This window comes from Lissotriton helveticus, chromosome 7 (assembly GCF_964261635.1).
Source record: "Lissotriton helveticus chromosome 7, aLisHel1.1, whole genome shotgun sequence".
In the NCBI taxonomy this organism is placed as follows: Eukaryota; Metazoa; Chordata; class Amphibia; order Caudata; family Salamandridae; genus Lissotriton; species Lissotriton helveticus.
Window position 1 is genome coordinate 980,448,080 of NC_136068.1, and position 72,089 is coordinate 980,520,168.

General features: G+C 46.9%; 1 protein-coding gene across 1 annotated transcript; it reads right to left on the reverse strand.

Moving 5' to 3' along the window:
- Window positions 1-21,676: 21,676 nt before the first annotated feature.
- Window positions 21,677-27,749, reverse strand: RPS14 (ribosomal protein S14). The gene is made up of 5 exons (XM_078653599.1): window positions 27,665-27,749; window positions 26,735-26,885; window positions 26,320-26,481; window positions 25,478-25,554; window positions 21,677-21,781 (listed from the first exon to the last, which is right to left on the reverse strand). Exons 2-5 carry the CDS (start codon window positions 26,881-26,883, stop codon window positions 21,714-21,716), a joined length of 456 nt encoding a protein of 151 aa, XP_078509725.1. The 5' UTR covers window positions 26,884-26,885; window positions 27,665-27,749; the 3' UTR covers window positions 21,677-21,713.
- Between the last annotated feature and the right edge of the window lie 44,340 nt (window positions 27,750-72,089).

Consider the following 72,089-nt stretch of genomic DNA (forward strand, 5'->3'; position numbering starts at 1 on the left):
TGTCCCCAAGATCACCCATGAAGACCTTCGCCTCGATCGGGCTAAATTCAGGGAGTGAGTCAAGGTTGGCAATACTGGGCGTCAGTGCATGTCGGAATTGCAGGTACCGGAAGAATTGAGATTGGGGCATATCAAATTCGGTACTGAGGGTCTGAAAGGATTTGAGCGACGTTCCAGACATCACCTGGCCTAACTGCGAGATACCTATTGCATCCCAGCCATCGAAGCCTGACAGTTTAGAGAGTTCAGGTAGCATACCGTTCCGCCATAAAGGCGTTTCTGCGGTTAGTTTGCCCCACCAGCCCACGTGACGCAAGGCCTGTCGCCATATAGCAAATACGAGTTTAGTAACCCTCAGCAGCGAGCTACGCAGTCGGGGTGAGTATATGATGGTATGGAGCGAGTTATCGCCCATCAAAGCACGCTCGAGGGCATAGGCCGGATCCCCACCGTCACCGTACCACCATTCGTTCAGAATAAGGAGATGAGCGGCCTGGTAATACGACTGCAGATCCGAGGTGGCCAGGCCTCCACAGTAGGTGGACAAAAAACATGTGCGCAGTGCCACCCGGGCAGAACCTCCCGCCCAGAGAAAGCGACCCAGCACTGAGTTAACCTGTTTAAACCACCGAGGTGGGATAGGATACGGATGGTTTTGTAACTGGTAGAGCAGGCGCGGGAGCGCAACCATCTTGAAAATGGCAGAACGGCCAAAGATTGTCAGGGGCATTCGAGACCAAGTTTTGACGTCCGTCTGAACTCGTTCCCAGACGGGCTGCAGGTTATGGTCCCAGGCAGTGTCAGCCGAGTCCGAGAGAAACACCCCAAGGTATTTCAGCCCATTTGTGGCCACTCGTAATCCTGAAGCCCAGGGGTCTGTCACCGGGTCTCCTGATAGCACCCACAGGGTGGACTTGTGGAGGTTGAGATACAAGCCCGAGGCCTCCCCAAACTGGTGCATGATCTCCAGGACACGTGGACCCGAGCGTTGCAAATCCGTAAGGAAAAAGAGGACATCATCCGCGTACAACGCAATCTTATCCGACAGGGTAGCATTCCATACAAAGCCCCGTATCTGTGCATCCCGGCGCACTCTTGCCGCCAGGGGCTCCATGGCCAGTGCAAAAAGATAGGGGGAGAGCGGGCAGCCCTGCCTGGTCCCTCGGCCTATGCGGAATGTCTCTGATACCGCCCCGGCGACCCGCACCGAGGCTGTAACATCGGTGTAGAGGAGCTTTATATAGGACAGGAAGACCGGGCCCAAGTTGAGCCAAGATAGTAATGTAAATAGGTACGACCAGCCAACCGAGTCGAAGGCCTTGTTGATATCGGCCAGCAACAACGCCGCCTGGTCCCCCAAGGCCCCAACAGCGTCGATCGCCGCCTGTGCGCGCCGGATATTGTGTCGCGTTGCCCTGTGGGGCATAAAGCCTGCCTGGTCCGAATGGACTAAATCCGTGATGTGTGGAGCCAGACGGTTCGCCAGAGCCTTGGCCAATATCTTAGCCTCAATATTAATTAAGGAGATGGGCCTATACGAATCATGGCTATCCGGGGGTCTGCCAGGCTTCTGAAAGACCACTATTTCTGCATGGCGCCAGTCTGATGGCAGCATACCCCGAGTACGGGCCGCTTCCAGCGCTCGGCGATAATGTGGTCCCAACTGCACATGGAATTTTTTAAAAATTTCACATGGGTAGCCATTCGGTCCAGGGGCCTTACCGGCATTGAGTTGCCCCAATGCGTCTCCCAGTTCCTCCGCCGTGAGGGGTGCATCTAGGGCCTCCCTGGTCTCGTCCGACACTGGCACCGGCGGGAACTCTGCGAAGAAGCGGGCCAAGTCGCCCTCAGGCAATTGGTCGCGCGAGGCATATTGATCAGTAAAGTATGTGGCGAAGCTCGCCGCCAAGTCGTTCGGGTCGGTCAGGACTTCCCCGTTGTCGTTCGTGAGACCCGGCAGTACGAGGGGCTGGAAGTTGTGCTGACACAATCGATGGAGCAGGAACACGACTTGTCCCCCCATTGATACACCCTACTTCTTGTGGCTAGCCACGCCTGCTTGGCTTCATCTAGCAACAGGGACGCGTACGATTGCTGTGCCTGCAGGAGCAGCCGCAGATCCACCCCATCACCACCAGCACTGTGTACTTGTTCGAGGGTCGCCACTCGGGCAGCCGCCTCTGTAGTATGCTCACGACGCTGCCGACGGGCCGCTGAGCACCATGCGATATCGACTCCCCGTATGGTAGGTTTCATAGCCTCCCACACCACACCTATGTCGGCACCCTTCACCAGGTTCTCCCGCCAATAATGGTCTATGGTTTCTCGCAAGTGCTTAGTATACGCCGGTTTCAGGAGATGCCACGAGGACATCCTCCATCTAAACGGCTGCCGTTTCTGAAGTAGATCTATGTTAACTGAAACTGGGGAGTGGTCGGACAGGCCCCTCGGGAAGATGTCTGCGCCCTTCACCCTACACAAGTATTCTCCAGGTAGAAACATATAATCCAACCGCGAGAACGAGCCATGTACTGCTGAGACATACGTATAATCTCGGGTTACAGGGTGCATATGTCGCCAAGCATCCACCCAGCCTAGCCCCTCACTCATTGCATGCAATCTGGTGGGCAGAAGGGAGGGGGGGTGGTCACGGTCACCTCTCGACGTCTCCGGCGATCCACACTCACGTCCATCACATCATTCCAATCACCCCCAATCACTGCCAATGATCCAGAGACGTCTTCCCACACCGCAAACAGCCGCTCTGCCAGGGCCCACTGCAGGGGAGGGGGGGCGTATACACTCCCAAACACCACGGGCTCCGTGCCCACCATGCCCTTAACAAACAAGTAGCGGCCCTGAGGATCCACCCACTGCTTCTCGTGCACATATGCCACCCTGCGGTGTATCAGTATGGCCACTCCCCTGGATCCCCTGGAGAACCCCGCGTGGAAAACCTGCTGATAACCAAATCTCTGTAGACCCAGTGCCTTCGTGCCCATCATGTGAGTCTCTTGAAGCAATAATACATCCGCCGCTTCTCTTTTCCCCCATCGCAACACCGCCCCACGTTTAATCTTGTCTAACAACACCCTGACATTCCACGTAATCACCCGTATAGAGTCCACAGGGAGACGATTGGTCGATTCAGCCATAGTCAATCGGAGTCCACCACAAAAGCCCCTTAGGCCCGCTCCACCCGCCACACACCACACAAAGCATCATCTCGGTACACACATGCATTACACTAACTAACCCAAGAAAAACTACCCACCCCCATGTCCCACGATCTGCAACAGTTCCCTTCCCCAACTCAGCAGTCGCACCCCGACCGCCCATTCCCCGCCTCCCCCCACCCTATACCTCAATGAACCATGAAGTACCTGTCGCGGCATGGGTAGACTCGAGACCAAAACTGAGGGCCCGGGCCCACCCATACCAATGGATCCCAACATCCCAAATAGAAAAAAACGTAAACACACCCCCCTCCCCTTGACGTCCCACTCACAATTAGGAGAGTGGTAGCCCCTATCTCGTAGTCCCCAAGTCCCCAACCCCACCAAAACTCTTCCCACAATTAGGAGATCAAAGCAGTACTGTCTCAGAGCTGCAAAATAGTCAGCAATTCAAGGTCTCAAGCGACTCAGCGCACTCAGCCAGGAGTCACAGCATTACTAGCAAAAAAATGGAGTCAAGGCTCCGAAGACTTCAGTGATCCGTTCCCGACTGCTCTGAATCTTCGGTTCTACCAGTGTCTTGTGAGCCATCCACCGAGGCCGCACGCCTGCGTGATTTGGAGCGTTTGGGTCGTCCGTTCCTTGTCGTTTGGTCTCTCTGCACCCGCGGTGAACCCTCAGGGGTGCCCGGATGAAGTCCTGGCTGAGAATTCGGTCTGACCCGCACTGTTTCATCCGTCCACTTGAAAAGGTCTTCCGGGGTATCAAAAAACAGTGTCCGTGACTGGAATATCACCCTCAGGCGCGCTGGGTACAACAGGGAGTATTGTAGTTTAAGACCTCTCAACTTAGCCTTAGCCGCCACGAAAGAATGGCGCTGTTGCTGCACGAGTCTAGTATAGTCAGGGAAAATCATGATCTTATGATTTTCATACAGGAGGGTTTCCTTGGTTCTGGCTTCCCTCAGTATAGCGTCCCTGTCGTGGTAATTTAACAGCCTAGCGATTACTGCCCTAGGCCGCTCGCCCTCAGGCGGCCTTTGCGTCAGGGCGCGGTGCGCTCTTTCGATAATAAAACAGGCAGATAGCGACCCCGGGGGCATCCATGACTCCAGCCACTGTGTGAGAAAGAGTGCCATATTGCCCTTGGCACAGCTCTCCGGAAATCCAAGAAAGCGGAGGTTATTACGCCGTGCCCGCCCTTCAGCATCCTCCACCCGGAGCGCTGTGGTTCGCTGCGCGTTCTCCATCGCCGCCATTCTCTTCTTAAGGGCACTTACATCCTCTTCCACCACTGACACCCTGGACTCGGCTTCCGTGATCCGTGCCACTGCGTTTCTAAGATCTTGGCGCAACAGGGTTACATCTGCACCAACTGCCCCTATCTTTGCGTCCAGCATGTCTCTTGACTGGGTTATAGCCGCCATAAGGGCTGCATTGTCCGGCCCTCCTCCAGATGGACCACCCCCCGACGATCCAGGGCCCCCACTGGGGCCAGTAAATTTGTCGATGGTCACCTGCTTGGTGGATCCACCACCTCCCCTGGTCATGATTGTCCGGGTGGATGAGGGCCACTAGGGTCGCCGGCCCCCAGGAGGGGAGACCCGAAAGAAGTCTCTTCGGCAAGAACTAGTGGCAGATGAGAGATAGGGGGGCAGGCTTCAGCCTCTTCCCCCAGGAACAGCCCCCCCAGCCGCCGCCGACCAGGGCCCCCTGTGACCTGCGTCGCCCCTCAGGAGGCGCGGGGACCCCCAGCGTCCTGCGCTGCTGCACCGGCAATGTCACTGAACAGCGGGCCCCGGGGGGGGGGGGGAGGGGGGGGGGGGGGGTTGGGGGCCGGGGAGGGCCACTACTCACGGTTGCTGCCCGCCGGGCCACGGGTCGCCCTTCGTCCGTCTGCTTCCGACCAGGGTCGCCGGGGGTGCCAGTCACTCCTCCAGGCCGCCGGCCCCGGCCCGACACGAGGCCGCGAAAATCGAGGTCCCGGCTGCGCCCAGGCCACCAGGCCGCCTCCGCAGCCACTGTCCACTCGTGGCGCCCGCGCCTCTCCTCGGCCCAGCCTGGCCCCGGGAGAAGGATCGTCAGCAGTGTCCCGGCCTCAGGGACAGCAAACACCGTGGTCGCTCCCAGGCCAAGCAGCGCACTCTTCAGCTCCGCTAAAATCGAGGCCCCGGCTGCTCCGCGGCCACCAGGCCGCACCTCGTCCCTCACTGCCCAGCTCCGTCTGGGGGCACGAGATCGCCACCGAGCACACCGGATGACTCCCGGCGCCTCCAGGAACAACAGCCTTGGTCCGGTAGTGGGTTTGTGGGCTTGGGGACCAGGATAACTCGTCGGATAAATGGCGGGCCGGCGGGAGCTCTAGCAAGCTGCGACCGCCATCTCCGCTTGCGTAGCCACGCCCCCCTCTATTGCTATTTTAACTTCAACTAAGTTATCTGCATTCTTCTGTCTTATTCTCTACATATCCTGCCCCAACCCCGCAGGCACCTTCCACAATGTAACTACCACATTACTAGAACCAACCCAATCTGTCTCAAGGCCCAAACCCTAGCCACCACCATAGTTGCTCCATCACCCGACATCACAGTCCCATCTTCTTCCCAAGCCCATTACCCCACATAACACCGACCCCATTAAGAGCCACACGCACAACACCACCATAACTGCTCCATCACCCTTCTTCATATTCCCCTCTCCCTCCCAAGCCATACAGCTCTTGGTAAGTCTCGACGTGGAGAGCCTGTATACAAGTCTGCCCCACGAAGAGACACTAGAGATCATTGAAGAGGTACTCTTCAGCCACACTTGGAAATACCAGACACCAAGAAACCTGGTCCTAGAGTGTATCACCATGGCCCTGAAAGAGAATTTTTTTCAGTACAAGGAGACACTATATCTACAATCCCATGGAACGAGTATGGGAAGTACGTTTGCCCCAAGCTTAGCAGGACTATACGTCTACCACTTAGAGGAACAGAAGATCCTACATGAAAGCAACCCCTACCGTTTACAGATTGGCACCTGGAAACGGTACATTGATGACATTTTTATCATCTGGAACGGCGATGTCAACAGCGCCTTGAATTTTGTAACCTGGCTCAATAACCAGAATGAATATCTAAAATTCACAAGTACCGTCTCAAACACATCGATGGTCTTCCTAGATCTGAACATTTACAGCGAGGACGGGAGGCTGAAAAGCACCACCCACTTCAAACCGACGTCCAGGAATTGCCTACTACGCTATGATAGCTTCCATCCCAGACACCTAAGGGAGAATCTGCCCTATGGGCAATTCCTGAGACTGCGGAGAAACTGCACAGAACTGAGTGAATTCACCCAACAAGCGAAAGACTTGAGAACTAAACTCATACAGAGGCAGTATCCCACCAGAACCAACGAGAAAGCGATGAAGCGTGCAAGAAACAATCACAGGGAGGCACTCATACAAGAAAACCCCCATGAAAAAGAAAAAAATAAAAGACCAATCTGCGTGACAACCTACTCTACCATATCAAACCAAGTGTCAAAGGTCATTGATAAGCATTGGGGTATCCTGAACTGTGGAGATCTGAGCTTTGAGAAACCGATGCATGCACATCGGAGGGGCAAAAACATAAAAGACATCGTGGTCCACACCAGACCACAGGAAAGCAAGACAGCTAGACAAAATGTTACTGGTATACAGGGTCACTTCCCATGTGGCGATTGCAGCTGTTGCCACCAAACCCAGAAGAGTAAAAATCTAACCTTCCGAAATGGCACGAGATGGGAACAACGCCAATTCTCAAACTGCAATACAAAGAACGTGATCTACTTAATAACCTGCCCATGTGGACTAGAGTATGTGGGCATGACCACCCGTCCCGTCAAGATCAGGATAGGGGAACACAAAAGCAACATACGCTGCAAAAAAACAACAACCAAGATGGCAGCACATTTCCTGACGTACCAGCACTGCATCAACGATCTACGGTGGACCGTAATCGAAAGATTACCGTCAGAGACAGGCCTGTTCCAAAAGGAACAACGCTGGGTGTTCCGTCTGGCAACTCATGTCACGGGACTCAATGATGACATACCATGGAGCCAAATCTCCAGATAACCCACAAAAAGAAGGACCAGTTATTGGACACCAAAACCCCCCCCCCCATTGATTGATCATAGTTAAGTCATTGGGTCACCACATGTAGCACTCTCTGTATCATTATTATAAATTTTGAAACGCACAGAATGCTTATAAATTACAAGCAGACACGGTTTTCTGCTATTTGAAACCAATGTTTTCAATCATCTGCCATAATTAGTGACCAGTTGCACCAGGAGTAAGGATACACTTCAGGCTGAATGATCACAATCTTCCTCAGTGACCAGCGCCGGTTTACAACTCCAACGCGCACACTCAGTTAACATCCGGCCGATGCGCATGCGCTAGAGAGTCCCGGAGTACCAGACATTGCGCATGCGCAACATCCGGTCCGTGCGCATGCGCTAGAGAACACCGTAGTACCAGCAAATGCGCATGCGCGAAGGGAAGAGAAGTACACGGCAGAGGCATCACATGGGCTACTGATCAGCGCGAGCCACGGGGCAGCCAGTAAGTGGACAACAAACGGAAAGTCCTTATTTGGACTTACCAGAACCCGGTAATGAACGAATAAGAGAGCTGTACATGCTACATGTGACCCGACCACATACGTGGAGGGGGAGGGCCGCACAGGTATCGCCCGTACATGGTCATTTACCGTTCCCGCCTATTATCCAATAAGAACACGCCTTAACCCCTTATTTATACCGCCTAGGTCATCCGCAATCCATTCACGGCGGAGCAGCACAAGGTGGTAGAAGGAGGCCAATATAGGCGGATTTCGTGAGTATTTCTCTAAAACAAAAACCGGGCCTCAGTAGGAGCTGAAAAGTGAGTAAAAACGACAACACTGAAATCCACTCCTCTATTCTTATAGATTGTGGATCCACCTACCTACCTTGATGCCAGAGTTTTGCTCATGAGGTAATAGCCAACCAAGATCACAAGTATGTTCACAAAACATGAAACCAAAAAATCCTAAGTGTGTCTTACGTGTTACATGTTGTATGTCATTTTTTTCTTTACAGGTTTAATGAACTGTTTGGGGCTCCAGGTGACTGCACCTGTCTGAGCCAACCATAGATGGTAACCAAACCTAATGGTTTTTTCTTTTTTCAGGACATGTAAATACATGTACCAGATAACCGCTGTAGGCACATTATAGCCACCTTTAATGAGTGTAATCATTTTATAAATAAATGGAAACCCATTTTCTTTAGAAAAACGTGAGTAGGGTTGGGAGTTGTGCCCCGTCCTGAAGAAGGTACACCCGTACCGAAACATGTCGACGCACACCAGAGGTTCTGTCCCTAATTAAGACAGAATACCTCGTCCCTTTGAACATTTTTTAACAGCACCAGCTAGGGGTATTTAATAAAAATCTTTTTACTTCACCCACTAGCCAGGTACTTTTTAACTTATCACTACACCTCCCACTCACATCCAAAACCCTTCACTTGCACTCAACACACACCACACATAGTCTGATTTGTCAACGCTCCCGCGTAGTCGTAGGTCGAAGCGTGCCGCATCCCTTCAGCGGGGTGCGAAGACCCCGATGATGAAGCATGACACCAAGGGGCCTGTTGGTGTGTGAGGGGTATTTTACACAACACTGTGTGCTCCCCCCCTGTTTCTCCCTTTTACACAGGTAGTAGGATTCTTCTTGTTACGACACAAATCAACACCTAACACCATCAGAGAGGAGCAAATCTCACATGCGTTGTAAATGCAACAATGATGACAGTAATCCTAATTTACTTTTCCAGGTGGTTTTGTTTAATGTTGCAATTGTTGCTCTGTGGGGCGTCTGTGGTGGGGAGGGCTGTCATGACACAGGAAGCAGCTTGCAAACACTGTGGGTGCGGTAAACAAGCCTTGGTGAAGGACACTGTCGCTCGCACACTTGCTTTCTTGCATCCTCATCTGAGAGCCGTGCTGACACTCCAGGGGGTTGCGTTAGTGCACAGCATCAGGTCGGGTCTCGGCCTAGTTAAGGAGTCCCCCCGCCCACCCCACCTGCACTGTGTATCAAGCGATGTCCACAAACTATATTGGGCCAGTTTTACCACTTGCTATTCCTCTTAACACGTGCACATGCAGTTTTATTTTCAGGAGGAAACTGCGAGTGCAAAAAACCACAGGCCGAGCACAATTCGGGGCAAACCTTGTTTGTGGCTGACTTTAAACTTAGCACAGCATTCTTAGGCGTGATTACGAGGTGGTCGCTATATCAGGGCACAAGTCCTAAACAAGTCCTTACAATTATTGTGATCCAATAAATAACAGATTGTTCTCAATTTCATAACCATAAAATAAACACAATCAGCAGTAACACAGCAGAACATAAAAGATGCATGTAGTATAAAGAATATGTATCCCAAGTAATGATTGTGAAAATCCACACAGAACAGGATGAATATGTTCGGATACAGATGGGATTACTTGTATACTATTGCACGACCTCCTTTGATGTGTCTGTAAAACGTACCTTTTGTCCCGAAGTTTTGTCCTGAATTTTGACCTCCTGTCCTGAATTTGTCTTTAATTTTGACCATTTGTGCTGAATATTTACCCTCGCCGTCCTGAATTTGCACCCATGCCAGTTGGTCACCCTAATGTGAACCCATCTCTGTTGATGGAGGTTAAGGGCAGAAGAGACCAGTCCGTGCTAAAAGCTGCAAGTAAAAATTGGTAAACTGGAAAAATACAAAAGGGGAATTAACTGTAAATGTGATAAATGCACCAAAGAACAAAAAGTCGGTGTGTAATTACTGATAATATCTTTGCATTAACTTGTATGGTTTGTGGGCCCGAAGCAGGAGGGGCTTTGTATGAATTGGTCACAGTCAAACAGCCTTGAAAATACCAAATATTCTTATGAACCTACGTCTCGGCTTCGTACATGTCCGTAACATATATGTGAATGAGCCATGCTAGCCACAGGCCATCACGGGGAGTCGGACGAGTTTCCTGCACGGTGTCTTGGCTCTGGTCGGATGAGAACTGTCTCTTCGGTCGTTTACTGACCCGAGCACTGTGTATGGGGTCGTGGGCAAGCCGATTGCGTCCCCCCATGCCGCCGTTTAACATCGAAAAATACAAATTACACACTGGAACTTATCGTACCAGATAGTCGTGCAATATGTTTGGTGATTTTTTTTTACACAAGAAGTAAAGTTGGGCTGACCTTGCTTAGTCGTGCAATATGTTTGGTGATTATTTTTACACAAGAATTAAAGTTGGGCTGACCTTGCTTGGTTATGAATGGCATAGGCGGACATTAGCTTACTTTCGTGGTTCACGTTGGAAGAAAATGCAGCAGGCCTATGAGGGGGTCATGAGGTTTTTCTCCGAGAAACTGCTGGCATCGTTATTAAATAAACCACGTGCCTCCTAGGGTTTCTGCACTCTGCTTTCGGTAGTGAGGTCAACAGAGCAGGAAATCAGCCTGCCTGACTTGGGGTTACCAGACTGCGGTCTCGGTTCCCTCGTTCACTGTGCAGAAACTCCGAATGAAGGATGCGGCGGAGAGGAGACACCGAGTCAGCGATTCCGCTTTAGGAGAAATGCCAACCTACTCGAGCGAGCAGGACCGTCTTTTGGAGGATTTCTTGAAACCTGTGGTTTTCACAAATTGACAAAACACGGAATGCACGACAGAAAGGCTTTTAAGAGTGAAACATGAAGAATTTTGGGACTTGCAAATCAATCGACTGTTGCATGCAGGATTCTGGTATTGGATACTAGACAGCATGCAACATGGAGTGCTTCCCAGATTATTGATGTGCGTTGTGGAAAGGGTAAGAAATGATTATCCGAGCTCACTTGATAAACGCTGCATCTTGCATAGTTAGTCAGGTGTAAGACTGTTCTCATTGTTTTAGATTGCCATTTAACGTCACATATACGTTCATTTAAGACACCGAATTATTTTTTCTGTATGTTCAATAAGAGTCAAGAACAAGTCAGGTCCCGGGCCGGCCAGCCAATCACAGCGCGGCCCGGGGAATGACATCATGGGGGTGTCCCGGGCCGGCAGCCAATGACAGCGCGGCCCGGGGAATGACATCATGGGGGTGTCCCGGGCCGGCAGCCAATGACAGCGCGGCCCGGGACAAAGGGGCGGGACTTAAAAAAAGTCCCAGAAACGCCCCCAAATCGCGTTTTCACGAGAAAGCGTGATTGGTAGCCTCTGTCTCCCAATGGCTAGCCTCCATTTATGGAGCTAGCCAATGGTAGACAGAGGCTGAACCAAAGTACATATGTAGAATCATGAGGTTTCGCCGTGGGCGGGGCAACTGCTACGCAGTTGCCAACGCCCAGGGCGAAACCTAAAAATGGGGTAGAACTGGTAGGATACCTAAATTACAATGGGTTTAGGTGTACCTAACAACTCCTGTCTGCCAATATGTTTCGTGCGTCCCCCTAGCACTTCCTCAGGGCTACACAGGGACCAGCCCTGTGTTCGCCACTCCTTATCCAAAGCCTAATAAGCTATTAAATATAGAAACAATTTTATGCTGCAAACGATTGAGGCATGCATCTGGTACCTACGCGACCGAACGTAATCACGTGGTCCTGTAAAACAAAACAATAGTGATAGTTAAGGGGTATCCAGTCCCCTTGTAATCGCACATGACATATTGCATGGACCTTAAAGAATATTGACTATGTTTCATGTGGCCCATTTATGTGAAAACGTTTTAGAAAAAACGTGATTAAGCACCTCTTGGTGAGCACACAGTGAACACACACATTGAACAACCGCACTGTTGTAACTAATATCACACAAAAGACATTTTACATACATGAAAAGAGGCTTAACTGTGCCCCATGGAATCGGTAGGGGTACAATATCCTGGTTGATCTGGGAGAAAAAGAGAATGGTGTCCGTTACCCTTAGCTGTCTCCCTCGATGGATGTTTTCAAAAAGGCTGGTCAGGGGACCATCTCAGAGTCTGTGCCTTCAAAAACGCTAAGGAAAACTCAGAAGTAAACACTTACTTGCAGCCGGGATAACACAATCTGTCTCACCTAGGCACTCCCCTCCGGTCCGAATGTTGGTGGACCGAGGGCGATGCCTGCTCTTGTATCCTGCTACTTCGTACGAGAGGGGAAAAGACTAGCGCGTGCTCGCGTGTTTAGCGAGCGCCATCTTGGATGTACTCCGGGATTCCGGCACCCTGTATTTTATAATAATCACCTCATTTTCAGAAAAATTAGTATTAAGGGATATATACATAATGGGCTCATATAAAAGAAGCTCTCTGGGTAATTGTATGAAAAGAAAGACATCATCCCTGATATATACAGGACTGGGCGCCATCTTGTATGTACCTTCAGATCTTCTACTTCTACAGATGTTTTTTACTTGAAAGGGGTCTCTTTTTCGAAAAATGGTAAATTACCCATCCTTATGTTAATATGTGGGTTATTATGAGCATCTCACCTTTATTTGGTAAAACGATTTTTGACCACCATCTTGAAATTTCTTGTCATATATTACTAGGATAATAGCACAGTTATTCTGACTGTATGGTCTTGTTCCCAAACTTCAGTTAGGTGCCAATACTATTAGTGGTTATTGTTTTTTCTTCATGTATATCGGAAGGTGATGGATGCATATATAGTTGTGTTGTAACCCCTATTAGTGGCCAGTCACACAGTACATTCAGACAACGGTCTGTACATTTTCTCACTGCCGTCTGAGTGATTTTCTATGTCAGTTGCCCCCAAGGTATATCATCATTTAGACCCAAGACGTGAGACCTAAGCTTGAAGACCCAGCGCTGTTCTTTGTTCAGTAATTTCTTTTCTAGGTCATATTGTGGCTGTAGAGTCTCCAGGACCACCCAGTTGAAGTCATTAGTGGTGTGTCCCTTTTCTAAGAAATGTGAGGTCATTTTGGTGTTAGAATGTTTGCATCTAAAGCTGCTGCGATGTTCTATCATGCGTGTGCAAACCTTTCTTGTCGTCATCCCAATGTAGTGCAAGTTGCATGTACATGTGATCATATAGACCACGCCTTTGGTATTACAATTGGAGTATGACCTTATGTCCCAAGTGACCCCATTGTTAAATCTCACTTTCTTAGTTGCCATTGTTAAATGGCAAACGCTACAATCCGTGCATGGATAATGACCTAGTGGCAACGGATGTAAGCGGCGTACTTGTCCCACCTTTTCTCTGGGTCTGGTATGTACCAACATGTCTTTTAAATTGCTTCCTTTTCGGTGGCTGAACATAGGTAAAGCCAGGTCTAGGCCCCCGCTGTTTAGGGTCCTCCAATGTTTTCTCACAATCTTTGAGACCTTGTCGGAAGCCACATTATAGGTGGTGATACAGATCGGTCTCCTATCGCTGTCGCTACTTGGTACAGGGATAGTTTTTGGTTCCAGTAGATAGTCCCGGTTATTATTGGACGCTCTCTTACACCTAGGCATGTGGTCCTTGAATGCTGTCGCTTGGCACTCACAGAATTTTTTTTCCTGTTCCAAGATACCCTGTACCGCCAGAGACATGGAACAAGCATGGGTAGTACCTTTGCGCCGAGTGTGGCAGGCCTCTATGTACACCAGCTAGAGAAGAAGAAGTTCTGTAGTAGGGGATCTCTGTGTATAGTCATAATCTAGTGAATAGTCCCGCCCATGTGCGTGGACCCCGGAGCAATCAAAAATAATCTCTTAGAGTGTCGAAAAATGCAGAAATGCACAGACACTTAAGAGAGAATTTAAAGACAGATAATGCAGCCTAAAGAAGGCTACACTGTCCAGTACTTCAACTAGAAATTCCACCAAAAAAATCCACAAAACAGCAAAGTCTGTACAGATTTCCCTTGCTTAACAGCAAAAACCCTCTGGAATGATAGAGAGGAGGACCTGGACAGACAAGCTGACATTATGTGGCTGGCTCAGAACAGGATACTGTGCCTTTAAGAGAACTTTCCAGAACTTCACAGTATCCCAGAATGCACTGCAGGTCCCAGTTACTTTCAGTTCTTTTTTCCGGCTCCTGCAAGCAGGACCCTGGAGCATTGAGCTCTCCCTTTTCAAGGGTTTATTGGTGTTTTTTTCACTTAAAATCGAATTGAGTACTTTCTAAGTACTTTTAGGCTTTTCTTCTTGTTTTTTTGAGCTTCTTTGATGTCAAATATGCCCGCATTATTTGACAAATGCCCGGAGTGCTCCAGGAAGAAGGCAAAGTCAGACCCTCATGAGGTGTGTATCCTCCGCCTGCCATCTTCCCATATTCCAGAGGAGTGTGAGATCTGTCAAGGCTTCTCTGGCAGGACTCTGAAGGACAGAATGAAGATCAGACTTCAGGGCCTCGAGGAAAGGAGGCTGAAGGCACAAGGTGGGTCTGGAGGGGCTTCATCTGCCCATGCCGAGGCCTCTGGGGGGCTCCACAGGGGCAGGAAGTCCAGCAAACGTCCACAGTCTCCGTCTGGGTCGGTAGCACCGACCACGACGTCGAGAGGAAGGTCCACGGCCAGCTCCCGGTCTCCCCAGGGCTCTGGGTCGAGAAAACGTCGCCCGTCGACGGACTTACACAGGCCGCCGTCGAACCCAGTGACGATTTCATCGTCGTCGATGTTCTGGACATTGTGGTCATGAAGAATCTCTCCCAGTCTATGGAGCTTGAAACCCTAACAGCGCTGACATCCGACCACAACCCAGTGTTGATCACAGTTGGAGACGTACTTGAAGACCAGCAGCAGGGCATCAGGCACAACTTCAAGAAGGCGGACTGGTGCCTATACAAGAGATGCCTGGAGGAGACACTGGTCCCTGGTCCCCTGCGAAGCACTGAAGACATTGACCAGGCGATTCACCACTTCACAGCTTCAATCCACACAGCTATTGAGCGCAGCATTCCAGAGCAGAAACTACAACGATGCTCTATCTACGATCTCCCGAAGGGCATCAAGCAGTCAATAGCTGCCAAGAACAGAGCCCGCAGAGAGTGGCAAAGGAATCGCACCCCCGACCTGCTGAAGTATAATGAACTGACAAGACAGCTGAAGATGCAAATAAGCCAGCACAAAGGCGAAAAATGGGAAGCAGCTACAGCTAACCTAAAGGACTCAGACAACTCTCTCTGGAGAATGACCCGCCGCCTGACTGGGAAGAAGGAACCAAACCCACCGATACAAGGGAGGACTCACCTGGCATGCAGCAGCAGGGATACGGCTGAGGTCTTCGCTGACACGCTGGAGGCATCATTCAGGCCCAACCAGGCAAGCAAACTGGCAACAGAAGTCGAGCAAGAGGTCGCCAAGCATCACCGGGAGCACCCACCAGAAACAGAAACTGCACACATTGAGGAATGCTCAATGGGCGAATTACTGGCCCTGGCAAAAACACTAAAAAACGGCAAGGCACCAGGGGAGGACAGAATAGTCAACCAAGCCATCAAGATGCTGCCAGATACTGCAGTGGATCACCTTGCTGAGATATTAAACGCATGCATGCAGCACCAGTATTTCCCAAACGCCTGGAAAGAAGCAAGAGTCGTCGTATTCCCCAAGGCTGGGAAACCACTGCGAGATCCTGCAAACTACCGCCCCATAAGTCTGCTATCTGGCCTATCAAAACTCTTTGAAAAAGTTCTCCTCGCCCGTCTCGAGGACTTTGCAACAAGCAACAACCTCCTTGCTAAAGAACAGTTTGGGTTCCGGAAAGATCACTCAACCAATCACCAACTCCTCAGAGTTGTGGACATCATCAGCCATGGTTTCAACATCAACAAGTCTACCGGAGTAGTCTTTCTGGATGTAGCCAAAGCACTTGACCGAGTATGGCACGAGGGACTGCTTTACAAACTTATCAAGCTCCAGTTTCCCAGCTACCTGGTCAAGCTACTGTCCAGCTACCTGACAAAACGGACCTTTCATGTGGCAGTGCGAGAAGAATGCTCATCGCCACGCCCAATTCTTGCTGGAGTGCCTCAGGGATCAATCCTAGGACCATTCCTCTTCAACATATTCACAAACGACATCCCCACCGACCTAAAGAAGACTGATCTTGCCCTATACGCAGAGGATGTTGCAGTCATCTCTCAATCCTTCAGCGACAAAGAAGTGGCTAAGAACCTGGAGACATCGCTCTGCAGACTCTCCGAATGGTACAGCGACTGGCAGATCACCTTGAACACAGGCAAAACCACTGCAACATTATTTACCAGGAAGCAGAACAGGAAACACCCACAGATCCTCCTCAATGGGGACGAGGTCAAATGGGAAAACAGCAGCTCCTACCTGGGGGTGACTCTGGACACTAAACTCAGCTGGAGAAACCACATAGAGAAGACCTGCCAGAAAGCAGCATCCAAACTGGCTGCATTATACCCACTCCTGAAGACTAAGTCGATGCCCATGCAGAGCAAGGTGCGGGTAGTCACTGCAATAATTCGACCAACTATGACATACGCTTCACCAGTTTGGAGTGGCTGCCGCCCGCAGCTTCGGGAAGACCTACAGAACAAGGCCTTATGGATTGCAGCAGGTGCACCTATGTTCACACGAACAGCAGACCTCCACAGAGACTTGGGCATTGAGATGTTGGACGATGATCTCCGCAAACTCAGCAGGAAATTCTACAATGGACTGGAACAAAAAGAAAACCCACTGATCAGGAAACTGGCAGATCTCTCTACAAACCCATTTGACCGCTACCCGCGTCCCATTGAAGCGCTAACCTTGCGAAACTGAACCAGCAACGCAGCATCCAAAACCTCATCACTGCCTGAAGGCAAACGCCGGCAGATACACATAACTCACCGCTGTCCCGATGGCATAATAGCCTCGGCAAGCAACTAAACCCCGCTCACTGCCTGATGGCATAATCACCGCGACAGGCACCCAAACCTCAACACTAACAGAAGGTTCTAGACGGACAAAGACGAGACTCTCTGAGGAAACATGCTGACATATCTGCAAACTCTACTGACCGCTACCAGCGGCCCATCACTGAGCTGACCATGTGATACAACCTCAACTGTGACAAAGCGTCACACACCAATAAGACAACCTAAACAGCGACTACAAAATTCTAAATGAATATGGAGTAATGGGGCTACTGCCTCGGTATCCAAAAACTCATCACTGTCAGAAGGTATCTGACAGGAGAAGACATGAGACAGTTAGCCATCAGGATTCAAGCAAGCCGGGCCGAAGACGGCTGCAATGCCAGAAACCGGTCCCCAGAAGCTGGTTTCCTTTCCAGTAAAGAATTGGCTTGGTAGTTTGGTCTGCCCTGTTCCCATGATGCACTGGGCCGGGGAGAGACTAATTTGCATGTAGCCAGGTTCTGAACTGGGATGGTGCAGTGAGCTAAAAAAAGGTGATGGATCAAGCCCTGATCTTTTGACTGGGTAGGAGTGTTCTGTTTAACTCAGATGCTCTGTCCATCACCACCCCCTTTTCTGAACCACTGTAATTCAGGCATCGAAGCACACCCGAGGTGCACCTGGCACCTTGGATGGGACCCAAAGATGAAGCATGCCACAAACTAGCTTGGTGGGTGAGGTTTTCATTAAAAAAAAACTGAATTGTTTTCCACACATTCTAGTTCCTAAATTTGTGAGCCAGTTCTTGGTATCTCGAGAATTAAAATAAGCAACAGCTTCAAGAATTCTTGAGACTGGACTACGGAAACTCCATTCTCTCTGGATTACTTAAACTTCACATCACCCAATTAAAGGCAGCACTACATGCTATGGCGAAACTGGTCACTGGAATAAGACGTTTGAGCATCACACTATTAATTATTTCTTAGATGGCGAGATGCACCTTTAAGCTTGCCTGCACTATTGCCAAAAACTATCCATTTAGACTTCCCAAACTTAGAAAACTGGTTGTTTCAGGAAGGCTGTCAAAATGAAGCTCAAACAAACTCCTCAAACACCCATCAACGATCCTCCTCAGGAATCGGACCCAAGTTTCAAACTTAATTCGTCCTACTGATCCCTTCTATGGAGCCTACAAATGAGAAATGAAGACAATTATTCCAACATCCCATTATTTGACGTGTGAATTATACACCTGTAGGACTACATGTATTTGTGACTTACTACTTATCCTCTTACCGTTCTGTGTAATGCACTTTGCTACCCCTGGACCTTCTCCACACTTATGTAAATCCACATGAAATACCATACTGAACAGCAGCAACGATCAAGAACCATCAGATAGTCTTTGGCAGTAAAGGAGACGTAGTAACTTCAAGATCGAAGCAATACTGAGAAAATGAACGCTAGTAGCACTGCTAAACGATATATACACTTTTTTTATACAGTGGTCGTCACCACTCTGTACTTAATCAGGTCAGAGAGTTCCCACTGAAAGAGGTTCTACTTTTGCTAAAAACGTAGCTTTCCCATGGTAATTCCCACATGAAATTTTGGGAAGCAATACAGAAAACTGCTGCACAGAATTACAGCAAATTTGGCAGATTAGATCTTTACTCCGTGTTTTGTTTTTGACTATTTGATATGAATCAGTTCAGCCATTTCAGAGATTCGTGTTTAATGAGGTGGTTATGAAGAGGTTAAAACAAAAGGCATATGTTGCTGCCATAAATGGGAAGAGGAAAAAAAAAAAAGCTATCTGATGGTGACCCCTTTCCCAGTCCCAACACACCCACCTCTCAGCCCACTTACATCTGCAGTACAGAGCAAGCTGATTGGCTGGCTGCAGCATGAAGAAAAAAAATGTCGTCGCCATTTCATGACACAAGGTCATGGTTCTAATGTTCTGAATATAAAATTGTAAAGACATACAAGGGGGCAGGGTACCCCCTGGCAATTCTGAGGGGCGATGGCTGTGTGTTGCAGTGGGTTGGTCGTACGCTTTGGGTTGGGCACAGGATCTGGCCACAGGCGACATTGCAGAAAGGCAAAATAAATGTATGGAAAAAAATGAAAGCGGTGTGGATAAGTGCCTGGTGGGCATGGCCCTGCAGCAAAGCCCTGCCACAGCAGGATGCCCGTAGGGAGATTGGTGCAGGACCGAACCGCTGTCCATGGGCAGTGGGGGGGGGGTCTAAAATCTCAATCTACAAAACAAATCACAGCAACTTTCAAGTGGGAAAGTGCCCAATACCCCACTGCGCATGACTTGCGGCCGTTCACAGCAGTGGGTTGGTCGCAAAGGGCTGGCTGCAGAGGTCTCTGCATACAATGACTGATCCAGTGCACGGTTTTGAAACAACCTTGATCTTCAGGTTACCCGTAAAGATTGTTGGTGAGTTTTTCCATCATCATGGTACAAAACCACAAGACACTCGCAAAGAGGCGTTCTCTTTATACGAACCCTCATTAATACTTCCTCGATGTACTAGAAAAACCAAATCCAGAGTGCCATCAAATCCATATGGTACGATTCCAGAAAGGGTTCCCATGCTGTTAAACAAGTTGACTGGAGACCATGCAAATCACCCAGTTCGGTGGTCCCATCACAGCCGCTCTAGTGTAGATACACATACACACAGGGTATAACCACGCTGTTTTTCTACCACAAATTTGGATTAAATCCCTGCCACATCTGACCCATCCAATGCAACACTACCCTTTGAAAGTAGATCTCCACATGCATCTCACAAACTGGGTAGATTGGTTTAGCCCTCCAACAGTACAAGAAGTTTAAATTGTGTTCAAAGTAAATAAGACCCACTGACAAATACTCCCCTATAGGTGCTTCCGAACCAACTTTGCATCCTGAATCAGTCACTATTTACAAGGACTGTAAAGCACCAGCGCACTTCACACCCACTTACCGCACTGCACCATTTGGGATCACCTTTTTACTTAAAAATTGGCTTGTTCATGACATTGCAGTTATGCTTTCAATTGCTTAACAAATTGAATAAAATGGTCTTGTTTATAAATGGAACTAATCTGTTAATGGTAAACCCCTTCTGCGCTCATGACAAGGTCAGCTCGTCATGGGCGTTACCTGCGCTGCGCGTGTGACGAGCTGACCGTGTCACGTAACGCGGGATTTTTAAAATCGCAGCTGGAAAACCGCCAGCGCGCATGCGGTTAAACACATTTTTCCAAAGTAGATTCACATTTCCCCCGAGGGACCAATTTTTCTTAATTACGAGTGACCTCCTCCTCAACACCGGGCAGTCTTCAGCACCTATGATGTAGTGCATCCAGTTACCTCCGCACACTGCTTCTTCAGTGTGTAAACCTTCTCTCCCACCTGTATCCGAGCCTTCCTGCAGAAGGAAAGGAAGGCGTAGCAGCCTTCTGTGTGTTCTGGGGAGAGGCAGAGTGTAGATTTTGTGGCGATCAGCTTAGGTGCTTTTTGTGAAACACCTGGAGCAGAAATGGAATGGACTACTTTCCATAAATCAGTTCTAGGTGCATACTCAAGGAAAGCGCTAAATGATAAACAGCACACTGAAGCCACAGTACAATGGAATGTGTCAAGAGGTGAGAAATCTATCCCTAACATCAAAATTCTTTCGGTGCAAAGAGGGCATTTTTACTAGGGTGGAAGAGGGAGCTGCAGAACCAGAAACATAACGAACAGGGTAATAATCCAGCGTGTTTAATGTTTCTACTACCGAGCTACACCCTAGAAAAAGATGAAGCCCAATGGCAGAAGAAAATCTCAGGAGGTGCAGTTGAGCTAATGTTCTGGAACAAGGGAATGAGTGACGGGTCTTCTGACTGACTTAAAGAAAAAGTTGCAAACATTTGAGCCCAACACTAGATGGCAGGCGTAAGCAGAGCATGCGCATCTACAGCCACACAGGCTACTAACAATATATATGCATGTTCACATAAGTGTGTACATCACTGGAGTGTCATACATTTTCACTGGGGTTTCCGATGATAAACCATATATACCAAAGCTCTAGACAACACCATCATGAGGGTTATGAGCTAGGCTTTCAAATTTGGCAGGAGAAAAAAGCATAAATGGTGCAACCACAGACAGCAACAAGCTGATCACTAGAGAAAGAGATATATCAGGCAATGCAGAAATACTTAATCACAACTCGTCACCACTAAGAGTAGTATTAAGAAACTTTTAAAGACAAAGGTATGCACACCACACACACATTGTCGCTACACATCCCTCATCTCAGAATCAGACTGGTATTACATGGCACAACAATTGCCCACAGGAGCACTCACTTTTGTGATCTATGACAACGAGCCTGCCAGCATCCCAAAAGTTTCAAGGAGTTGCCAACAATGGATATTGTACTACACTGAGTGTCCACATTATAAGTAGCCACAGAAACTTATATCTTAAAGAAACAGTATCAATACATGTCAGTCATGCTGAATTATAGATTGAGAATCATGCTTCACAAGCCTCAAAAAACTAAAACATAAATGTCTTCAATAATCATGTGCAAAGTAGCTTGTACAGAAGACAGTAATACCAAAAGTGTGGCTTTATATTTTTTTTTATTTGACAAAATAAATTTACAGACGACGACCACGGCGACCGCCCTTTCTGCGAGTGCTGTCGGAGGGAATTGGAGTCACATCCTCTGTGGAGAGAAAAACAGTAATTGTTATATCAATTCACAGCCGTAACTTCTAACAAAGCAGGGCACTGCAAGCATTTTAAATGCACGTTTATAGGTATATTCAATTTTTACTTGCACAGGAAAATAATTTGCAAGACCATATTTAAGTAATCAAAGCGAGTCCAAGTCTAGACTTTTGGTTTTTATATATGCATATAATCTTCCAAATGGCAGAGACAGAAAAACTGTGTTAGTGTAAATGGGAGCACGTGCCACATTCTGTCTGTAAGCGTATGTGAACAGATCTGCAAGATGTAATATGCTGTTTATTACCACTGCCAGAATGTGGGAATGGGCCTTGGCTCATAAGAGACAAAGTCTCAAGTGTAGCACAATTGCCCGACTCCCACAGCAACAGTAACAAATAGCATATTACAGCACACACACAAAATTCCTAGTACTATCACAGACAACGACAACAACATTTTACCCATTTAGGTCTGGCTGGTTACTTCAAAAGAGTGCAACAAGTAGTACAGAGTGGATTTTAGGCGATTGCTTGATTTGATAGGGCATCAAGGACATGGCATTTCAAGGATGTTTACATGGTCTTGTGTGTCGCCATTAAATTTTGGTGATAGGACTAAAATACAATTCCTGTTTGACTGCTGTGCAACATGTAGCTTAGAATCATTATCCAGGGTGCATTTTTTGATGTATCAACTTTGCTGATAAACCATTTTTATTTGCCGATTTAGGGATTTTAGTAAGAGTATGCTCTTTGGGTGGCCTAGCCAGTCATTTAGATACATTGCTATCCATTTATCCTTGCATATTGATCCCCTTTATTCTGCTGTAACATGTTGAATGTACACCATTTGTGACAAAACAATTTTTTTCTCATTAAGAAATGCAATTAAAATGCTGCCCTCTGTCAAAAGTACACACAATGACATTTGAATGGGATGGTCTTTGCAGGTATCACTTCCAATACAAACTTCCTTTGTCTTCTTTTAGAACGCTACTTTGATGGAAGAGTTGAAAGAATGCAGCCTCTTTAGAAAAGTGGTCCTAATCCCAAATTACTTTTTTTTTTTTACTGTAAATGGTTTCATGTTGGGATTATGTTTCTAGTATGAGACAGCAACCCAGAGTTGCCCAATTATTACCCCTAAAAAGAGCCAGATCTATTAGCTCTGCTAATGCGCGTTCTGGTTAGTAGCAATTCATGGACACTAGCATTTCAATACAAGTGTCCAAATAAGCTGGAGTGCTGTATCATTCCGTGGAGGGAAAGGATCGTGAGAAAATAGGTTTTAGTATTTCCAACAAGGGCGACGACAATTTTCTTTTTAAAAAAAGCATTACAATTATACATCTTTCCTTCAAGCTTACTGCATTTGTAAATGTGGGATGGAAGAAAAAAAACTTCTTAATATAATTAAACAGCTGTTTAAGGCAGATTAAAGTATCAGCTAAACACTAATCAACCTTTGTTCTGGATATGACAGGTGCGCTATATATGGTAGAATGCCTCCAATGGGGTTAAATGGCAGTACAGGTGGCACATATGTAAAAACTGGGAAGACATTTTATGAAATAACTAGGATGTGGCTTCAAAAATCAAATAAGACTTGGGTTTCTCTGGAGCATGCCCATCCTACTCACCAAGTCTCCAGAGTGCAACTTTTGTTGATCCAATTAACTAATCTAAATAAATTAAAACCATTTGCTACTTCAAATTGACAGATAACCTAAATAGAACTGGAGTGAAGTGCAGCTACAATGGCAGAAAATCCAATAGTGCTACTAATTTTCTGTAAAGTTTAGAAGCAGGAAAGGGGAATGACTGCAAAATGCATAGAGTACAACAAATTCAATATTCACAAACCTTTTGCTTTGCCATTCCTACCCAGGAATCATCCATTCAGGTAGTTTCTAAGGTGCACACTGGTCGCTACTATGGGCTGCATGGTTGGGGAATAGAGAAAAATATCCTCCAAGTAGAGATCATTAATGGGAGCCCAAGCAGAACTGCTAAAGTCTGTTGCCATTACAAAGACCTCTCTCAACAGTCCATCCAGCGCCATGCCCTCACTGATTAATAAATTATGGAAAAGATCCACGGGAGAGGACACAGCAACAACGTAATCCTATTCCTGGACCTCAGCTAGCAAAGAAGCAGAATATACCAGGAACTAAAAAAATGGATTTCTGTCATTTCCTGCAAATCAGTAGGTAGAGCATCAAGAATTTTAGGAACCAAAGACTAAAGTTCCAAAAGTGAATGTTGGAGAGAACTTCAACAGGCACAAGGAACGGTAAGATATGGTTATCATACAGACTCTCACCATAGTTTTGGTAGGGCTAGTCAAATCGTATGTGCATATACATATTCGACTTAGCTTACTAAACATTCACCACATTTTAGGTGATGCCGCTTTAAAGAAGGCAAAAATGCAGGAATTATCAACTGGTTTTAAAATTACGAGTTTAGTAAATTGGTGAACCAGACAACAAAAGTATTAATTTTTTACAAGTGTTTGACTACAAAAGATAGTGAGCAGGTGTCGATTTAGCAAGGCTTCCCAAAGTTTGCACTTTTTTTTATATTAATCTGACAAATGTCTGCAGAGATGGGTTTCCTACAGTTACTGTTACTTAAACTGTATATTTTCTATAGGCAATGTTGCCAACCAAGAGTCAAGAACTTTTGGCAGTCATTTCTTAAGAGGGAACGTGACATAAATGCTATTTGGAAAAAGCAGATATTACATCAAATACACTGCCTACTACCTCAATTGTATTGCGCTTAACATGCTATTAAACAGCCAATCAATGGTTTTTGCAGGTCACTTCATTAAACACGCACTTCAAGGCTTTCCAAGTAATTTTAAAGAATACTCACATCAAGACTGTAAAAAATGAAACTTTTTTCCAAGTCCTTGCTGTGAGGCAATACAATAGAGGAAGCTCAATGGCACTTCTGCACAAAAACGATTGCCACTTTCTAAATAACGTTTTTATCTCATCTCACATTATCCTTGAATGAAAAAGCTCTGAACTTGACAAGATAGTAAGTAAGGCCACTGGAGTTGTGTGATTCTCTAACTGCTGCTTTTTTGCAACATAATTTTCAGATCACTAAAGTTGCAACGTGTTCTGGCAGTGAAAAGCCCACTTGCGAAGGCCAACCGGTCATCTTTCAGTTTATGGTTTCTAAATTTGTTTGTTAAATTGGAACTACTGAGGTAAAATCTTAGCCTAGACTATTACAATGAGTAAAAATCTCACAATGAAGTAATACGGTCAACAAAGGTGCTGCATAATGTGGCACATATGATTTGCCATATAATTAAGTTCTACCCTGCTACTTAGTTCCTGTAGCCTAGTGTAGATCACTCTAGAAAATATTGGCAGAGGGGCTTCACAGCCCTATCAAATACTAAGTAATCTGACAATGCATTTAGAAACCTTGCCCAATCAATACAGGATTTAAGGCCAGACCAGCTGGAGACTGCTGGTGTTTATTTGAAAGCAAAAGAGATAGAGGAAAGGTCTGCTTTCAAGATGCATTATAGTGAATGATCACTGGATCACCAGACCAACTACTGCTCCAATAACTATCACAGACAAGATACTATTTTTGCAAAACAGCCTGTTAAACACCAAAGAAACCAAAAGCCACAATTGGAGATAAATGATGAATCATCTTACCGATACGACCAATTTTCATTCCAGAACGGGCCAGGGCTCTTAGGGCTGACTGAGCACCTGGTCCTGGTGTCTTGGTCCTGGGAGTAGAATGAAAATGTTCAGAGGCACGACAGGTCATAAAGCGCTTTTATTTCTTAAACAAAGCAACAGCACCACACAAACTCAGGAGGTGAAAGCCATTCATACTTTCTAATTACTGTGATCAAAGTTATTGTTTATGGCCAGCTTTCTGTCCCAAATAGCAGAAATGCCCCAGTGCAGAACAAAGATGGGCTGAAAGACGATTAAGGTGTATGTGCTTAAATCAAGGTGACAAGGCGTTCAAGGAAGGGCGCCCTTGCCACCCACAGGGTGGAACACGCATAACAAAATGTGCTTGTGTAGAGAAAATGTGCTCATGTATAGTTTATGGTAGCCTTATAGAGCAGCAGAAGAATGGAAGGTGCGAGTTTTTAAAGTACTGGTATTGCGCCTTATGAATCCTTCGTAAACTGCGTTTTCAACTTCTGTTCTTTAAGTTTGCACCAATCATACCATACATTCACTGCGAACACAACTTAAAATACTAGAGCAAACATTGCACTAACGGGTTACTGAAATGAAGTTTGGCCAGACAAATAATGTATGGATAGTTAAAATACAGTGTAATGTCGCCATCAAGGAGCCCCATCTCGAACTCACGAAAAAATGCACCCTTTTGTAACCGAACTCCCAACTACAGATTAATAATTTGGTCCAATAGGCACATCTTTTTTGGACAGCGGCTGTCGTACAAACCCCTCAAGTTAATCCAGGTGCATCAACCCCAAGAAAATTAGAGTCACTGATGTGTGCTCCCTCACCTGTTTCCACCTGTTGCGCGTAACTTAATATGAAGGGCGGTGATGCCAAGCTCCTTGCATCGCTGGGCCACATCCTGAGCTGCCAACATGGCGGCATATGGGGAGGATTCATCTCTGTCAGCCTTCACTTTCATTCCACCAGTCACACGACAAATGGTTTCCCTGGAAAGACATGGATAATCATCAGAAATGCAGATAGACTAGCAACAAGTACGAATTGTCAGGGCGATATAATTCACACTACAAAGAAAATGAATGTTGGAGCAAATGGTGTGCATTTCAGTGTTTTCAATCAAAACCGGAAGCATAGTTTAGGTGAAATTAAATGGCTTTTAAAGTGATGTAATTAAGCAGAGAAAACAGTGGATTGTGGAGCTGTGAGAAACGGGATACAAGTAATACCAAGGCGACTTACTTGCCAGACAGATCGGTGACATGGACGAAAGTGTCGTTGAAGGAAGCGAATATATGGCACACTCCAAACACATTTTCACCCTCTGCAACTTGAGGTCCCAGGCTGATGACCTGCTCTTCCTTCTTTTCCTTGCCCTTACGAGGAGCCATTTCTTAAGGAAAAAAACAGACCGGTCAGACAAAACGCAATGAAGTCAAAATAACTAAGTGGGTTTCGATCATATTAGTAATTCAATTGTTCATAAAATTACTGCCATAATGCAAAAAAGCGTGAGCGTAAACAGTGAGCGACAAACTCAGACCTCATTCAAAGGAACAGTTAAAATAAAATGTAGTTATATTTTCACAATTCCATCTTTATCGGCTAAAAAGCACATGTCACGGCGATGCAAGCAGAACCGTATTACCACAAAAGTGAGTTCTAAAACAATTAAATTGCCAATATGTTATATGCTGGCACCGTTTATATTACTACCTGGAATGATTATTATATCAAAATACGAAATATGCGTCCAAACGGATAACAAAATATCCCAAACAGCCAGAAGGGCAGACAATTTCAAACACAAACATTACTAAACACACTGAAATAATGGTACAAAAACTTAGTAAAGCCGAAAGGGAATAGCTTTTTATCGTAGAAATTACTTTTAATCGTTTTACAAAGCTAACACTGGAAGCTGCAGGGACGTTGTCAAGCAGAAGAGAGGCTGCTGCTCCCCGGTGTGCCATAACTTACACAGCACAAGAAAAGCCTTCCGCCAAGCAGCAACAGAATGACATTTTTTACAGGTCGCCCGGCATCTAATTTTCGCGATACCGAGGTCACGTGCAGTCTAGAGAATTCATGATCCAGATACGAACACAGCAAAGGGATCGAACTGCGGAATGCAGAGGATTACAACGGATTTTCTCTGCAGACATTACTTACTTCTGCTAGTTCTCGCTGAATTCGCTACCGGAAAGGAAGGAACGTGAGACGCGAGGGCATAGGTTACGTATTATACACCGGAAGTACTACAACGAGCAGTTGAAATCGACAAAGGACACGCTTAAATAAGCGTCATGCTTTAGGTTTTAAAGCAGCAAAATAATTTGCGTGGATCTCGGAGGATATTTTGTATATTTCGGGCTACTATTTCAATATGTATTTTATTGGCTTCATTGTTATGGAGTCAGCTACTTAGCAAATGCAAATTAGGCCTACTAAATGTCTAAACGAGCATCTTTTATATATTGCTGCTTTTTTATATTATCGAATTATAACATGCGTTAACATTTTCCTTTAGGTTTTTATGTATACTGATAGAGTGTGTGACACATTATTTCTTGATTAAACTGCACGTTTAAACTATACAAGAATTACCCGCTGTCATCAGTCTTTCTTTTGTGTCTTTGATAGCAGTGCGTCTCCTCCCAAGCCCTCGTTACTTTCATTGTCTCGGGGCGGGGCTGGAAAGGTTTGTGCATCGATTTTGGCACTGTCAGTTTTCAACCCTGTTAACTAGTGCAGCTCGAGACTGCTGGCAATGAGCGGGTATTTTCCCCAAATTGACAGCATCGTGTTTTCCATTTGAGTATTGGCGCCTTCCGATGGATCTGTTGTGTTTTTGAGTAGAACGATTGTGGTGCTGCAAGTAATGGCAGCTGTTTTAACTTTCCATCAATACACTTTTGGTTTTACTACAGCTGCAGTTACTATGTATGGCGAAAGGGTTGGCACAGGCTTTAAGAGCAGCCGAACGAGCCTAGCCCTGAAAATATTTGATTTGGCTTGTAAATCATACTATAAGCATAATTTTAGAATATGACAAAGTGTCTTCAAAAATAAAAAGAAAGCATCGTTGTTTAACATGCTAATCCGCTTCTCCTCAGGACATCAGGTTGTGTCTCTGCAACAAGAAGTATTCATTAAAAGTGGTCGTTTTAAACAGAAACTGAGAAACATTCCTGCCCCAGCCTTGATAACAGTACTATTGGTGAATGATAAATTTCCTAGTTATCACAAAGGAAAGTTTCAATTCTATTAAGGGCGCGGATTATGCTTAGCCTTTCTTCATTTTTATTGACAGCAAGTTAAAAGAAACAGAAAAAACACAGGCTGCCAACTACATATCCCATGAGGCACAGCAGCAACCATGGGAGCCAGTCCACCAATCACAGTCCAGCCGAATCCATAAAGTAACTCCGTTGATGAAGTCCGTCCTCTTTCGCTGCTGCAGGAAGTTAAGTCGTCTCCAGCCTAATCCGTCTTCTGATCAGATCCTAGGATAACAGAAAACATTATAATCTCTTGACTATGGAAATCTCGTAAATGCAAGTGAAGAACCACAGAGCAAAGACAAATGCAAAACATTATCAGCAGTAAAAACAGAAGTTCAAACATAGCGTGCAAATGTATACAACAAGATCAATGCACAAAATATCTTAAGAATACACAAGAAACATTACTTTCCTGATAACTAGAACAAGCATTGGAAATGCAATAGGTCTCGGATTTATTTGAGTTAGAGCTAATGGCATTGTAAAATGGCAATGTCTTTTAGCAATGTGTTATGGAGTGTATGCATGTGGTGTGTAATGGAATTATGTGGTTTGGATTGGAATTGTTCACCCTGCATACTCACACACTGTTCACCCTGCACACTCACACACTGTTAACCCTGTACACTCACACACTGTTAACCCTGCACACTCACACTGCTCACCCTACACGCTCACACACTGCTCACCCTACACGCTCACACACTGCTCACCCTGCACACTCACAAACTGCTCACCCTGCACACTCAAACACTGCTCACCATACACACTGCTCACCCTACACGCTCACACACTGCTCACCCTACACGCTCACACAATGTTCACCCTGCACGCTCACTCTGCTCTCTGACTCTGCACTCTGACTCTGCGCTCTGGCTCTGCGCTCTTGGCTCTGCACTCTTGGCTCTGCGCTCTTGGCTCTGCACTCTTGACTCTGCACTCTTGACTCTGCACTCGCTTTTCAATCACTGTCATTCTGCACTGCAGTGTGTAGCGTGCAGCAGTGTGAGTCATGTGGTAGTTTGTAGCATGCACCTTTGTGAGTAATGCATCTGTGTGTAGCGTGCAGGAGTGTGTAGCGTGCAGGAATGTGTGACTTGCAGCAATGTGTGGCATGCAGGAGTGTGTGTGGTGGTGTGTGTGCCTGGTAAAAGCGTGCACAGACAGCCGGAAGTGTGTGTACCTGGTCAAAGCATGCACTGATGTGTGGTATTGTAGGGCTGGTAAAAGGGTGCACTGATGTGTGGTATTGTGTGGCTGGTAAAAGCGTGCACAGACAGCTGGAAGTGTGTGTGCCTGATGAAAGTGTGCACTGATGTGTGGTATTGTGTGGCTAGTGGAAGCCAGCAGTAATGGCTAATAGAGTTTGTGCCCGTTAAAGGGTGCAGTGACAGCTGGTAGTTTTTGTGCGTGGTGAAATTGTGCAATGGCGGCTGGTGGTGGTGTGTGTGTGCAAATCTATCTTCTCAATGCATTAATTCCATTGCTGTGTATTTAAAATGATGCTAGTTTCCTATTACTAACGTGCATGTTGTCTAAACAGCATCCTTGTTGTTAACAGGCAAACATGCAGAGTTACAATTACAAAACAGAAGGAAGGTATTCAGGCATCAGTGATAAGACGTTGCAATACACCAAATAGCTCCAGTCTGTTTGCACTCAATACTAGACGTAGTATCAGATAATCCGTGGATGGAGGTCACGTTTATTTGTATGTCCTTATTCATAAGGAAGGTAATCATACTTCAACCTTCAATGATTAGTCTCTAGGCATCCACGTAAGCCGCACTTTGTAGGCTGTAGGTGTGGAGTTCATATCCGATTTGTATTAAGTATCAAGGGATCACTACCCTACAATTGTCAAGCTGTGATAGTTTCACAAAGCACTCGATGGGGAAAACAGGAAAAAAAAGGCGCTGACATGGAGAGCTGCGTCGTGAAATGATTGTGCATGTGTTTCCCACACGATGTTTTCCTTATTAGACCTATATATATATATATATATATATATATATATATATATATATATATATATATATATATATGGCTCTAAGAACACAATGATACAAGTTATAAGACTACAAATGTTTAGTATAAAAAAGGTCAATTGGTAACTGAAAAAAAACAAACAGGATTGACATAGCCAAAGGCCCCGCTGCACCTTGTAAAACTGAAGGAACCATCTGTTTTGTGTTAATTACTTATTATCTAATCAGATAACAGTTGTGTCACATTCCTACCCTTTTCTCTGTCCTCATGTTTGAAAGAAGTGGGGCGAGGAGATTGAAAGCTTTGTTTTCGCACTAACACAACAGTTACGACAAGAAGAAAAGAGCAGCAGATTTTCCACAATAAGAACCCCCTAAAAATTAAACAACTTGCATCACAAGTTAATGTTTAATACAAAATAGAACACTACATGTAACATGTTTATGAAGTTTAATGCTTATAATTATGTGAAGCTTTTAAAAGTGTAATTGTTTTTGGTGTCTCGTGACTTATGATTATGGATGCAGCATGCTTGTTGTGAGTATCCGATGAACGAAAATTGTTGATATGAAATGCGATGTTATTACAAATCTGTACTTAAAACAGTTTTAAACTGCAAACTGAAATGAAAATAAACTATACAAAATTCACATATAGGAAGGACCCTTGCATGCACCTTTTAAAAACACCATGGGGCATATTTTTTGTTTCTCACTTCCAGTCCTATATCCTTTTGAGCCTTTTACTCTGGCCTCCGATTTCATCCCTAGCTAAATGTGTAAAAAAAGAAGGCAGAGGAGGCGTTAGAGAGAGCTGCGTTTCCGCACTAACAAGAAGAATTAAATAAAAAAATACGTTTTTCTAATAACGAAAATGTCACAAGACCCATGCCCTAGAAGCAGACTGCCCTGCCCTGCCCCATCCAAATGCTATTTTGTGTTGCAAAAACGTTGCCCTAGAAGGAAACTGCACTCAACAGCACTCTGCACTCAACAGCACTCTGCCCTCAACAGCACTCTGCCCTCAACAGCACTCTGCCCTCAACAGCGCACTCTGCCCTCAACAGCACTCTGCCCTCAACAGCACTCTGGTATTGTGTGCATGGTGAAAGCGTGCACTGATGTGTGGTATTGTGTGCATGGTGAAAGCGTGCACTGATGTGTGGTATTGTGTGCATGGTGAAAGCGTGCACTGATGTGTGGTATTGTGTGCATGGTGAAAGCGTGCACTGATGTGTGGTATTGTGTGCATTGTGAAAGCGTGCACTGATGTGTGGTAATGTGTGCACACTGCTCACCCTGCATACTCACACTCTGCTCACCCTGCATACTCATACTGATCACCCTGCATACTCATACTGATCTCCCTGCATACTCATACTGATCACCCTGCATACTCATACTGATCACCCTGCATACTCTTACTGATCACCCTGCATACTCACACTCTGCTCACCCTGCATACTCTGCTCACCCTGCATACTCTCACTCTGCTCACCCGGCATACTCACACTCTGCTCACCCTGCATACTCATACTGATCACCCTGCATACTCATACTGATCACCCTGCATACTCACAGTCTGCTCACCCTGCATACTCATACTGATCACCCTGCATCCGAGTATCAGCATGATTAATTAGTCTATGAGCAAACCACGGTTTATTTGCTCCAGGTACCAGCAAGAGCCTTAAATAAAGAAGCACGGCCACTCCTTCTATTACAAGGTTGGACTTTCCAACACAGCTACCGTGTAGGGCCTAAGGCTGTGTGCCATTGTGCAGTCTACTTGTATACTTTGTGTCTTCGTTACTGAAAGCTTACTTCTTAGTTTGTGCTAGGTTGGGAACGCACAACACATGGACAGGACAGCACCTCTGGTAATGGGACAGGGGATGTTTGTACATTACGTCCATGTGGTTTACAATCTAATTTTCAAATGTGGGTAAAAAGGGGTGGAAACGCACAACTGTGCCTCTTCCACACAGCACAGCAACTCTGGGAACTATTCTGCAAATGAAACAGCAGCATCACAATTAGGGGGAAAAAGTGATACAGATCAAGTACACGCGAAGTGCCCTGTATTGCTCCAGAAATCACAATAACACAGGTAATATGCTAACAGGTTACCAGTGGCTACGGCCACTTTCAAAGCATTATTGTCCTGCTGCAGGGCACTGCAACCGTCAGAATCACAGAGGTGTTCACACCATAAATGTAAACGCTTTAAAACGTAAATATTAAAGTGCAAAAGTTTGCGGTATGGCTTCGAGTGTTGTGCTGACATGTTTAGCATGGTCTCAGTGCACGAGCCACATGAAGTGGAAGAGCTTCATAAAGCAGACAGCAAAGAATGGTGCACGCGCGCCCAGCATCTGGCTTCAATTACCGAGGCCCCTGACAGCTGGTAATTGATGAAATATAGCCTTCTGCTGCGCGTCTCCGCACGGAATATGCAGGAAGCGGAGCAACTCTACAGCCTATGGCCTATTGCGTGCTGGCTTGTAAAAACACAGCCATGCGAGGGCCAATTGCCATGCAGCTGCCATAAATTAAGTGAAATTTCTGGTGAAAAAGTTCTGACAGGAAGTTCACAACTTCGGCAACGCAGGCACCCATGGGATCCAGGTGTTTCGCCACACACCAACGAACCCATTGTCTCCAAGCTGATCTGTACCGCTTGGTAGTACCCGGGGCCCGAGCCTGTTGGATGAGGAGTTCAGCTTCTCTTGAAAGCGAGACGTCAGTCCACCGTCTCCTGAAATCCTCCAAGCCATAAGATGTAGATGGCCTTGGAGAACCAGGGGATGAGGAAGTCCCAGAGGATCTGCTTAGGATGTTGTTGAAAGACGGCAACCAAAGAGGTCTGTCCCAAGACAATTCTAGAAGGGACAGAAACCAAATTTGGCCTCTCCAAATTGGAGTAATCAGGATCAGAGAGGCCCTCTGTCTGCGGACCTGGGCTGCAACTCTCTGAATGAACAGGAAGGGGGGAAAGGCATAAGCTGGAATCCCCGACCAATCCTGAAGGAAGGCGTCCACCGCCTCCGCTCCCTGATCCGGTCTCCAGCTGAAGAATCGGGGAACCTGAGGGTTCCATCTGGAGGCAAAAAGATCCACTAGAGGAAGGCCCCAAAGGGACACAATCTGAGAAAACACTCCGGGATCCAGTCTCCAATCGCTAGCATCCCTGAAATTCCTGGAGTTCCAGTCCGCCACACAATTCTGATCTCCTGGGAGATACTCAGCTGTCACCAAAATCTGACGTTGGAGGCAGTAATGCCAAAAATCCTTGGCTAGATCCGCCAGAATCTTGGAATGAGTACCTCCAAGGCGATTGATGTACCTCACCGCCGTCGTGTTGTCCATCCTGAGTAGGACACAACAGGACACTCTGTTGGTCGTGAAAGATCGAATGACAAAGGAGCCCACCAGGAGTTCCAGGCAATTGATATGGAGAAGGAGTTCCTCCTTTGTCCACCAGCCTCCCACCGAGAGAGAGCCGCATCTGGCACCCCAGCCCAGGCCACTGGCATCCGACTCTATCACTAGATCCGGACGGGAGCCGAAGATCGCTCGCCCGTTCCAGGCCTCCATATGGCCCATCCACCAAAGAAGTTCCGACCTGGCCTCCGAGGAATGGGAGATCAACTCCGAATAAGTGAGACCCCTGCGAAGGTGCGAGGCTTTCAACCTCTGCAGGGCCCTGTAGTGCAGAGGACCAGGAAAGATGGCTTGAATCGAGGACGATAGCAAACCAACAATCCTGGCCAGCTGCCGAAGGGAGATACTGTCTCGGCGGAGAACCTGCCGAATCTCCTTCTTGATCTTTGAAATCTTCTGAGATGGAAGATTCAAGGTGGCATCCCTCGTGTCGATGCGAAAGCCTAGAAAGATCATGCTCTGTTGGGGAACTAGGTCTGATTTCTGGACATTGATGGTGAATCCCAGATTCTGTAATAGGGAAATAGAAATCTGTTAGTTAAGGAGAAGATGATCCCTGGATTGGTCCATGAGCAGGATATTGTCCAGGTAAATTATCAGCCGAATGCCTTTGGTGCGGAGATGTTCCACCACTGGGCGAAGAAGCTTGGTATAACACCAAGGAGCTGAGGAGAGACCAAAGGGAAGGGTTCTGAACTCGTAAGTCTGACCCTTCCACAGAAATTGCAGGAACCTTCAATGAGGGGGAAAGATGGGAACTGACAGATAGGCATCCTTGAGGTCCAACTGCACCAACCAATCGTCCTGTAGAAGGAGATCTCTGAGCAGATGGATTCCCTCCTTCTTTAAGTGGCGGTAAACCAACCACTCGTTGAAGGACCTGAGGTTGATAACCTGTCTGAAGCCTTTTTCTTTCTTTTCGACCAGAAAGAGATTGCTTAAAAATCAGCGCGGATGAAGATGGGAGAGGGTAATAGCACCTTTTGATGCAAGATCTAGAACTTTGAGATCTATCAGGTCGGTCTCTGAGTCTGAAAAAACCAAAGGGCGAGGACGAGAGGTTTGTACGGGAGACCCGTAGAACTCTATGTGAAAACCTTGGACTGTCTCTAACACCCAAGGATCTGACATTAAATCTGCCCAGTTCGCTAGAAACAGAGAAATCCTGCCCCCCAAACGAACGGGAGAGAGGATTTCCAAGCTTACTATTGAATCCTCGGGAATTCTGGTTGCCACCACGGCCTCTGCCTTGTCCTTTGCCTCTGCGGGAAGAATAGAAGGTTCCTTGTCTGCCATCGTTCCATCCATTGTTTCGTTTCGCCTGGGGTCTCTTGGGACCTTGGTTGAACTGCCGGCCGGAAGAGCGACCCCTGCCTCGTCCGGCCCCACCAAAAACCTTTTTAGGGAATATCTTCTTCATGGAAGCCTGAGCCTTATCCAGGGCAGAAAAAGTTGCCACAAACTTCCCTAGCTCCTTAACGAAAGGGTCACCAAAGAGAGTGCCCTGAGCTACAGAACCCGCCTCAGAGGAAGACAGCTCACCCAGCTTGGGGTCAATTTTCAAAAGGAGGGAACGGCGACGCTCAGCGGAGAGTGCACAATTGGCATTTCCCAAGAGGCACATTGCCCTTTGCGCCCAACCCACAACATCATCCGGGTGGATGACCTGACTCTCGGGACCGTTCCGCCAACTCAATAATTTTAGTTAGGGGTCCCACAACATCAAGAAGCTTGTCCTGACAAGCCCTCCAGGAACGGTCTATACCCTTTTTAGGATCCTTCATGTATTTAGCAAAAAAGGTGCAAAGTTTGGGGGTCTAACTCAGGGGTACTAGCAACACCATTGGGGAGACACTCTGACCTAAGGCGTGATCTCACCTCCTGAGAAAGAGGTTGCCTAATCTTTGCAGCAACATAATCTGCCGTTTTTTAATCAGGTACCCAATCAGATGTTCGTGGACGAAAGATACAGGTAGGGTCAAACATATCAGCGCAAATCTGATCCCCATCACCAACATCAGAGCAAGAAGACCGTGGACGCCAAGACCTCCCCGAATCAAACATATCATCAGATGAATTGTCGTCATCCTCAAACACCTCATCCTCACCCTCTCCGCCATCGGGAAACCCCTTCTCAGGGTCAAAGTCTGGGGTGGGCTCGCCACCAGTATATCTGGGTAAGTCGTCCTCCCGGTATGGTGCGCTTCTCAGCGTGCGCGCACTCTTATGGAAGACCTCAGCAAGCTTGCTGATGCCCTCCAGGTGCCCCGCGTCACGCTTAAAGGCCCTACGTGGCACCACAGTGTGAATGCCACTAGGCCCAGCCCCACTGTCTCCCAGTATAACAGAGCCAGTCTTGAAAACATGGGCAGACCACTTGTTAACGCTGTACTGCAGAGGAGCAAGCCCCTGGGCAATGGCCGAAGAAAGGAGCTTGTCAACCTCTGCAGGAGTGCGTGCCTGGGGGTGCTGCTCCTCAGCAGAGGGAGCTGAAACATATTCATGGTCATTACATTGCATATTTAATGAGGGTCGGGCACCCATACACAAACACACCCTAGTAAAATATCAAGGGTTCCCCCAACACGAGTGCCTCAAAGAACAAGTCTTTACATAGAGAAGGTGTCCCAAATAACAGTATAAATATGTGCTGGTTTTTTTTTATATACAAAAGAGACCACCAAGCTAAATGTGGGCAAAGCCTGTTAAACGTACCGCAAAGCGGTGTCAGTGCTGGGGGGAGGCAGAACAACAAAAGAAACGAAGCGCCAGAAGCCTCAGCGCGTTTTCACCACACGCGCGCAAAGGGCGCTGTGGTGAAGTAGAAGCACCAGCAGCGCGTCTCGCACAAACGGCACCACACAGCGCACGCACAATTACTAAACGCTCAAGCCACAGCCTCCCGCATCTTCTACACAGCAGAAGAAACCCGCCACAATAACAAAACAATTTCAAGCTGTGACAACATAAACTGCCCCCGCAAATATCCCGAATAAGCAGTTAGAATGTAAAGGGACTTAACTGAAGGGCAGCAAATGAAGAAAGAGGACGGACTTCACCGACGGAGTTACTTTATGTATTCGGCTGGATTGTGATCGGTGGACTGGCTCCCATGGTTACTGCTGTGCCTCATGGGATATGTAGTTGGCAGCCTGTGTTTTTTCTGTTTCTTTTAACTTGCTGTCAATAAAAATGAAGAAAGGCTAAGCATAATCCTCTCCTCCGCTTCCTGACATAGAACTAAGAGGTAACTCACTAGTCGTGTACCTTGTATGTGATCTAAATTCTTTCAGTATACAGAGCAACATTATAGTTTTTAAATGAAACACGAGTGAGGATTTTGTACAGTGCCCATCTTGAACTCACGTTTTTGAAGGTGCTCTGATATGTGATAATGAACAACAAGCATTAGCAAAGCCAATAGGTTTCGCCTATGCAAAATCTACTGGCTTTGTGCATTTTTTTTATCAAGCTGCACAGCAGCCCATGCTGCTGGCCAATATGTTTTAAAGTTAAAAATAAAAATAGCAGAGACGTGGCCAGCATTCACCACATCATAGCGCTTTTTTTTTTAAGCCATGTTGCACAGCAGTCTGCGCTGCTGTGCAACATGGAAAAAAAAGAATTAAAATAAAAGCGGAGGGGATAATGGGGGGTAGGGCAATCCAAATGTGCAATCTCGGGCAGAGGGGTTGTTTTAAAAGAATGGTGAACGGGAGGAGAGTGGGAGTTGCTGAGAGCAATGGCGAGCGGGGAATGAAAAAATGCAAAAGAACAACTGTGAGCGGGTGTGAAGGAAAGGGACAGCAGAGGCATGCACTCAATAAGAGTGTATGAAGAAATGTTAAAAAAAAACCCTGCAGGAGAAAGACACAGGCGGAAGCAATACTTGGTCCAGGCTCCACAGCAAGATGAAAACTCAAAGCAAAGGAGGAAGATGGAGGCGAGGAGGAGGTGCTGACCAATAGAAAGCAAGGAAATGAGAGTGCCGTGCAAGCCAGCCAATAGTAAGTAAAGCTAAGCAATGGCAGGGCTTTAAGCCCCATAGATTATTTTTTAAATTCAAGGGATTTAGAAAGCGCTGTGCAGGCGAAATGTAAAAACTGATTCCTCAATATGGAAAGGCACATGGAGACGGTTCCTTCAGGGTTGCAGACCAGTCATGAAGCCACTCTCTGCCAACCATACTTGAGAGCAGCAATTGGAATACACGCATTCAAGAACATTCCATCATTTAGGGGCCTAACTACACCCATCAGGGAGTACAAGGCACATTGGAACAACTGGGCCCTGGGGCAGGAGCAATGCAGGCTGTGTAAATACCACTCTGAATCATTTGCCCATGTTGTATGTTGCTGCGCATGCTTATTACAACAGAGACACAGGTCTATCTTTATGCAACATGACATAAGATTGTGTAAGGAAGCACTATTACTCATATATACATCTGCTACTCCAAAAGTCCTAGCACAGTTTGGCAAATTCGTTGTGGAAGCGGGCAGACTTCTACGAGAGTCTGGTTCAACAACGAAACCCTCTCGCCGGGGGAACTGAGAATCCTTTAAACCCTCAATGGAGCCACCACTGGCCTGCACTTCAAAACCCAACAAAACTGTAGGACTCAGAACTAGTACTCCATAAGCTTACACACTTGAACAAGCTTGCACATGTTTCTCTGTCATCCATTTAAACAATCGGGCACCAACCTTTTTGAAACATTTGCGACTTTGCAGAGATTTAAAATTTTGATACATTTACATTTTTAACATTTTTGCGTGTACCAGCCATTCTAATGGGCAGAATGGTCTAGACTGGTTAAACAAATAAACACAGTCATCTTAATATAAAGTTCCATACTAGGATCTGCAAAAGAGCCACTCAAAGACCGCCGACAGTGAACCAACCTCAAATGAAACTTTTAACTTCTCGCTTACATTTTTTTGTATTCGTTGTTAAGAACAAAGCTTGCGGCCACAGCTATGATCAGCTACAAGTCAAATAAGACATTTAAACAATGCACTATGTCTGGTCCACTCCCCCACATGGATTTAACACTGTTAAGCTTTTCTCAATAATGAATTCTGTTTTACTATGTAATTATGTTTTATTGCGATAAAAGATTGTTTTGGTTGTAATTAACTATACAATACATTTCAATCACTAGTCCTGGGCTTATTTAGCTGCTGCATCATGTGCACACAATGTTTGTCACACAACAAATGTTCACATGCTTTCTAACCTAGGACAGGCTAAATGTCAGTAAACTTTAAAATTCCCACTGGGCTGACATTGTACCTCTGAATGCGGGGAAATAAATTAAATACACTGCAGCAGGGTGTCAAACTAGCACAGTCACCAACACAATATGTGAACCTACACAATGAAGGCATTATCCACACACAAATGCTTGTGAGCCTTTGTAAGGAGGTAGGATACTTCTAGCATGGTTACCCCCACTTTTTGCTTCGTGTCCGTGTTTTTGACGTAGTCTTCTGGGATCCTGCTAATCAGAACCCCAGCAACTGAGCCTTTTCCTATAAATTGACTAGTAAGTACTTTGGTATCTCGACAATTGGCTAGTGGTGTACCCTTAAAGGTCCCTAGTATATGGTACTGAGGTACCCCAAGGAGGTCTCATGGGCTGCAACATGTATTATGCCACTTCTTGGAGTCCACTTAGATTGTGACTAAATACCTGCCATTGCAGCCTGTATGAGTTAGTGCTTGCACTCTCATGACAGATATATGTTTCCTTATATCTGAGGTCCCAGCACTTAAAACCTATATCATCCCTATGGCAGGCTCTTCAGTCCCGAGGGCAGGGTGCTTGTTTGTAAGTGTGAGGGTGCCTCTGCATAAGCAGGACACCCCAACAAACCCCAAAGTCGATTCACCAGGCTTTGTAGGTGCGGGCAGCCATTTTTAGAGATATAGTGAGAATCAGTTTTTACGAGATGTCTAAATATATAGTGGCTGCACCAAACCCAGTGATGTCTGGTATCAAAGATGTTGAAATCATACCCTAACACCAATTCCAGTGTTGGAAGTATGATCCCAAGTACTCAGGGTTCCTATGGGGATCCCCTGTACTCCTTAGTAACAACCGTCCAGGGCCTGCAAGTAAGTTAGTGCTGGTGCAGACCACAGACACAATTTTGCCCTCCTGCTGCTGAGCCAAGCTTGAGCAGGGGAAGGTAGAGCAATAGGTTTCCTGTCACAGAGAGGTGTGACCACCTCCCAGACAGGAACTAGTGTATTGGGCTGGGATGTGGGCGCTTGCCAGTGCCACCAGACTGCATTGAATGGCACATTTGGTGCCCTCCTTGTATACTCCAGTTTAAGCCAGTTCACAGAGCCTTTGTCTCCCGCTCTGGCGCTAAGCTGTTATGTACCCTAAGGAAAGGGTTGGAAAAATAAGGGGGTCCCTAACAGAGGAGGGGCTGAACAAAGGGGCAGATAGTCCCATGATGTCCTTTGTCCAGCCCCTCCTCTGGGAGGGACCCCCGAGTTTTTCCAACCCTTTCCTTAGGGTACTTAACGGCTTACCTGTGGGTGGGTCCTTAGACTCGTCGTGGGACAAGACTCAACCCTGAAACTACATTGTTCTTCAGTCATCTTGACACTTGGACTTCGACTGAAACCAAGATTGCACCAAGGAAGACTCCTGCTGCTCCTAGTCTAGCTGGTCTTCAAGTTTTCTTTGTCTGTGCTTCTGCTATGTTCTTCAACAGACCTGTGGGCACACAGGGACACCTGAAGAAATCTCCCTTGGGGTGAAGGAGTCACTCCCCTGCATCTGCAGGCACTGCAATGAAGCTGACCGGTCTGCTGCTCCTGTCATCCTACGGACTTCCTGAGGCTCAGCAACACAGGTGGTAGTTGTGCAACTCCCTCGAGGCCTGACCTGTTCTATCTGCAATTTTGAGGGCAGTATCCCACGTCGGAACCGCTGGGACCAAAGCCCATGTGCACCGCATTGACGGGCTCTGCACTCCAGAGATCTTCAGGCTACAAGATGCTCCAACTTCCAGCATCTCTATCCTCCAAGATCAGCGTCCTTACTGCCTCCTCTGCATCCGTGGGCCTTCATCTTTGGTGAGCTGCTCGAGGTCCTCTTGTGACTCCTGTGCCTTCCTGAGGGTCTTCTACTGCTTCAGTGGGCTCCCCTGCTTGCTTGGGGCCTGCTCTGACTCTCTCCTGCTATTGGTGAGTCCCTTGGACCTTGTTGGTCCCAACGTTGCTCCTTTTTCATCTTCCATGCCAGTTGTGGCTCCCAAGGCTTGTTGGTGCTCCCGCCGGACACCGACCACCTAGTCACTGACATTCAACGTGGGACAGCTCGTGTACAGCTCCATGTCTTCCTCAGTGTGCCTGATCCTCACACCTCCAGCAACAAGGTCACAGTCGACTCTTCAGAACCTACCGACATTGGTGGGCATTATTTCTCCATGCATCCTGATCACCTCTGGGTAGCTGCTTGCAGGCTCTTCACTTCCAGAATCTACCCTTGGGTTCCACTGGACTCCTTCAACATCTGCTCCAGAGGCATCTTCTTTGAAGTCTCCCATTGTTGTCTACGGCAGGTTCTGATGTCACTTCACCCCTATATACTCGGCTTCCCTGATGTAGTTAACCTGGTTCCTGGGGCATCCACGGGTCAGTTGGCTCTCCAACCTCTGTCTTCCAAAGGGTTTCTTCTGAGTCTTCCGGGAAGGGTCCTTCTCTGAAACTGCAACCGCAACTTCTCCATGGACTTCTGTTGGATAAGCAGCTGTGTTTCACTCTGCACACAGCCTCTGTGGGGTTCCTGGGTACATATCTTGGGTGGTTCTTTGTGTCCCCAGCACCCCTGGGTCTTCTGGTCCAAGTCCAGTTCTCCTTTGCAGTTCGCATTCCATTTTCTTAATTTATGGTTTGGTCTCTCTCTGGAGGCCACTGTATTTTGTGCTACTTGCCTAATTGCTTTTGAAATATTCTTGTGTATTGTGTTGATATCTCCGGGTAGGAGATATACCAATGAGATAGTGATATTATGTGGTAATAAATAGACTTATTTTTGCTAAACACTATGGGCCAGATGTAGGTGGCCCAATACCGGTCAGTAACGGCTGAAATTACCGAATTTCAGCCGTTACCGACCGGTATTGGGCATTTTGGATGTAGGTGGCTACATTTCAGATTCGGTAATTTACCGAATCGGTATTTAAGGAATTGGTAAATTACCGATTCCTTAAAATACCGACTTGGTAAATTACCGAATCTGAAATGTAGGGAGCATTTAAATGAGTGATTTTCCCATTTTAGGATTCATTATTTACCACCAACTATAAGTTGGTGGTAAATACCGAATACCTTTGAAAATGCTAATCTGTGCATTTTCAACTGTGCCATGTGGCAGACATACATGCCCTTATGTATGTGTGCCACATGTGCACACAAGCACGATTCAGGGGTGCAATAGGGTGTCAAAGTGACACCCTGGCACCCTTGAATGTGTCCCCCATTTTACAGAATCGGTATTTAACGATTCGGTAATTGCCATTCATTCCTATGGGCCTCCAGGCCCATAGGAATGAATGACAATTACCGATTCGGTAAATACCGAATCTTATCGATTTTTTAATTGTTACCGAAAAATTATCTACATTCCATTTACCTATTCTTAAATACCAAATCGGTAAAATTCGGTATTTAAGAATAGGATAAATTGAGATTACCTACATCTGGCCCTGTGTGTTTTCTTTTTTCATCTAACTTACATTACATATTAAACTGGTAAAACAACCTGCTTAACAGTCCTTCAAGATATGCCTGAAGGCTGCTCTCCACATCTACCACTTTGAGAGATTTCGATGGTTATCAAAGACCACTAAACCACCATAATTGTTACCAGGATTAGTGCAAGGTGCACCACTTGAATAAGTGTGCACCATATACTAAGCCAGTCTCCTACAGCTTTCAACTCATAAGACCAATTGCATAGCTGAACTGTCTCGTACATTGCATTTTGTAAGCTTGGCCAACTGGTAAGGGCGAAAAATTATAATGGGCAAGAAATGCACCACAAAGCCAAGCACACATTTTTGGGGGAAAGACAAAAGTACTTTCAGTCGTATTTTTATTAGGGGTAGAATTTACATGAAATAAAGAAAGTAGGAAGCGGATTTTCTCACATTTGTTTTGGAGACATTAGTTTATAAAATGTCAAGGATATTTTAATTATATATCAAGAAAAAATATTCAGTGCAAAACCAGACAGATAAAAAATGAGGTAAGTTTTCAGCAAAGCATTTCAGTCTGCAAAAATGCTAAATTATGCAATAGATAAAATGCAAATAGATAAAATGCAAAAACTTAGCTTTGGAAGCTGCAACTAAGAATATGATGCTAAACTGCAGGATGCGGATATAGCCATATCGGGGAGCAGTCACAGAGCGGATTACTATCCGAGAACGAGAGCTGGGCACACTGTCAACCTATAGAAAGCAGGACTTGGGTCAAGTGAAAGATATTGCTCACATCATTAAATGCCAAAGACGATGGTAAGGCATACTGGAGCTCCGACCACGGAGTACAAGGCATTTGACATGAAGATGCCTGCCAAAGAAAACCCTTTCCTCCGAATGTAAACACACAGTTAACAAGCATTTGAATGCAATAGGTCTCGCATTTGCGAGAGTTTAAGCTTTTGTCATTGTGACAATGCCTTTTATTTATCTGTTTTGATAATTAACACATAAATAAAAGGCATTGTCATTTACAGTGCCAATAGCTCAAACTTTTGTAAATGCAAGACCTATTTAATTTCAAAGAAGCGGCCACCATTGTCCCGGGCTGCTTGGAAAGTGAAAGCGCACATCGCGTGCTGAATGTTTCAGGAAAGCATGTCGTGCCTGCAGTAGGAGAAACTCATTAAAGAAAATAGTGCTTACAGACTAAATAAGACATACCGTGTAACAACAGTAGTAAAAGGGCCAGTCCTCAAGGGAGGTTACAAATTAAGACAAGGCGGTACTAAGTAGGGACTGACAAGCCTATTAACTAATCAGAAGCCAGCATTTACAAAGGACAATGACACAGGCAAATGAAATATATGGGCGGAGAGTGGGCGGGGCTTCAAGAGCATACTGCAAAACAGCATGGCTCCCCCTAAAAATATATTTTATACAAACTGAGGACACAGTAGGGCGACAGCCTTCAAATGGTGGTCTGACAACATATGCTATGGTGATCTGACAACATATATTGAAGTGTTAACTGGTAATGGCCCAACTGTGAGATGGCACCTTTTATCCAGGGCACAAACCTTTCCATTGTGGCGCCTCAGCGCATACGTTTAAAGAGGGAAATTATAAATCGGCATCTCTTTCACACAGACCAGACACTCAATTTGAAGCATCCAGTAATAAGTTCAGAACAGTATTAACACTGACACTGAATTAGAGCACGACGGCAGACTTATATTGCATACACGCGTGAGTAACAACCTGTAACGTAAAAGATGTTGTACGAGCAATGAATTGAAAGAATGGAGCGCCCTATCCTGCCAGCTTGGCCTATGACAATTTAGGAAGAAACAAACAAACTGAACCGGAACACAGTACAAACAAGCAAATCATCTGAATTGTTCTTTCAAAATGCCCATCATATATATTCATCAAAATTGAATGGAAATTCAGCGTCCCGTATTCCAAAATGTACCATATGGACGAGCCCGAGCACCACGGTGCTGCCGCAGCTGCTATAGTTACGGGGAGCCTCTCTCCCGACAAACGCTCCCCCACTTGCCCCACCTCCTTGTGGCTGCCTCGTAGCTTCATTGCCATACATCGCCAAAGCTATTTTTGTATTTGCTTGGACTCTTTGAAAGAGATGAGCACACATGCTTAACTAATGACCAGTGTTTGTGTACATTGATATCGCTTATTTCTGTGTCTGCTCAGACCCTTGAGTGAGATGAACACACATGCTTGACTGGTGAACAGAGCTTGTGTGCAATGCTATTGTGTATTGGTACTACCTATTTTTGTGTTTGCTCCAACACTTCGAGGGAGATGAAAACACATGCTTGACTGGTGACCAGTGTTTGTGTACATTTCCATTGGGGAAGTTTTTGAAGTCGCCACTCACACACGCCTCACAGGGTGGACTCTTACTCTCAAGGGTCATCCTGGTTTTTGCATGCTCTCTGGGGACTTGTCTGAACCAACGGTGCTCTGCATCCCACATACCTCTACTGATGCGAAAGAACTCAACAACTTCCACCCTATCACCAACCTACCTTTTCTTGCTAAAATTACAGAAAGTTATGTGGCGAAGCAACATTCCCAGCACATCAAGATCAACTTCCTCCTTGGAAAATTCCAATCTGGTTTTACCCAAGGCTGCAGTACCGAAACTGCCCTACTTCAAGTGATCGATGATGCCCTGTGAGTACTTGACTCTGGACAAACTTGTCTCCTGCTCCTTCTGGACCTATCCGCAGCCTTTGACTCTGTTAATCACAACACTCTTCTTAACACTTTAAAGCTAAGAATAAGTTTTGAAGGCATGGTGCTCAAATGGTTCGAATTATTCATCTAGGGGAGATCCCAGATGATCTAAATAGGAAACTGTCTCTCCCCTTCAATGGCTGTTGGACCAGGCATCTCTCAAGGCTTGATCCTCGCACCCACACTGTTCAACTTTTACATTGAACCACTGGGTAATCTAAAAAAATATGGGATCCATTGTCACCTATATGCGGATGATACCCAAATCTACCTAAAGGTATTTTCCACTCATGACATTTCAATCCTCAACACTACTCTCAACTTCATCCACCACTGGTTGTCAACTCATCAACTAATTCTGAATCCTTCCAAAACAGAATTCCTTCACCTCTCGACCTCACTATCTCCTTCTCCTATCCAATCTTGGATAAACAATCTGGACATTCTCAACAACAAACCTATCATTGTTGACAGTGCCAAATCTCTAGGCGTCATACTAGACAAAAGGCTCAATTTACAGTCTCATATCAATTCCATCGGCAAGAATGCACGATACCAACTGCGCTTTCTCTGGCGGGTTTGGAGCTTCTTTCCTGAACAAGACCTAAAAACCTTGGTCCAATCTTTGGTACTTTCCAGATTGGACTACTGCAACTCTCTCCTTGCTGGCCCCCCAAATCCCACCTTTACCCTCTAAAATCCATCCTCCACTCAGCAGTTCGCATAGTATTTGGGGCTAAAAAAAATTATCACATCACACCCTTACTGTTGTCTCTTCACTGGCTTCCTATTGAAGCAAGCTCAGTTTACAAGACTGCATGTATCACCCACAAAGTCTTGCACACCTCCACCCCACTCAATGCAGAAAACTTACTGCTTGAACCTCCTACCTTCAAAAGGGAAAGATTTATGGCTAAATCCTTCTCTGATACCCACTTCCTCCATCCCTCCGAACCACCACCTCTTTCCGGACCTTCAAAACTGATTTTAAAACTCTCCTCTTCCAAAGGCGCTTCCTAAAATATTTAAACCAATTTCTTGACCCTTACGGTCATCAAGCACTCACATGAGGTCAACTTTGTAAAATTGTATTTTACTCCTGCTTTTAACCTAATACTGACACTTTTTATTTTATGCAAATTGTTAGATTTGGAACTGCATATATGTAACTTGTTAGTGTGCTCAGTCTTTCTTGTGTACGTTTGTAACTGTGTATATGCAACTTGTTAGCGTGCTTATTGTATCTTGTGTACCATATGTAACTTACCTGGTTCTTTTATAAAGCGCTCTGACACCTTTGGTTAAAGTTTGAGCTATATAAATCTGCATTAAATAAATAAATAAATAAACAAATAAACAAATACCTGTAGTGAGCCACTTGGGCTCACCGTCATAGGTAGTGGCAGCACTCAACTGTTTGGCTGGGCACAGCCGAAAAGATAAATAAAAGGGGTCATGACCTCCGTGGTCAGTCCCGGCGTGTGAACACTAGTGTGCGCCTCATTATTATATCGGCTCCCTCAAATGTAGGCCCATGCGCCTTGGGCCCCGGCATTGTCCCCTGCTCACTAGTTTACGTTGGCGACAAGGGTAGGATCCCTGAATCGCCTCACTGGGACACTGGTAATTAAAAGGTGCCGCCCAGGGGAGCTGAGAAGCCAGACGACAGAACAGTCTCAGGAAGGAGTGAGACAGTGTCGCCTGGTGGGGCTGCAGTGCGCCGCATGAGAAATGAAGCAATCAGAAGTGGAAAAGGAACTTGTACACGTGCCGAGGTAAGCTCCAGGGACAGGCCGAGTGCCGATCACAAGGAAAGGCCCCTGAATCAATGAGAACAGCCAGTAAAGTGAAATAAAAACATGGAGAACTCTACATAGACATTCAAAAGTGTATGCAAAGGCATAAGACACATGCCTATAGTGCCTCCAGCTGCAGTGTAGGCAATCATGGTGGGCTAGCCGCCATACTCCCACACAGCACTGAAACACGCATTACCGTCACAGAGGGAGGAAGGGTTCCGGCTGCACGAGGGAGAATGAATAGGACGGACTGCGACTGGAGCGCTCATACCATTCAGGGAGTTGAAATGGGTGGGCCAGTTAGAAAACTATTTCCGTGTGACAAGGGAAACCAACAATGAAGTCAAATCCTGCTACCACATTTGGGTGCGATGAAGTATACAAATGATTTCAACATCTTCCCGCTAATGGAGGTGTTGATGATTATGATGCAGCCATCAAAGCACTAAATGCACATTTTGCCCTCAATTAAACCTGGATTTTGAGAGGTTTAAATTGCGCCAAGCCAGACTAAAAGAGGTAGAATAAGTAGACACGTTCTAAGTTCGACTACAAGCACTTGCAAGCACATGTACTGATGATGACCAGTCCAAGGAGGTCAGAGCCCAGATAATACAAGGCTGCATATCTGCACAACTAAGGCACCTGATTCTATGGTAACTGTGTATCTCACTGGAGGACATGTTGATACTTGCACGCACATATGACCTATCCGCCCGAGGGCAGAAGAAATGGAAGAGGCGCTGAACAAAGGTGTGGAGGGACATCATCCACGACAGAGCCCCGCAATCAAGACAAAAGTAGTGTACGTGATTCGAAGCAGGCCAGAGTATTGGCAAGAAAGAGTGGGACCAACCACAGAACCCTCATGTCAGAATTGCAGTTTAGAGAACCACTCGCTAGAATAATGCCTGGTGGCAGGCCGCACATGCTCCACATGCAACCAGCTGAAACACTTCACAAGGGTATGCAGAGAGGCTGAGAGAGGGCAAAGAGGATGAGGGCGACGCCCAGCCACCAAAACGCTCAGACAACTGTCCAGTGATGTCAGGCCTGACCCGACAGAGAGAAATCCAGAGTAGGTGCAGGGCTATGGGACTACTTTTGAAGAGGACGTATTCCTCATCTCATATACAGCTCCCTGCAGCAAAGGGTTGAAGCCCCAGCCACGCTGCTAGGTAACCATTGCAGGCACAACAGTACCCGCCTTGATTGACACGGGGCATCAGTGAAGGTTATAACACACTGACAGAACTGCTAAGCCCACGCCCGCCCATCAACCCAATGCAAACCCGGATATACGCATATGGCAGCAAAGAACCGCTGGCCTTAGTGGGCACGACAGATGTCCAGGTCCGGCATGGACAACATGAGGTGAATGCTCACTTCCACATCACGGAGGAGGGAGACGGCATAATATTGAAGTGCCATTCCTCAGACGGTTGAGGCCTATTATTCTTCATGAAAGAAATGTATGATCTACGAGTAGATGATATCCTTGAGCAATTCCAAAAACTATGAGCAGTACTGGAGTGCCACAAGGGGCCCCATGTAAATTGCATATCAATAAGACAATGCTACCAACAGTGCTGAGACACCAGTGGAAGAGTGGCTAGAGAAGCTTGAGAAGACGGATGTAATCAAAACTCCATGGGTATCCCCTCTTGTCATCACGAGAAACCCAAGCAGCCGGGAGCAGCCAACTCTGTATTGACATGAGGCTACCTAACTGAGCAATCTGCAGGGAAAGACACATAAATCCAATGATATATGATATCATTGCCAACTTAAACAGCACTAAATTGTTCTCCAAGATGGACTTGAATGCTGGGTGCCATCAGCTAGTGCTCTATCCCGACAGTAGATACATTACAAGGTTCACGACTCACCTTGGGCTGCACAGATACAAACGGCTCAATTTTGGAATTTCCTCAGCCACAGAGGTCTTCCAAAACGTCATCAGGAAAACTCTGTCAGGTCTAGAAGGGGTACTGAATATCAGTGACTATATTCTCACCTTCCCATCCACCCTTGCGGTACATCACAAACACCTAAAAGCCACACTGCAACACCTGAAGGAAAGTGGGCTGACTGCACAAAGACAAATGTTGGTTCTTGGAGCCCAAAGTTCTTTGGCTTTGTGTTCTTGCAAGAAGGACTGCAAGTAGATCCCCGAAAGTCAGCAGCAATCAAGGAAGCCCCCTCTTTAAAAAATCCAATGGAAATACGCAGTTCCTGCCAAACCTGGCCAGCCTGTCAGAGCCACTCAGGGTGCTCACCAAGACCGGAGATAAATGGGCGTGGGGCCCCACCGAGCAAAAAGCATTTGACAACATTGAGAAGGCCCTTCTAACAGACGCTATGTGAGAAAGTGCCATCTTTCTTGCATGGGTATGCCCCCACTTTTTGCTGAATTGCTGATGTGCTTTGACTGAGTGTGCCCTGGGCTCCTGCCAACCAGGTGCCCAGGGCCTGTGTTCCTTCCCTAAAACTGTGTTGAAACTGAAACCCAATTGACATCTGTGGCCACCTGTCAGCCCCTAGTAAATGGTACCCTAGGTACCCAGGGCATGGTGACCAGAGAAGACCCCTAACGGCTGCAGCACTTATTGTGCCACCCTTAGGGGTCCTGTACCCTGACACCCACACACTGCCTTTGCAGGCTGAGTGTCTAAGTACAGAACTAAATAGAGAGTCGACATGGCACACATCCCTGTGTGCCATGCCCACAAGCTCACTGTCCTGGCATCCATCAGTCACCCCTCTAGCTGGGTGCCCTATGCCAGTGGTGTGGGCACAGGTGCATGAGCCCTGTGCCCCTACAGTACCCAGGACCATTCCTGAGCACTGTAAGTGCAGTGCTGCCATTAAGAGTATATGGTGCTGGGAGGTCGTCATTACGAACTCCACAACACCATGATGGCTTCACTGAAGACTGAGAAGTTTGATATCAAACTTCTCAGCACATTAAACCCGCACTGATGCCAGTGTGGGATTTAATGTAAAATGCACGACAGAGGACATCTTAGAGATGCCCCCTGAAACCTAACCAATTCCCAGTGTCCTGACTGTGTGGCTGCCGAGGCTGCCACCACCAGACATGTTTCTGGAACCCTGGGTCGAGAGCCTACCACTCTCGGGGGCCTGAAACAATGCACATCCTGGGACGAGGTGCCAGGCCTCTTCCCCCAGGATGAGCAGGGGAATCTTCAAAGGCATACCACCTTTGTGAGCTTCTCCAGGCCACTTGCTGTACTCAGCAACTGGCCCCCACCGGCTCTGACCCCCACTTTGGCAGGAAGAACGGCGGGAAACCTTAAGTGAGGAAAGGGGGTGTGCCAGCCTATGCCAACCCCACTCCTCAGGTGGGAGAGGCGAGGTGAAGCACGACTCCGGGCTCTGGGCATCTTGAAGATGGGGAGCCCTGCCCAATCACAGCTAGGCTCCTGCCCCCCTCGCACAGGAGTGGAGCAGACTAGGCGGTGTACCCACCCCAGGGCAGAGACCGATTGGTCCCTGTCCTTGCCCTACCTGTAACACCCCTAAATTTAGTATTTAGGGGCACCCTGAACCTTCCTTTCCCAGATCTCGATTGCAACAAGAAGAAGAACAAGAAACCAGAAGACCTGCCATGCAGCTGCTCACAAAAGGACGACACCCACTGACTTGACCCCAGAACCTTACAGGCCTGTTGATCCTTGTACCTGCTCCTGCGAAACTCCGGTGTCTCCTGAGGACAGCAACCTCAAAACCCCCACACAACCTGCCTGCCTTGAACCTTCCAAAAGACTGGGACTCCCACGAGCAGTGGTTCTGCTCAAACAGCAATACCTCTGGTGCCAGCCAGGAACCGTGAATCCATCCCACTCTGCACCCGCCAAGCCCGGCCTGTGCCTGGGTGAACCAAGACCACGAGGACATACCCCCGGTGACTATGACCTAAAGTACAGTGCCCAAAGACCCTCCTCGACGAACCAGACGATGCCTGCAGCCTCAGAACCAGGGACCCATCCAACCGCGACCAGCTGAGGGTAAGATTTCCAGACGCCAAAAGACACCCCGGTGCCCCCCGGCTCCCTGTGCCCTCCTTTGGGGTACCTACCTCTTCTCCAAGATCCCAACTTACCTCTCGAAGTGGTGGTCGCACCTGAAGAATCTTCGTCCCCGATGCCTGCAGCCTTTGTTCACTTTTTAACTTTCCCATTGGATAACATTGAGCGCCCGACGGCTCAAAAGCACCCTGCACCCAGCCGCCTGAGTGCCGCTGTAAGTGCAACTACTACCCTACTCTACTTCCCCACTTGCCCTGAGTAAGTGACCAGGAGCTCAGCTCCCACAGCCACGTGGCCTGCTTGCTTGCAGCCATCAACCAACGGCCCCCTACCCTCTATTGGATTGCATTGGGCCTACTCGCTCTGCACCCGGCTGCCCCTGTGCCGATGAGGGTGTAACTACTGTACCTTTCGGACCCTGGGAGACCCCTGAGTCTATGCCCAGAACCTTAACTCTACCAGTTGAGTACTTACCTAAAAGCAGATAACACATTTTCCTTCCATAGGTTAACATTGACTGGTTTTCACAGAAATTTCTTCCAAGTGTGGGGTTTTGAAACTTTAAAATATTTATTTAAAACCAGCCGAATAACGAATTCTGAATTACTCACCTGAGATCTGGGGAGAAGTCAGTACTGTACCTTTCAGTCCAGTACTGAACCACAAAAGTAACCCTAACTGTACTTACCAATTATCTGCATTTTCTTCCATAGGAAACCATTTACTGATTTTCTGTGAAATTTCTTTTAAGTGTCGATTTTAGCAAACTACAAATATTCTTTATAAATCATACCAAGTACCAAAATGTGTAATTGCTTACCTGTCTTAGGTAGAGGTCCCAGTACTGAACCTAGGAGTCCAGTACTGGATTACAAAAGTAACGAGAACCTACTTTACCTGTGACTTGAATTTCCTCCCATAGGATAACATTGCTTGGTTTTCACTGAAAAGTTTTGAACTGTCAACTTTGAAAATACATTTATATTCTTTAAAAATCACAACTGTAACCAAAACGCTTTTACTTAACTGTTTACAGCTTAGGTCCTGGGACTGAATCCAGGATCCAGTCCTGTGGTTAGAAAAGTGATCCTTAAAGTAATCAACTGCATTTATGTAGAAAAACCCATTGAGTTCAATGTTAAATTGTGTTTGAAATTGTGTTGCCAATTGCAACCACTGTAGCTATTGTACTTACAACATATATTGCCTTTCTGCAGTAATTATCTAAAGTCACTCATATTGAGAAAAGTATATTTTGATACCTGTTGGTTCTAAAATAAAACAACTATATCTTTTGATATAAAACAAATGGCCTAGAGTTCAGTTCTTGAGTGTGTGAAACCTTTTGCTGACTGAGTGTGTACAACAAATGTTTTACACTGTCCTCTGATACTGCCTTACTGCTCGACCAAGCTACCTCTTTGGAGAGTAAGGTTATATCTAACTTTAACCTCTGTCATACCTCTGGAGACTGGGGACTCTATACACACTGTACCTTACTTTGGTCCAGTATATATAGAGCCATTTTCTTACACGCCACCATGGCGTACTTCAAACTGGAGAAAGCCACGGAGTTGGTGGTGGATGCAAGCCCTGTAGGGCTCCATGCAGTGTTGACCCAAGAACATGAGCCAGGTGTCTGGAGTCCTCTTGCTTTTGCTAGCCACACACTGACTGCTACCGAGGTGCACCAAGATTGTTTGTGAAGCTTTGGCAATAAAATGGGCATGCCATCACTTTCACATATATGTTTATGGACATGAATTCAAAGTAATCACGCACCACAAACCCCTCATGTGCCTCTTTGCGGGGACCACTTCCTACCCACCCCCATGGATCGAACGGTGGGCGGTGAAGCTCCTGCCTTATCGATTCACAGTTATATACTTTCCAGGAGCCAGCAATCTGGCACACTTTCTTTCAAGACATCCAAACACAGAATCTGAAGCCAGAGACAAAATTAGTGAAGGCACAGAAGAATTTGCACAACTGGTTGCTGAAGGTGCAGTTCCCAAGGCTCTCACCGTGGCAGACATCAGGCAAGCAACGGCCAGGGACGATGGACTGCAAAGGGTGGAAGAAGTCATCACTAACATTACCTGGCGTTTATTCCTGAAAGATGAAAACAAATGGCATGCAGACGAAAAGCATAGGCTCACAGAGGTATGGATGGTATGAGATGAACTTAACTCCTTGGCAGGTGGAGTCATGAGAGAGCATCGCATAGTCATCCCATGAGAGCTTGAATACCGTGTAGTGGCCTTGGCTCTTGATGGACACCAAGGCGCTGAGAAGACAACGTCAGAATTAGAAGCAAAGTCTGGTCCCCCGGTATAGACCATAAAGTGGAGGCTGTGGTCCAAACAAGTCCCACGTGCCAGCTCCAGGGGACTCCTGCACCAGTCATAACTGAGGATGCATCCAGACACACCTGGGAAAGGATCTATATGGACTTTGGCAGTTTCCTGGATGGGAGGCAAACACTGGTGCTGATGAATGAGCAACCCAAATACCCATAGTGGAGTTGGTACCATCTTCTGCATTCACCCATGTCAAACCCTTGCTGGAAAAGACTTTTGCTGTGTTTGGCATTCCATCAGTCATCAAAAGACAATGGACCAGAGACTTTGCTCAGTATCTCTTCATCAAGCATAGGAAGGTAATGCCGCAGTGATCCCAGACCAATGGCATGGCAGAGAAGTTAATGAGAACACTGAATAGAGTACTCAGAGGTGCAGTAGATCAAAATCAGGACTATGAGAGGGAACTTGACAAGTCTTGGTGTGCCTGTTCCAATAGACCACATTCCACAAAGTGTACACCCATACGCCTCATATTTTAGAGGCCAGTCCGGGATAGCATCCCATCTAGGCCAGTCTGACAACCGACAACTCTTCGGAAGGAGGAAGTGCAAAGCAGGAGAAGGCAAACCAATGAGAGAGCCAGCCAGGCCAGGAGAGTCACTCAGCGACAACTGAGAGTAGGGGATCAGGTGTTGATAAAAGACCGCTACAGAGGGTGGAATTTTTAGGCTTCCTATGAAAGAGGACCCAGGACAGTGACAGCGGTGAAAGGAACGATGATATTGGGCCGCACCACACAAACACTAGGAACATTTCGTGCATAGGCTGGCTCGGAACCTAAGCCCTGATAAAACAGAGAATGACAAGAGTCTGGACGAGACCAGCCTGGCGATGCCCGAACCATCTGGCACTGGCATAACTCCAGCCAAAAGTCCTACCAGCTCACCTGTGACTGATCCAGAGCTGATTCTACCTCCTGTATGGGCCTGTCCCCAACAGGGTGAGGTAGCACGGAACACCAGCACCAGAAGAGACTTCTTGATTCTGCATGTGGCCAGGCGAGAGTGTCACAGCGAATCTGAAGTTGGATGGGATGTAGTGAGTCACTCAGGTTCACCGTCACAGGTAGTGACGTCGGCATGCAACTGTCCGGCCAGGCGTGGCTCGACAGATAAAAGGGGGGCTGGACTGCTCGTGGTAAAGTCCCGGAGTGTGAACGCTAGTGTGTGCCTCGTATTATATCGCCTCCCTCCAATGTAGGCAGAGCCATCTTGGGCCTTCGCATTATCCCCTGCTCACTAGTTTACACTACCATTCCTGTATCAGCTGCCAGTGTGAAACTGGTAATAATAACTTCTAAAGCTGCTGAGGCCGAGTGGTCAGTTTGGGTTGTGTGATTAGGTAACTAATATAGTCTGGGTTCAACTGCCCCTTTTGGGGCTCATTGCACCTTCCTTGCCACATACTTTCTTCTGAGAATAACAAGGAGAGAGGTAGGGAGAGTACACTGACACTCTTGTTCCCCGGTCAGTAATCAATAATCAAAAGAAAAGTGTCTATGGAGAAGGCTAAGCCGTTCTAGGGAGCACAAAAACCAACCACACTGGGATGTTGAAGAAAGCCCTCACGCACCACCTAGTGATGACATGCTTCATCATCGGGCCCCACCAAAGTGACCGAGTGTCTCTTTGGTGTGCTACAACGCCAGGATTACTGCGGAGCGGGATGGTGACTTTGGGGCGTGTTCAGTGCAATGGAAACTAGTGAATGGTGGGGGTATTAAAATAGTCAGTAGTGTATCTGAGATAATAATTTTATTAAATGATCACTAAAGACAAAAGATATTAAAATATGTGAGGAAACAGTCCACTTTAATTGAGTGGTGGGTTCCTAAAGGGTAGTCGACTACCCTTTAGGAACCCACCACTCAATTAAAGTGGACTGTTTCCTCACATATTTTAATATCGTTTGTCTTTAGTGATCATTTAATAAAATTATTATCTCAGATACACTACTGACTATTTTAATACCCCCACCATTCACTAGTTTCCATTGCACTGAACACGCCCCAAACTCACCATCCCGCTCCGCAGTAATCCTGGCGTTGTAGCACACCAAAGAGACACTCGGTCTCTTTGGTGGGGCCCGATGATGAAGCATGTCATCACTAGGTGGTGAGTGAGGGCTTTCTTCAACATCCCAGTGTGGTTGGTTTTTGTGCTCCCTAGAACGGCTTAGCCTTCTCCATAGACACTCTTCTTTTGATTATTGACATAATTTCTTCTCCCACAACAGCTATGTTTCCTCTATCCTCTTACAATCTTTCCCTCCCAAAAAATAAAGGACTCAACCCAGACCAACCCAGATATCAACATTCATGGCAAAAAGAGAGGAATAGGCCGAAATCACGGCCTTGGAGCGCCACCTAGTGGCTAAATTCTGAATGGCAACTTTCATTATAAAACCTCTTAGAACCACCAAATGGCAAACTTCCGACTGTCCTCAGGTATCCAACGCTTCCCACTCATATTCGATACTTAGACACCCCCTTAGCCCTAAATCCTACCACCTCTTTATTCCATCAGAACAACAACAAAAATGAGCCCGGCTTGCAAAGACTAATCTCCACCCACAGTGTTGGTCTCTCTCTCTCTACCTAGTAACTATTCCAAATAACTCTTTTAACACACTTAAATACCACCATCCTTTCTGCTGACCGTACCCAATAAACTCTCCCCTCTATCTTAAAACTACTCCCCTTGCACCCAACTATGGCTTCACACGCCACTGTTATAGAAAGATATGGTCCCAATACCTACAGCATAAAATTTCCGCAAAATCTCTCTATACATGCCGCTAAAACTACAAGGACAAACACCTCAAATAACACCTAGAAACACTTATAACAGATATTTACTACAGCTCAACATACAGAGGCTTTATTACAGACTTTATCTTCTACACCAAGAAACCCACCAAAAGGAGAGAGAATTTCCTACAGCACATAACCAACACAATCATCATCCCATATGGATCCAAACTCACTATTCAGCAGTTGTCGAAGGTGGTGGGTTTTTGTTGCAAAGTGTGAGATGAACTTGCTGTAAAATTCTGCCATCCCTAGGAATGACCAGATATCTTCCTTTCTTGATGGGGCTGGTGCATCTCTTATCACCGCCATATTGGCTCTCTTTGGTTCAATACCTTTCTCGCTGATTTCATGTCCTAGGTAGGTCACTGATTGCACTCCGAACTTGCATTTTCCCCACTCGGCTGTGAGTCCGTTGTTCTTTAGTATCTCCAGTACTGCGTGTCAGTGCAATCAGTGACCTACCAAGGACATGAAATCAGCAAGAAAGGTATTGAACCAAAGAGAGCCAATATGGCGGCGATTAGAGACGCACCAGCCCCCTCAAGCAAGGAAGATGTCAGGTCATTCCTAGGGATGGCAGAATTTTACAGCAAGTTCATCTCACACTTTGCAACAAAAACCCACCACCTTCGACAACTGCTGAAGGAGAAAAACGGGTTCAAATGGGATGAGGAGGAACAGGAGGAGTTTGAGGTGTTGAAAAAGGAAATGAGCCAGGCAATACCGCTCAAGGGGTTTGACCAGTCAGCAGCATCGATACTAACCACGGACGCCAGCGACAGAGGGCTGGGGGGCAGTGCTGATGCAGAAATCAAGTACAGGAGAAGTCTCCATGGTTTGCTTTGCATCTAGATCCTTAGCGCTCAACGAAGAAAAGTTCAGTGTAATTGAAAAAGAGATGTTGGCCGTGGTATGGGCAATGGAACATTTCAGGCAGTTCCTATGGGGAGCTAAGTTCCTGGTACGCACAGACCACAAACCTCTGATAAAAGTGCTCACCTCCAATGGACACGCACACGCAACACCTCGGATAGCGAAAATGACGCTGAGACTGTTAGATTATGTGTACGAGGTGGAGTACATACCGGGTCCCAGTAACAGAGTCGCAGACTTCTTAAGCAGAGCGGCCGCCAAAGAAGGAGTGGACGAGCAGGAACCCCCCAGATGGGATGGGTATATGGTGGCTACAATGCAAGACCTGAAACAAGTCATTAGCGGGCAGGAATGGACTGAAGCATACAGCCAAGATGAGACCCTAGAGGCGATCAAAGGATATGTGACACATGGCCGGACAAAAGACACCTGGACAGCCAGATGAGGAAATACTGGGAAGTTAGGGAAGAACTATCGATCGGGGAGAATCCCACGTTCTTGTTGAGGGGGGGCAAAGTAATTCCTCCCCAGAAGTTGGTGGAACACCTGTTGGCGATTCTGCACGAAGGACATCAAGGAATCACGAAAACCAAGGCATTGGCGAAACAGGCATACTGGTGGCCTGCAATAGACGCCCAAGTTGAGAAGTATGTGAGGATGTACAAAGTATGTTCCCGAGCGGACAAGTCCCAAACCTTGGTAAGGCCACCCTTAGGGAAATGTCAAACTCCAAGCAGTCCTTGGGAAATGGTATCCATTGACATCATAGGTCCAATCCTAAACATCGAAGGGGTGCAGAAGTACGCCATTGTGATGGTAGACAGGTACTCAAAGTGGCCGGAAGTGGAAGTAAAAGAGACAGTAGACACAGAAGCAGTGCTATCCTCCCTGAATGCGATATTCGTAAAAGAAGGGATCCCCAAGGTGATAACCTGCGACAATGGACCGCAGTTCGTGTCTGCCAAATGGGAGGCGTTTATGGCCCGGGACGGAATAGAGGTAAAGCATACCCCCATCTATCACCCAGCCGGGAATGGTTTGGCCGAACGGTTAAACAGAGTGATCATGGGGACCATCCAAGCAGCAATCAGAGCGGGTCAAGATTGGGAGAAGGAACTGCCCAAAATGTTGTGGGCACACCGCATCACCCCAGGGAGCACAGGATACAGTCCCTTCAAAGTGTTGAAGGGAAGAGAACCTTTCACCAAGGACAATCTAGCATGGAGGCACATTGTAGTACAAAGCAAATGGTCCCCAGCAGTGGTGAGAAGAAACATGGAGAAGGCGCAAGCTGTGTACGCAGAACATTATAACAAACGGCGCAGCGTTCAAGTAGTGACCCTGGAGAAAGGAGACGGGGTGAGAGTGAAAGTAGCGATGATGAAAAGGAAGGGGGAAAGCAAGTTCACACCACCCCTCAAGGTCATTGAACCATACGCCCGATCAGCACTGTTAAGCGATGGCAAAGTGTGGTCACAAGACCAGATGGCGAAATGCAACAAGATTTTAAAATGGGAAACTGCAACGGAAGGAGGTCGGAACCCCGAAGAAGGCGAGGAAGAGCAAGGAAGTGAAGGAAGAGAGGAAGAGTCAAGAACTGAGAGTGAGCACGATAACACCAGTGAAGGTGAAGACAAAGGAACAGGAGAAGAGGAGTCCCGAAAGGAAAGCAGGAGGGAGCCGGACAGGAGTTATCGGGAACTTGAGCAAGGAAGTAACCTTGAGAGGAGTAGGCAAGAGACTTCCCACAGAGTAAGCGATGCATTGAAGGAGAAGGTAACGGTGAGAACGAGAGCAGGCAGAGTTGTAAGAGTTCCAAAGAAGTTCGATGACTTTACCATCAATCAATCAATCATCGCATTTATATAGCGCACTACTCACCCGGAGGGTCTCAAGGCGCTTTGGGAGGGGGGGTCCGCTACTGCTTGAACAGCCAGGTCTTGAGCTGCTTCCTGAAGGCAAAGTGGTCCTGGGTCAGGTGGAGGTGGGTCGGGAGGGAGTTCCAGGTCTTGGCGGCCAGGTAGGAGAAGGATCTTCCTTCTGTTGTGGCTCTTCGGATGCGGGGGACGGCGGCGAGGGCGTGGCTGGTCGAACGGAGCTGGCATGTGGGAGCGTAGAAGTTGAGGCGGCTGTTGAGGTAGCTCGGGCCTTGGTTGTGTAGGGCTTTGTGTGCGTGGGTGAGGAGCCGGAAGGTGATTCTCTTGTTGACCGGGAGCCAGTGCAGGTCTCTCAGGTGTCCGGAGATGCGGCTGTGTCGGGGGATGTCGAGGATGAGTCTCGCTGAGGCGTTCTGGATTCGCTGGAGTCTCTTCTGGAGCTTGGCGGTTGTTCCGGCATAGAGGGCGTTGCCGTAGTCCAGACGGCTGGTGACGAGGGCCTGGGTGACCGTCTTCCTGGTCTCGGTGGGGATCCACCGGAAAATCTTGCGTAGCATGCGCAGGATGTTGAAGCAAGACGAGGAGACGGCGTTGACTTGTCTGGTCATGGAGAGGGAGGAGTCCAGGATGAAGCCCAGGTTGCGTGCGTGGTCTGTTGGTTTGGGTGCGGTGCCCAGGGCGGGGGGCCACCAGGATTGGGCGGTAGTTTTTGAGTTCGGTGGGGTCCGCTGTTGGTTTCTTCAATAGAGCGCTGAGTTCGGCGTGCTTCCAGCTCTCCGGGAAGGTGGCGGTGTCGAAGGAGGTGTTGATGATGTCCCGCAGGTGGGGTGCGATGACAGCGTCGGCTTTGTTGAAGACGTGGTTAGGGCATGGGTCGGTGGGAGATCCGGAGTGGATGGAGTTCATCGTGCGGATGGTGTCTTCGGTGTTGATTGGGGTCCAGGCGCTGAGGGTGGTGGTGGGGGGCGTTGGTGCGGGCCTGGGGAGCGTAGGTTGTGTGCTGAAGCTGTTGTGTATGTCAGCGATCTTGTTGTGGAAGTAGGAGGCGAGGGAGTTGCAGAGGTCTTGCGATGGGGTGATGTCGTTGTTTCCGGCGTTGGGGTTGGAGAGCTCTTTCACGATGTTGAAGAGTTCCTTGCTGTTGTGAGCGTTGTTGTCCAGCCGTTCCTTGAATGCTGTTTTCTTGGTGGCGTGGATCAGTTGATGGTGCTTCCAGGTGGCGAGCTTGAGGGTGGTCATGTTGTCTGGTGTTGGGTCTCTTCGCCAGGCTCTCTCGAGGGCTCGGCAGTTCTTCTTGGAGCTCTTGAGTTCGTTGGTGAACCATGGGGCCTTCTTGCTGCCGGGTCCGCTGGGCGGGGTCCTCAGTGGGGCGAGGTCGTCTGCGCAGTTGCTGATCCACTTCGTGAGGTTGTCGGCGGCCTGGCTGGGGTTCGCAGAGCTGGCGGGAGGGTGCTGGCTCAGGGATGCGGCGAGCTGTTCGGCTGTGATCTTGTTCCAGCTTCTTCGTGCAACCTGTTGCTGGTGGTGGTGGATCGTGGTTCTCCTGAAGCTGAAATGGACGCAGCTGTGGTCCGTCCAGTGGAGTCCGGTGGCGTGGCTGAAGATGATGTCCTTGCTGGGTGAGAAGACGGGGTCGAGTGTGTGTCCGGCGTAGTGGGTGGGGGTGGTCACCAGCTGCTTGAGACCGAGGTTGGCGAGGTTGTCCATCAGGGCGGTGGTGTTGTGGTCGTTGTTGTTCTCCAGGTGGAAGTTGAGGTCGCCGAGGAGGATGTAGTCTGCAGAGGGGAGGGCGTGCGGGCTGATGAAGTCGGCGAAGTCTTCGCTGAATTGTGTGCGTGGTCCCGGGGGTCTGTAGATGAGGGTGCCTCTGAGGGTCGTCTTGAGGTCTGTGTGGATCTGGAAGTGCAGGTGTTCGGCGGTTGTCACGGTGTCGTCGGTGCTGGTCGTGATGCGGATGGTGTTCCTGTGGATGATGGCGATGCCTCCTCCGGTCTGGTTGCCGCGGTCCCTCCGGGTGATCTTGTAACCGTCTGGGATGGCGATGGCGATGTCGGGCGCAGAGGAGGCGTTCATCCAGGTTTCCGTGAGGAAGGCGACGTCTGGTGATGTTGTGTCGAGGAGGTTCCAGAGCTCCACGGCGTGTCTGTGGACGGAGCGGGTGTTGAGCAGGATGCACTTGAGGTGGTTGCTGCTGGTGTTCGGTTTGGTGGGTGCGGGTGCAGTGCAGGTCCGGATGCAGGTGAACTTGCAGGAGTGGCAGCTGAATGGTCCGTGGGTGCATCTCGAGGTTGCTCAGTAGCATCCAGGGATCCGGCCGGTGTTGAGTGCTTTGAGTTCGGTGGAGTTGTAGGTCCGGCGGGTGGGCTGGTGTCTGCGGGGGCCAGGGGTACTGGCACTGGGCGCGGTCCAGGCGCGGGCGGGCGCAGACGGGCTTACCTTTGGCGCACCTTCGGCGCTCAATCGATGCTCCCGCTGCGCGCGTCCGCTGCGCGGTCGCTCTGGGGGCGTCATAAGTAAGGAGCCGGGAGGGCGTGTCAGCTGGGTGGCGGGAGCGGGGCGGCCAATGGGCTGGTGGTGGGCGGGGCCGCAGGGAGGCAGCAGCGGGACCTCTGGACGGCGGGCGGCTGGGTCGCTGTACCAGGGTCAAGCGTGGGAAGCAGGGGGAGGTCCGGGCGGCCCAGCGGCGGCTGGATCGCTCAACTGCAGCAGGAGCCAGGCAGCGGCAGGCGTGAAAAACAGGAGGGGAGGTCCGGGCGGCCCAGCGGCGGCTGGGTCGCTCAACAGCAACAGGAGGCAGGCAGAGGCAGGCGTGGGAAGCAGAGGGGGTGACCCTGCCTCGTTAAAGGCGCAGTGGTCACTCCCTAGCTGACCCCGCGGACAACTTAAGTAAGGAGCTGGGAGGGCGGGTCAGCTGGGTGGCGGGAGCGGGGCGGCCAATGGGCTGGTGGTGGGCGGGGCCGCAGGGAGGCAGCGGTGGGACCTCTGGACGGCGGGCGGCTGGGCCGCTGTACCAGGGTCAAGCGTGGGAAGCAGGGGGAGGTCCGGGCGGCCCAGCGGCGGCTGGGTCGCTCAACTGAAGCAGGAGGCAGGCAGCGGCAGGCGTGAAAAACAGGAGGGGAGGTCCGGGCGGCCCAGCGGCGGCTGGGTCGCTCAACAGCAACAGGAGGCAGGCAGCGGCAGGCGTGGAAAGCAGAGGGGGTGACCCGGCCTCGTTAAAGGCGCAGTGGTCACTCCGTAGCTGACCCCGCGGACCCCTTGAGTAAGGAGCCGGGAGGGAGGGTCAGCTGGGTGGCGGGAGCGGGGTGGCCAATGGGCTGGTGGTGGGCGGGGCCGCAGGGAGGCAGCGGTGGGACCTCTGGACGGCGGGCGGCTGGGTCGCTGTACCAGGGTCAAGCGTGGGAAGCAGGGGGAGGTCAGGGCGGCCCAGCGGCGGCTGGGTCGCTCAACTGCAGCAGGAGGCAGGCAGCGGCAGGCGTGAAAAACAGGAGGGGAGGTCCGGGCGGCCCAGCGGCGGCTGGGTCGCTCAACAGCAACAGGAGGCAGGCAGCGGCAGGCGTGGGAAGCAGAGGGGGTGACCATGAGCATCAAGTAAGACTTTTACAATGTTAGTATTACAAATTTTTGAGGGTGCCAAAGGGGGGAGATATGTGGTGACGGTCTAGTGGTTGCCGGAGAGGCAGAGACCGGAACCGGAAGGGCGGCCTTTTTAGTTAGCGGCCGGACCCGATGGAGCGAGAGCGTTTCCCCGGCGCTCCGAGGAATAAAGAGAATACACAAGTAATCTCTGGCTACGGTGTATTCTTTAGGGGTGTGGGTGTACTTCCACATATACCCTTCCCAAAATTTGGCATAGAACTGTCCATATACAGAAACTGGAACATCCTTATCCAAGCCTCAGAACGGAATCCCACCATCTTTGACTGCCATTTCCCCGCTCTCTGCACCTCCGTGCCATTCACTCTCAATACCACTCTGCCTCCTACACCAACACATATCAATACACTCTCTCCTCTCCCAACAGGACCCACCACTCGCCAATCCCCTCACAGCAACACCACATAAGCCACCCCCAACACCCCTTCCCAGCCCTAAATCTTACAAAGCTATGATAATACCCCAAGAACCCACTTCCCCAAAGCAGTTAGACCAAGCCACCACACCTGAATCCTCCCAGTCCTCGAACCACATCAGGCTAGATCCAACCATAGGCCCCTCTCTAGCTTACGACGACCAGTCTACCCATTATCTACCACAGATCAAACCACCTCTCGACTGATCCCCATAATCACCCGTCTTGAACTCAAAATCAACATCATACTGGATGAAAGCACCTCACTATGAAAGGCCACAAAGACTTGCTCCAACCCATTTCCTAAGCTTAGAATTATGGCAAATACTAATCTTCCCACAAACATCACCTCGGCACTAGTAGGTCATCCTTGGCACTAGTAGGATCCCTTCTACTAACCGCCCTTCCAGGCTACCTGCCCAACTGACTACCATCCAACTTAATCAACCCAAGCCCAGAACATCACCTATGTTAAACTGCATAATATTAAACTGTCAGTCAGCAGTCAAGCATGCCACCAAACTAGCAGAAACCATCCTTCTTCATAATATTGACATTTGTTTTCTCATCAAAACCTGGCTAAGCAATGACTCTGCTCCCATTATCGATCTCCTCACCCTACAGGTCTTCCCAATCCCGCAAGGATCGTATCAGTGGTGTTTTAGCTATCATGCACAAAATCGATCTATGTGTAAAACCCTTCCTCGCAGCTGAATACTCTACCTTCGATATCTAGGTGTTGATCTCTCATCCTAAGACTACAACCCTATCGAATTCCATGTCATCTATCTCCCACCAGTTGAAAAAAACACAATTGTTTGAGGATTTAACAGACCTAATAATGCAAAACTCCCGGAAGGACTCCAGAGGCATTATACCAAGAGACCTAAACTTGCACTTGAATGATGCTGAAGATGCAGCAGTATAAGCCTTATCCACCCTCCTTAAAAATGAAAGATCTCACTCAACACAGCAAAAAACAAATACACACTAAAAACTATACCTTCGATGCAATCATTTCCAACCCTAATACCACATCACTCCAGTCCATCCTACCCACAGATTTGACCAACCATCACCTATTTCTATTCGATCTAAATGTCAACCAACCGAAGCTTCACACCCAAACTAATCACCCTAACTGGGCGAGGAATTTGCACCAAATACCTCAATCGGTAAGAATCCTTAATCAGTTCCAAAATTCTACCTCCTCCCAACCTTACCTCTGCCTCCGACTATAATACAAAAATGGCAGAATTTCCTGACACTGTTGCCCCATTAAAACAAAAAAAAAACACGAAGTATCCCCTACAGATCTTCGTTCAATAAATACCTTAATATAGACAACAACACAGGCTGGCTGAAAGAACCTGGAGACCACAATCCTCACAGACCCATCTCTCTCTCCTTTGAGCTGAATGCCTAAAATACAAAAAACATATCTACAGAGGGAAATCATCTTTCTTCCAAACCCAACTTGACTGTTCCAGAAACAGACCTAAAGACCTTTTCAACACCAGCAAACAGCAACCCTCCTCTTTCCACTACATCCAACTGATGTTTGTGTTAAGTGCTGTGAAGAATTCGCAAAAAGTTTCCCTGAAAAAATAGCAAGCATTAAGCTCTCTCTGGATCCCTCCTCTCCCCACACCAAAGATTGCCCTTTTACCAAAGATGATCCCCCACTGCCCGACTTCCAACCAATGATGGTCCTCTGATACTATCTCCTCAATGAGCCAGAACACCAAGCACAATCACATGCAACTAAAAACAATACATTCTGGACCAAATTTGAAAATATCCACTGAAGAAGTCATCAAACTACTTGCATGCATGAATCCATCATATCTTGCTGACCTTCTGACATAAAAAATCTCAGGCATACCTCCCCAACATGGACTCCCTATACAGCAGCTCTGTGCTAGCCTCCTTTACACTCCGCCAAGTCACCAACCCCCATAAAAAAGTGAGATGCCGACCCAAATGACTTTAATATTTACAGACCTATAATCAACCTTCCCCTCCTTGCCAAAACTATTGAAAATTGTGTGCTGTCACAACTTAACAACCACATTGAAAAATTCACCCTACACAGCATCTTCCAATCTATGTTCAAGAAAGGCTGCAGACTACAATCCTAAACATCATCGGTTACCTACAAAGATCTCTAGACGATGGCCAGGCCTGCCTCAATATCCTCTTGGACCTCTCCGTGGCCTCACAAACAGTCAACCTCAGAATTCTCTTTTAAACACCCTCTCATAATGTGCAGACATCAATGGTACTGTCCCTCAGTGGTTCACTTCACACCTGAACCACCAATCTCACTGTATCAAACAAAACAGTTCCACCTCACCAGCAGTACCAGTCTCACAAGGAGTTCCCCAAGGATCAATCCTGTCCCCTGCTTTGTTCATCCTATATATGGAACCCCTTCCAGTGATCATGAAACAAGCCAGAATCCCCTACCATCTCTATGCAGATGGCACCCAACTCTACATTAAAATCTCATCATCTAAAGACATCCATCAACTAAACAACATGCTCTCCATGGTTCAACCCTGGCTGACCTACAACCACTTAAAACTCAACCCATGCAAAACCGAACTCCTCGTTATACAGCCAAAAGGAAGGTCCTATCCTGTCCACAACTGGCTTGGCAACCTAACTGCATTAAACTGTAAACTATCTATCTCCAGCTCTGTTACGTCACTATGGATTACACTTGATAAAACCCTTAACATGAAAGACCGTATCAATGCCTCAAACAAAAGTGCCTTCCACACATTGACATGCCTAAAAAATGAAGCCAGTACCCCAAAAATTCTCCTTAGCCCTACGCAACCTACACTCAACGCAGCAGCTAGACTTCTCTCCAGGGAGAACCATTATGATCACATCACTCCCACACTTTAAAAACTCAACTGGCTATCAATAGAAGCGAGAAGTATTTTCAAAATGGCCTGTATATCCCACAAAGCTCTCTACATTGAAAAATCAAATTACCTCGCAAACAAACTATTAAAAGCAGGCCTAAAGAGGCCTTTGCAAAGCTCAAACACTCTACTCCTGAGTCTGCCCAAATTTAAGAAAGAAAAATCACTCACCTGTTTGTTCTCTAGGAATGCACCTAGAATTTGGAATGCACTGCCACAGGATCTACGTAACACTCAATCATTCCTACCGTTCAGAAAAAACTTTAAATTACTTCTCCTCAACAAATACCAGAACCCTCCATCTTAAAATAATCATCATTCCTGGATACACTTCCCCCTCAAATCTCAAAAAGCCTGACCATCTCTACCTCTGAAAATAACTCTGCATTTATTCCTCCTACCTCTGTAAAAACCTACCATTGCCAACTTCGAACTATATCGTTCATCTACTACACCATCTATTACATATTTCTACCATGTATTTTTCTCTTGTGTATTTCTAGTACATGTTGCTTTGTAAAATCTGTAAAGCGCTCGGATACGTTTGGGTAAAGTTTATGCTTTATAAAACTCGAAAAATAAAATAAAAAATAAATAAAATACATTCATGAAAAAAGCGCTATAATGTGGTCAATGCTGGGCGCTTTAAAAAACATAGGCAGGGATGAAGGAGAGGGACTGCAGAGACATGCAGTCAATAGGAGTGTATGCCAAAAATAAAAAAAGAGTACCTGCATTGCAGGAGCCTGCAGTGGAAGGGCACTCTACACCAGAAGCAGTACATGGTCCAGACTCGACGGCAGCATGAAGACTTTAAGCCCAGGAATATAAAGGCGAGCAAGGAAGTGGAGCTGACCAATAGTAAGCAGGGAAATAAGAGTGATGTGGGAGGCAGCCAATGGTGAGTAACGTCACTTGGGATTCACGTGGAAGCCAACTAATGGTAAGTAATGAGTTGAATTTAAGGCCTTTTAATGATTTTGTTTTAATACAACAAATACAAAATGGAGGCTCAGTGACGAAAGTATTAGCCTAGGGTCACACAATTTGGTGAAGCGGGGAAGCTGAGATAGTTCCCAGATTGTCCAGTTTCACGCTGGGCAGTTCAGCCACTAGATGGGTATCTTCCATCAAATTTAATGCTTTGTTCTTAATTCTTTGTAGAGGAGATTAGAGTGTGGGTGACAGGCAGAATCCACAATTTTAATTTGGCAGTTTCATATACAATTAATCTTGCCTACGGACATACTAGTGTTTCACAACAGACACAAACTGCTTGAAAGAAACTGGATTGTTAGTTGGGGGGGAGGGGGTGAGAACCCACATCAACTAACAATCACAGTCCTTGTCAGGGTGAATCACAATGGTCACTAAATAAACTCATGCTCAATCCGCTGGTAGCTATAGGACAGAGCAGCCAGGCTTAACTTGGAGGCAATGCGTAAAGTATGTATTCACTACTCAAACAGTAATAAAGTGAAAACAAAATACAAGAGAAATCCCAAACCAATTAAAAAAAATAGAGAATATTTTAATAAATAAAATGACACAAAAAGAACAAAAAATATAATTAGTAGAACCGGAGTTATGAATTTTAACTGTTTGTGTTCTATCTTGTACGTCGTTATGGCCTGCACCATGCAGACCACCCGTAAATCCAGCAACAATGTAACTCTTCTATACACACAGAATCACTCAAAAACAACACATAGAATAGCATACAGTCTCTTCAAAGATCTTATACTATACAATATTGAAAATAAATCTCAAATAATTGATCCACAGAATATTTCAATCATTACACTTCAAATAATATATATAATTAACCACAAAAAAAATTAGCAAGACATTTTATATACCACAAGGATTTGTATACTTTTGTCAGTAACCCTCTACCACCAAAAATAGTTCTATCAGTTCAAAATAGTTCTATCAGTAAAACCAAGGTCCATGTTTGGTGGCAGAAGTCCTACCAAAGAGTAAATGAAAGAATTATAATTCCACTTTGTAGGCCCGCAACAGAGGACAATTAAAACTGTCGACACCCATTCCGGTGGACAAAAAGTTGGTAAAAGTCCATATTCCTTAAAACCATTAGATTAATAATGTTAACTTCTGTGATCAATCTCATAGTGGTCTACCATTAAAAAAAAAAAAAAAAAGAATTTGGAAACCATGTCTTTAACTAATATTTTATATTCTCAGAATCCTCATTAACAAACTTAAGGAGTCAAACAAATATCATGTATGCTGAATGGCCTATATATGTTATATACATCTATACAATTGAATAACAATAACTGTCATAATCCTAATAATGACTCAATGCAATTCATGCTAACAGAGATATATGAAATAAACAAACATTGAATGGCACATATAATCAACCTGGGCAGCATCTGGCAATCTGGAAAACGTCCATATCAATGTATGAGTTCTTATAACTCCCTAAAAGGTGACTGATATCATCTACAACTATAGAGTAGACTAAATGCATTGACATCCTTTTTCCCCAAACTCAAAAAAACGGAAAGAAAGGATCAGGAAAAACATATTCAAATCTAGCATTAATGATATACTGTCAAGATGGCTAACCTGGTTGCCTTACCCAGAATTACTGAAAAAGCACAGTACAATGAAAAATCTTAAAGGGATAATAGAGATACCTTCACATAGCGGGCGCCCATTCCATCTCATATAACAATCATGATCATACCATATTGAATTCAAAGTATTGAATGTGAAAGACGTTACCAAAGTATTCGAAACAGAAATGAACCCGGAAAGAAACCTGGAAGGTGGTAAACCTCAGATATATCCAGCTCAGAGAAAGGAGTCCTAAATGAGGAGACGCAAATATAGTCATGAGCAGTTAGGATGACTGGTAAGTTAGGATGCCAATCATAAATCCACCAGAGGAAAAGCAGCTTGGAAGCAGCTGGCTACCAAAGCTGCCCACAAAAGCATCGCTGGCATCTGTAAAGTCAAAAAGCCTCACGGGTACTGGTCTAGGACCATGGCTCTCCACAAGATCTATCGCTACCAGAAGACTACTGGACTGCTCATCCGCAAACTTCTAGTGTCTGGTGCAGGAGATCGCGCAGAACTTCAAGACTGATCTATGCTTCCAGAGCTCTGCTGTCATAGCCCTGCAAGTGGCCAGCAAGGCCTAGCTGGTCTGACTGTTTGAAGACACCAACTTGTGTGCCATCCATGTGATGAGGGTCACTAATATGCCCAAGGACATTCTGTTGGCCCGTCATATCTGAGGCGAGAGAACCTAAGGAAAGAGCACATCGGCTCTAGCACTCTCTATACACCACAATGGATCTTTTAAGAGTCACCAAAATATCACATACAAACTGCTCATATCGGCCTTCAGCATGTGCTCCATGTTTGGAGTAAGGAGTGCTGTGGGTACGCACAATTACGCACAAGTACTTGTTAACTTATACCAGCACTCAGAAACCAGAGTACACCTTTTATTTCACATTGTATGAACATTATTTCAAGTTGTCATTGTTTAGACCGAGGATGGATTCAACCCAGATCTGTGACTGGGGGTGAGTGCCTGAAAAGTTTCAGGGCTCCGTCCATCATCTGCTTGTGTTTGCTTTGTTCGCCCTAAGTTAGCAGGGTATGCCCAGACGTGGGTCCCTTGCTCACTTTGCCACTGGATTCAAGCTAGCCTGGCTGAAGATGGGTGTTACCCCAAAACTGGTCCCATGAAGCTTGATTCCAGTTCAGGGAAGACCTGGCTTGGCAGTTCGGGCTGGACTGTTCCCATGAGGCACAGGGTCAAGACTGATTTGCATATAGCTGGGTCTGAACTGAGATGGCCAAGTGAGCTAAAGAACAATGATTTATTTAACCCAGATCTGTGACTGGGGGTGAGTGCCTGAAAAGTTTCAGCACTCCATCCATCCTCTCCTTGTGTTTGTATTGTTCATTTAGTAAACAGCTTTGTTTAGCTAGTGCAGGGATCTCCAACCTTTTTGGTAATATTATTTACTTATGTTCAATGAAAATAATTCTGAGCTACTCATGTTATAATACTGAGCATATCAAAGAAGATTATATTAGTGGCCACCCATGCTAGATTACCAGGACTAATTATCTAAATGCATTTTGCAGGGTGGCCAGCAGAAACGAGAACAAGCATTGGCATAGCCAATAGGTCTCGCCTTTGGGACTTTATAAGTGTTTAGCGATGCAACAGTTAATGTTGTTGCACCAAGGATATTGTGCTGCATAGCTAAATAATTATAAGGTCCCAAAAGCAAGACCTATTAGCTATGCCGATGCAGATACCCCCAGGAGAGATTACTGCTCTTTGCTAGTGTCAAGTGACAAGCGTGTGAATGGATAAACATTTCTTGCAGCAGGCAACGTGTGAGATCAACCAAGGTTCCTAAACACATCTGTGCATTATTCCAGAAGTGGTGCATGCCAAGGGAAATACAGTGTTTGATTGCGTAGCCTCTTCTTCATCCTGCTAATGCCGGGGCCAGCCAGCATGTCTACAGGACTCAACTTGGGGAAGCAGTTGTGAAGTCCTTCCTGGCAAATTGTGAACGACGGTTTTATGTCATGCTTTTGAAGTTATGGCCTGGCTCCTAAGACACAACTACATCAACAAACTATTAATCAATTAACAAAGCCACTTGACATAGCATGAACGAGCTAAGAGGTTACTGCAGGAGGCAGTGACAACAATCAAAGCAGGAGGCGGAAATGGGTGCCATTGAGTAGGAGAGGGCAGCCTCACCGGTTCAGCCTATGAAACATGCACACATCACAAATGTGTCGCACTCCGTCTCCCCTGTCTAAATTGTACTAGCCACATCACATCTCAGCTGCCAGAGTAGCATCAAGAACTGTAATGAAAGTGCTTCATGTAGACACAGAGAAATAAGCCGTCAGAACGTAACAAAACCGGTATTAGGGTTGTAGTTCCCGGAAGCACAGTAACTATTTCAGACAGTGAGAGAAAAAAGTTAAAACTTAAAACATACATGCTATCTGAGTTTTTATTTGGAGGATGAGCATGCCTTTTTAGGGACAAAAATTACAATTTCGCTGCAGCTTACTTGAAAGGATTAACTCGATGCCTTGCAGCAAGAACTTTACGATGGACCAACTTTCCTTCAATTATTTACAATGTTCATTTCAGACAGCAATTCATTGTTCCTGGAGCAATGCCGGGTGAAGGGGATAACAGTGGACGGGAGAAATAAGGGTTGGGAGGTACTCATATGAACACAGCTAATAGCGAGTAAAAACGTGAGGAATAAACGCAAGGAAAACTTTGTTTTCATCTCCAAGTAACTATAGCTCGGCGGGTGAGGAAAAAATGAAAAGGTAGCAAAATTTAAAAACATGATATTGATCGGGGAGGGCCAGTGTCACAGTTAGTAAATTAAAACAATTGCTACCCATTCATCGTTCAACGACACTGGCAATTTCACAAAACACTACTCTCAAGCATTCTTTTGAATGACTCAGATGGCATTCAGCAAAACTGAAGTTTCGCTTTTTTCAGAAGAGATTGGCACTCTGAAATAGATGTGAAAAAGCAATATATGGCAAAACACATGAGTAACCGACA

What these genes read in the sequence shown, in the direction of transcription:
- RPS14 (XM_078653599.1), bottom strand. Translation starts at nt 26,883, where the DNA reads ATGGCTCCTCGTAAGGGCAAGGAAAAGAAGGAAGAGCAGGTCATCAGC. An exon ending in GTCACCGATCTGTCTGGCAA is followed by an intron (nt 26,482 to 26,734) that starts GTAAGTCGCCTT and finishes ATGTCTTTCCAG; the next exon opens with GGAAACCATTTGTCGTGTGA. An exon ending in CGCGCAACAGGTGGAAACAG is followed by an intron (nt 25,555 to 26,319) that starts GTGAGGGAGCAC and finishes TTCTACTCCCAG; the next exon opens with GACCAAGACACCAGGACCAG.